General features: G+C 41.8%; 3 protein-coding genes across 5 annotated transcripts in view; all 3 read left to right on the top strand.

Moving 5' to 3' along the window:
* The window catches only part of LGI1 (leucine rich glioma inactivated 1), a gene marked incomplete at both ends in the record, with an annotated part of 12,613 nt that extends 5,588 nt beyond the window's left edge, over positions 1 to 7,025 (top strand). For both annotated transcript variants that reach the window (XM_080347608.1, XM_080347607.1), the window contains 4 exons: positions 3,323 to 3,394; positions 4,647 to 4,816; positions 5,959 to 6,123; positions 6,208 to 7,025. In XM_080347608.1, coding sequence (XP_080203734.1) covers positions 3,323 to 3,394; positions 4,647 to 4,816; positions 5,959 to 6,123; positions 6,208 to 7,025 — 1,225 coding nt within the window. The remainder of the gene's footprint in view (positions 1 to 3,322; positions 3,395 to 4,646; positions 4,817 to 5,958; positions 6,124 to 6,207) is intronic.
* Positions 7,026 to 23,248: 16,223 nt separating this feature from the next.
* SLC35G1 (solute carrier family 35 member G1) lies at positions 23,249 to 32,043 on the top strand. Its single transcript, XM_080347499.1, has 3 exons — positions 23,249 to 23,487; positions 27,593 to 27,773; positions 28,259 to 32,043. Exons 1-3 carry the CDS (start codon positions 23,280 to 23,282, stop codon positions 29,016 to 29,018), a joined length of 1,149 nt encoding a protein of 382 aa, XP_080203625.1. The 5' UTR covers positions 23,249 to 23,279; the 3' UTR covers positions 29,019 to 32,043.
* On the top strand, positions 28,545 to 60,970 carry PKD2L1 (polycystin 2 like 1, transient receptor potential cation channel; the record flags this gene model as incomplete). Of its 2 annotated transcripts, none has more annotated exons than XM_080347497.1 (15): positions 28,545 to 28,631; positions 47,825 to 47,938; positions 49,230 to 49,357; positions 50,525 to 50,781; positions 51,653 to 51,877; positions 52,816 to 53,044; positions 53,316 to 53,486; positions 54,209 to 54,390; positions 56,323 to 56,443; positions 57,082 to 57,180; positions 57,836 to 57,957; positions 58,283 to 58,400; positions 58,659 to 58,795; positions 59,588 to 59,735; positions 60,730 to 60,970. In XM_080347497.1, the coding sequence occupies 13 exons, from the start codon at positions 49,241 to 49,243 to the stop codon at positions 60,940 to 60,942; spliced, it is 2,139 nt and encodes a 712-aa protein (XP_080203623.1). In that variant the 3' UTR covers positions 60,943 to 60,970. The 2 variants fall into 2 exon arrangements, with proteins under 2 accessions (XP_080203623.1, XP_080203624.1); XM_080347498.1 differs by lacking the exon at positions 28,545 to 28,631 and adding an exon at positions 43,837 to 44,131.
* Between the last annotated feature and the right edge of the window lie 10,598 nt (positions 60,971 to 71,568).

The raw sequence follows: 71,568 nt of genomic DNA, 5'->3' as shown, positions 1-71,568 counted from the left end.
GTGCGTTATCTGAGGGGGGACATGAGTCAAAGGCTCACGTGGCTGCTGGGAGCAGCGCTCCTTGTGCGCACACCAGCAGAGGCATTTCTCACCTTGTGCTCACAGGTGAATCGCACACTGGCAACAAACACCTAGAACATTTCACTGCAAACACAAGAGTAGAATCCTCATGCTCTGAGCTAGCAAGACAGTTTTTAGACAGGCTTTTGTCTCTGTATCTTATATCAAGTTTATCTTTTAGCAATAATTGTATTTCAGTAAGCAATAAATGAAAATGGTATTGAAAATACAATATGCACTATAAGAAAACATAAAAAATACAAAAATACTGTAAGAAAAGGAGGCTAAAACATCTGGGGTGTGCCTGACATGGGTTTACACCCAGCTCTGAACATTTGCATTCTGAAGCATATATCTTGGGGTGTGTGTCATGGGCAGGGGAGTGGAATCTGACCTTTTGGCCTTAACACAATAACCTCCAAGAGGGTTTTGACACATGGTCATTTAACTTTTTCTTTCATATATTTTGACACGGGAGAGAAAGCAGAGGTTCCATTTTAAATGGTTAATGCATAAATATAATAGTTGAATTGCAATTCACCACATCCTTCACCACATAGTAAATGTGCCATAAACCACTTCACTCTTCCCTTTTTGGTCAGAGCAGACAAGACTCACAGCTGGCTGAAACCAAGCCTACTGTGACTACTCTTGTAGATAAAGTTATTTATAGAATGGTTCTAGGTCTGAGGAAGAGGAAGGAGAGAGGAGAGGGAAAAAGGTGTATAAACAGGCTGTGCACATCCCATAAAAATCCATATTAAAGGTATAAGTATAATTATAGTACTGTTAAAAAAGGCAGATAATTGGATAAGGCTGGTAACTGGAACCCTGTCTTCAAAATATTTATGCACATGAATAACTTCATATTCACAAATGGGTCCAGTACATTATTTATCATATTCGTTTACTTATTTAGTAGCTGTTGCTGCCAATGAGCAAATTGCTTTTCTAACACACAGGAAGGCACAGTTTCTTCTCCACAGAGCATACGGTCTAAGAGTAATGTCTTGTCTTGCCTGTTACGTTGGTTTCTGGGGATGCTTCAGCAGTTTCATAAGAGGAAACATATGCAAAAGATAGAACTACATCTGAGGATCCATTGCGGTTTGCATGCACATTTTTGGGACTTAGATTTGTGTATCATGCTGCTATTACGCATGGAACACTATTCATGAAGACAATGAGAAATTTGCAGAAAATAACTGCAAAGGCAAGTCTATTAACCACAGAATGTGACTAGTTTAATCTGCTTGCAGAACCGCTCCCCACCCTTTGGGGAAAATTGCACATACTCATTAAGAATAATTATTTGGCACCCTGAGGCATTTCTCATTTAAGAAACAGGAGAGTACTTGTGTACATAAAATATATTAAAAAGAATCATAGTAAATAAGCATGCAGATGATTTCCATGAAGTTAGAAGAGAAGATGAACTTTGTTCTATTTATTCTGTTACTTCCTTTTCACAACATAACTTTTGCAATGCAGTAAGCTATCCAAATATTTGTATTTTCATAATGCAATTAACTTTGATGATGATAGTCTGTCCTTATTGTAAAACAGAGCCATCTAGTATTCAACATTATGCAACACAATTTATTTTTTGCTCAGAGTAGATTTAAGAACAGAAAAAATAAAGAAAAATAGCATTCATTTTACTAATTCACTAATTTAATGTCAAAATCTTACAGTCAGGATTGCACAATTAGTAATTTTGATTGTATTTCTTTTAGAACTGCAACCATGAGTTTAACTGCATGCTTGATTCAACCTTTACTCTCTTATTATAAACCAAATACCTCATACAGCACCATCTAGGCAAGCCAGTGTTTTCTTATATATAAGTATGCTTTTTAACAGTGTAATATAAAGTGCATAATTTTCATCCAAAAATTGGCAGATCTGTAAACCTTGTCTAAATCTTCTTCTCAGTCATATTCCCATGGAAGTTGTGAACCACTGGTACTTCCAAGCACATCATCCCTTTAGGTTTGCTGTAATCCAGGTCATAAAGCATATATATAGGCCATTAAACCTGTGTCAGCTTGCAAGCCTACTTAGCTTTCTTCCTATGAGTTACCTGACTTTTAAAGAATTGTTCTTGAGTATAAAATTAAGCATAAGAGAAGCACATGATACATACACCCAACAGTGTTACAATCAGATGTACTTTGAAAGTGAAGTCAGAACAGACTAATAGCATCATCCCGTATTTACTCCTTCTGATAAGGCAAACACTTAATTTTAAATGAGGCAGTAGACATAATATGTCTGGGCCTGTTCTTCATTTTAAGTATATGCCTAAGTGGCTTTGCTTGGCTAGAGAAATCGTAGTTAATAAATAACTCTCATGTTTACAAGTGGAAACAGAAGAGGTTCTGAGTCTTACTAGCTACAGATTAAAACTGGGATCTAAACTAGAATGATTTATTTCCACTTTTATTTCTTCTCATAAGTCATACATAACCTACAACAAATACCCTACAACATTATTCTTTTCCTGTCATGCCCTCCGTGACATTTCAGAGAACCCAGACCTTTGGTGGACTCACTCAGATGTATCTGACTGAAATGTGATATATTGCCTGTTCAAAGCCTGCCTGCATTTCCTTGTCACTTTTACCAGACAGAATACTCGCTGAATTTAAGGGAGCTTTCCCAACATTAAAAATTGGTAATTAATAGCAGTGTTTTGCTGGTCTCACACATACATACTCATACACACACATGCACATTCCAGGAAAGAAAATGGTACTAATCAGCAATTTCTTGTCTATTACTGCATATTTCCAAAAGCCATAAGATGAGCCTAAATCCAACAGAATGAAACCTTGTGTCAAGATTTTGCTTCCAGAAGATAAAAGCAAGTGTGGAAATTGCAGTAATATGAACACCATGTATTGGTATCTCATAAGGAAAACATCAGTAGATCAAATCATGACTAATTGTTTTAAAATAGTGGTGTTGGCAAAACACCAGAGGTGATTGCACTTTTTACCCTGCTAAGTGAAGTATTGTAAATGCTGCAAGGCTGCTGAAGAGTCAGAAAGCAGAAGGGGGCATAGCATTTTAGTGGGAGAAAGAGTCACAAAGTAAATGAGCTATTCTTAAAGGCAATCTTTCAGAACTAAGTGCTGGAGGATACCAGGGTTCTTTACCTTAAGAAAAAATCAAACCAAACCAAACCCACACAGTATTATTTGTTGAAAAAATGTGTAAATTCATGAACTAGCACTGATACTTGCGTCTTCTTTTGCAGGAGTCTCGCAAATAATAATCTCCAGTCGCTTCCAAAAGACATATTCAAAGGCTTGGATTCTTTAACAAATGTGTAAGAAAGCAATCAATTGATCTATTATTTATACTAAAAATGTAAAGAGATTATTTTAGAGGACATTCTGAGTAACATTCAAACCAATAGCCAGTGATGGTATCTTACTACAGGGTAGACACTACCTGATATGGGTAGGCTTGTTTTTTGTCTAATGTTGTTGATAATTTGCTTTAGTCTTGAATATTCCATCAGTTTTGAGGGTAAGCAATATTGTTGGTAGTTATGTAAGAGAGCTGCATGTTCATTAAAACTTAGTGAATAAGAAGGAAGTATCCTTAGGGATGCAAGAGAGAGCATGGCATGAGGGGAGGGTAGAAGATATTTAATGTAGTAACATCTCTGTGTGCAATTAATTTCTGGGAATTTCTGTTTTGTCACAAAATCATGTATTAATAAATACCATATCCCTTACTAAATCTAATTGCGACCAAACCAAAACATGACATTGTTTAAATATATAACTTCAATACCAATACAAATACAAAATGTTGATAAACAGATAAATCCTATAGTTGCTTCACTGAAATATATCCTGTTTACAACAAACAAATTCTGGTTCACCTGATTTGAGATAAAGAGCACAGAACATCCTTTCCCTGCTCCCTGTGTTACCAAGGTAGGCTGAATTCATGTTGTAGAGCTGCAGCAGTAAGTTGTCGAGATGGTCAGTGTCTCTGGTAGCATTACTTGGCATGACTGACCATGGCCAGGTGGTTACACAGTCTGGTCCTGGCACTTGCCTATTCCTTTACATACGATCTAAAATCTGACCCAAGACAGTTGTAAAAGACTTGAAGAGAACTCCTTTGCGTGTTTCTCCTAAAGCCCTAAATGAATACATCTAAAGGAGGTAGCAAATACGGACTGGCTGACCATCAGGTTACATTAATCCTGGTTTTGTTATCTAGAATGCTCTTATTGAGAAAGGGTAATCTGAAAGAAATAACCTCCTGAAATGTGAGGCCAACAGTCTGATGGGCTTTTGTGCACCTGTAAACTTGGGGAAACCAACCAAAATTTCCTGCTGATTATCCAGTTAAGTTCTCCTTGATTACCTTAATATAATTCAATCTGTGTGGGTTCTGGTATGTAGATTTAACTATGGGTCAGGACAAATTAAACCAGGGAGGCATCAACTGAGAATAAGCAAGAAAGCACATATTTAACAAGAGCCCAGTTTACTATTGTCCTGCAAGGAGGAATACATCAGCTGATTGCTTGTTTTCAATGTATGATTTGTTCATTGTAGAGATCTTAGGGGCAACGCATTTAATTGTGACTGCAAACTGAAGTGGTTAGTGGAATGGCTGGGCAGCACCAATGCAACCGTTGAAGACATTTACTGTGAAGGCCCACCAGAATATAAGAAGCGCAAAATCAATAGCCTCTCTCCAAAAGAATTTGATTGCACTATTACAGGTAATGGGCTTAAAATTATTTAATCTTGTTAAATTTAAGTCAAAGCCATATATTTACATATTAGAGAGTAGTGTAGGGGAAAGGGACCTGGGGGTCCTGGTGGACAACAGGATGACCATGAGCCAGCACTGTGCCCTTGTGGCCAGGAAGGCCAATGGCATCCTGGGGTGTATTAGAAGAGGGGTGGTTAGTAGATCGAGAGAGGTTCTCCTTCCCCTCTACTCTGCCCTGTTGAGACCACACCTGGAATATTGTGTCCAGTTCTGGGCCCCTCAGTTCCAGAAGGACAGGGAACTGCTGGAGAGGGTCCAGTGTAGGGCAACGAAGATGATTAAGGGAGTGGAGCATCTCCTTTATGAGGAAAGGTTGAGAGAGCTGGGTCTCTTTAGCTTGGAGAAGAGGAGACTGAGGGGTGACCTTATTAATGTTTATAAATATATAAAGGGTGAGTGCCACAAGGATGGAGCCAGGCTCTTCTCGGTGGCAAACAATGATAGGACAAGGGGTAATGGGATCAAGCTGGAACACAAGAGGTTCCACTTAAATTTGAGAAAAAACTTCTTCACAGTGAGGGTGACAGACACTGGAACAGGCTGCCCAGGGAGGTTGTGGAGTCTCCTTCTCTGGAGACATTCAAAACCCGCCTGGACATGTTCCTGTGCGACCTCACCTGGGTGTTCCTGCTCCAGCAGGGGGATTGGACTAGATGATCTTTTGAGGTCCCTTCCAATCCCAAACATACTGTGATACATACTGTGATACTGTGATATATATTTTGTTATTGTAGAGTCCATTTTTGAAGGCAGTCTGCATACTGGATGGAGCTTCCTCTAAAATCAATATGAATTCTGTGCAGGTGTAAGTCTGATGTGTGAATTATTTGAGAGTGGGGTCTTAAATTGCAGCTTCTACTCAGACTTTAATATGCTATATAAGGATTTGGAGAACTGGAACCTAAACCAGCACCTCTTTTAATTGAGGAAGATGGATAAACAAGTTGCAGTGCTCCCTTATCAACAGGAACATTTGACTACTGATGAAATACTCTAATTTGTAATAAATTGGTATCTGTTAAGCAGAATTTTTCAATACAGTATGGAAAGTATCTCTGTGACTATCATATGTTGTGTGCTCTTTTACAGAATTTGAAGTTTATCAGTCCCTTCCATACCAATCTCTGTCAGTAGATACTTTCTCATACATGAATGATAAACACGTGGTTATTGCTCAGCCTTTTACTGGAAAATGCATCTTTCTTGAATGGGACCATGTAGAAGTGATGTTCAGGAATTACGACAACATCACAGGTATGAACACTGCTCATCAAATAACTTTACAACAGCTGATCCAAAAAGCATTTCTAACCCTGTCTTTTACTTTTCTCTTTATAGGTACTTCAACTGTTGTGTGTAAACCTATAGTTATTGAGAGTCAGCTGTATGTCATTGTCGCACAGCTGTTTGGAGGCTCCCACATATATAAAAGAGATATTTTTGCTAATAAGTTTATAAAAATTCAAGATATTGAGATCCTTAAAATCCGAAAACCCAATGACATTGAAACTTTCAGGATTGCTGAAGACTGGTATTTTGTTGTTGCAGACAGTTCAAAGGCTGGTTTCACCACTGTTTACAAATGGAATGGGAATGGATTTTATTCCCATCAGTCTCTGCATGCCTGGTACAGAGATACTGATGTGGAGTTTCTTGAAATATCCGGCAAACCACATTTAATTCTGTCAAGTAGTTCCCAAAGACCTGTAATATATCAATGGAACAAAGGAACAAATGAATTTGTTAAGCGTTTTGATATCCAAGATATGGAAGATGCATATGCAGTGAAACATTTCAAAGTGAAAGAGGATGTGTACATTTGCTTAACAAGATTTATTGGGGACTCTAAAGTAATGAAATGGGGTGGTTCAGCATTTCTGGATTTACAAAGGATGCCATCCCGAGGGTCAATGGTATTCCAACCGCTTCAGATAGATAATTATCAATATGCCATTCTTGGAAGTGATTATTCTTTCACTCAAGTTTATTATTGGGATGCTGAAAAGGCAAAATTTGTGAAGTTTCAAGAATTAAACATACAGGCACCAAGATCTTTCATACATGTCTCCATCAATAATCGAGATTTTCTCTTTGCTTCAAGTTTTAAGGGAACTACATTGATTTATAGACATGTCATAGTTGACTTAAGCGCATGACAGTCATAATTCTGAGATTACATCAGACTTTCTACCATAAGTGGACAAAATGAACTAAATGCATGATGACTCTCTTATCTTACTTCCAAATGAATGCCTTTAAAAGTTGAGATTGCTAGAACAAAGTATTACTAGTATCTTCATCTTTAATTGTCAAGTCTAGTGGTGTTGGAAGTTGCATTTTTTAACAAAAAGAATTCAAATTAACTGTTCTTTGCATCCACAATATGTAAATATGTGTGCAGCTGCATCTGTTGCTATAAAGAATATTAAAATGTACTTTTCCATTTATTTATTCACCTGTTTGAAACAACTGCCAAATAAAATGTTTACATTTTGTGTCTTTCACATTCCAAATATTATTTGCAGGTGATACTTTTTATTTGTGTATATATTATACACATGTAAAATAAACCCAAGAAGGCATATTGCACAATGCAGTGTTGTACTGCATGGAAGATGCACGGTATCGAAGAGCAGGTGGGTTTTCCATATAACAAGAAGTTATTGATAAAAACACAGCATTGAACCTCAATCCTGTAAATTATCGCCTGGACATATAGTTGCTGATTTAAACAGGACTCTGCCCAGAAACAAAAAAAAAGGAAAAAAAAAGGTTAAATAGATGCAGTTGTAGGATGGAGAGTTCAGTTATATAGATCCAGTTGTAGGATGGGGCTTTGTACTGTGTATAGCTGAAGTACCTGATTTTCTAAACAATTATATCAACAGAATAAAAGATGATGCAAAGGTCTTTCTTTCTCCACCTCATGCTGAAGCAGCACAAAATGAATCTCTGGTATAACGTTGGGGTTGCTATTGGGCTGAAAGCTAGAAGCACAGCACATTTTTCAGCTAGCAACATTTCCATAGCTGAACCATCACACATCACTTGCATGAATTCTATGTGCCTTTGTCGGGTCTTTCCACTGTAATTGCAATTATTTAATCTCCAATGAATTTATTCATTATTCTGAATGAAGCTAGTGAATTTGAAGTTGGTTTTTTTTCCAGTATCCTGCAAATAAGTTTAGTAACAGACACTTCTGAAATTCAGAGAACTTTGAATGTGGCAGGACAGATTCAGTTGGTATAGCATATGCCACTCCATGGAAGCTACCTATATCTGTTAAATTATGCCAAGTTTGAATTTGGCATGAAAATCTATTACAAACTCAAAATAGTCTTTTGTTGACATACATCTAGTGCATCACTTGTGAGAAACCTGTACTGCTGCTGGAGATCATTTGGTGCAGCTCAGGAAGAGAGCTCAAGTGGAAATCGTCGAGCCTTGTGCTCCAGTGCCATCTTTAAAATATACCCATGAATACTGTACATGTTGATACAAATTCCTAACATTTACAGATGTTGATTGACAAATAAGACGTATAATACCATGCATGGCAGCTAATCACACAATCTGATTTTGCAAGCTGGGTGCTCTGTGTACTCACAGACACCCCAAAAATGTCACATTATTATGGTGCTGCTGAAAGCACCTGCAGCTGAAGAATAATAATTAGGAAAAAAAGACACATAATGTATGTTTTATGAAGCCAGTCCTAAACAGTATGCTTCTGTAATAACGTTTAGAGGTTTTTTTAATATTAAATGTTATTTGAAAAGCAAAAAGTCCATGTGAACAATACTATTCTAATAAGTTAATTTTTCTGATGCCTTTATATCCATAGCTGCCTATGCTCTAGTCAGTATTTGGCTTAACAACTACCTATTCCATAAGTATTTACAGGGTGACTAGAAAGATTTTAAACTATGTTTCACAGTTGAAACCTCCAATTTTTTTCTTAATAAACAAGTTTCCAAAAATAATCACTTGCTTGACAGGCTTCCTTTATAAATGCTTAGCTTTTATATTAGCATGACTTCGAACCCCAGAAGAACCCAAATAATCTCTTTTATTATTTCTCTGTTGGCTGCACATATGTGATTCCCAACAAAGTTTGTCCATCTCATCTTCAATCCACCTTGCATGGCAAAGGAATTAAATGGAAAGTCATGAACTGATGTCAAACCTACCAGCAAAACATGAAGTGTTTTCTACTTCATCTTGTCTTTTGTTTCGCTCTTTTACTTAAGGTCCTGGTGAATTACGTGCACTGATTTTGATCTGATTTCTCCCATTGTACTTGCCTACGTGTGCTCTCTGTCAAATTAAATAGATAATGGCTATATATCCTTCTCATTATGGACATCTGGCTGCGTTTAAGTGGAGTTGCATAACCTTGCTAATTTGCTACCAACATTTATTTACAAACACTACACCCCAATATATTGCCTCACAATTGTACCTTGAGAAGGCTAGGTTTCATGGAATTATATTTCAGAGCCAGCCAGCTACATGACATATGTTATAGTGGTGCTATGATTGTTTTCTTGAGTTAATTTATTTTGAAATAATATGATGGACTTAGGAGAATTTGCTGTTACTCCTGGGTTTAAAGGATGAGTTTAAAAGCCTGCCAGGGTGTGAGTCACTAGAATTTTATGTTCACAATACTTAGAAAACTAGCCACGGTACAGTGGAGGGTGGTAAAGGATTAATCTGCTGGGTTAATCTACCAAAGTATACAACTGTGTTATCAATTTGGTTGTTCCTTCAGGAAATTTTACTTGTAGTCAAGCAGTAATGATTTAGGAAGTTCCAAATGCCCATGTCATTTTTGGAATGTCAACTAATCACAATAAAACGCAGAATCTGAATCTGTTCTCTTTTGAAAATCCATTTCTCTAATCAATTTGTGTAAGGTGGAGATTCACAGGGACTACAGCTGGTTTCTTCTTGTGCATGAATAGCGTCTCATTGCACCACACAAGGAACTGGGGTATTTTTAGAACAGAACTCATAATCCTTAATGTAGAAGAGCGTAAAGGCTCATTAGGTGACTCCCTGTGCTGTTTCTTCTCAATTTCAGAGACTGGGCATTTTAACAGCTCTTCTAAGGCCATACTCCATCCTGGTTCTCTGCTCAATATTCCTTCTGATAGCAGTAGAAGTCCTGGGCAACAACTAAAATAAGACCTTTTATCATATATATGTTTACACTTTTTTTTTTTTTTTAAGATTGCTTTAAAAAATCCATTTCTTTTGCTGAAGTCTGTGTTACTTGTGGCTGACTGATTGTCTTCTGTGGTTGTAATGGATCTTCTAAACTCCCTAATCGTTTGTTTATGGCTGACAAGTATGTAAAGTACTAAAAGTATTATAGAAGACATTATGGAAGGTTATTAATGGATACTGCTGATCCTTGATGCTGCTTAGTCATGCTAATACATAAGACAGAAAAAACCTGTTAATGGTATTGTATGTATTGTATTTCCTACAACTACTTCATTATATTTTTTAATGGAGCACACACATACAAGAATATACACTTCTTTACTCTGGAAGGGATATATAGAAGACATTCAGAATACCCAATATTAAATCATGTGTAGGGTTTTTTTCTTTTTCTGTTATAACATCTAGGACTCTCAGGTTTTTTGTTTCTCCTTATTTTCCTTTGAAAAAATATTCCAAAATGCACTCTTCCTACTGAGAAGAAAATTCAGTAAGAAAAATCTTATTATGTAAGGTAACAAATAGAAATAGGGACAAATTGTATTATTGTTTTGGAGTTGCATTTTAATTATGAATTATTTTAATTCCCTTATTTTTATTTTTGCAGCTGTGTTTGAAGGGGTGATAACAGCCATTCACTTGAAGATGGGGGAAACAATTATAAGCATAGTTAATAATATACGTGATATGCTTTGATATATTCTAGTGGGAAGCTAAATGTCTAACATCTGTATTTACGTATACGGGCATTACAATATATTGTGTTAATATTCAATGGAAAATAAAGAATATTTAAACAATAGATGTAACAAACAGTCCTCAGACTGTTGGTAAACATTACTGATTATAGCACCCAGAGAAAGCAGAGAAGTTGGCAAGCCCAGAATGCTGCAACTAGGGACAGGGTATAAACCCACAGCAAGTCTCAAGAGTCCTGGAGTCTTCCCTTTTAAGGAAATATTTCCCTTACCATGAAAAAAGTAATGTGTTCCTCTTCAGTGGAGACTCCTGAAAATCCAGATGATCACGCAGTTCTTGCAAAATAGAGCAAGAGGCTTACAGACTTACTGCGCTACATCCCTGATCTCAATTTGTGGCCGTTTTTCCTGTTGACATCTCCATGTTACATCAATCCCAGCAGTGGTGATGCGAATGGAGCGGTGAACAGGCCCACTGAAAAGGCCAGGACTCTGCCCGAGCAGAAGTTAAGCAAGGTTCAGAAGGAGGAAAATCCAACCCCAAAACCTCGATTCACTCAGCTGTTAATGCCTCCCCCACTGCCTACCAGGTTTTCTCTCCAGTTTAATACATATTGCAAACACTCACAGCTACCTTTCATAGGCCTGCAAATCTCCTCTCACACTTGCTGATCTGGAGACCCGAGCCTGGTAGTAAAGCTGTGATTTAGTCTCCTATTGATTAGGATGGCTAAACATGTTTTTGTGGTTGGGAACTAAGCGATAAATGTTGAGGTCTTGAGGAGTTTGATTCCTCCAGAGCGAGCTGCGGTACACTGCCTGACTCACTGCTAATGGCAACTTTCTTCATTGCTGATGGCTCTGAATTGTAATGGCTGGCGTTACAGCCATGTCTCTGTTTATAGTTCACTTAAACAGAGTGCTCGGAGGCCAACCGGACCATATTCCTATTCAGGAATTTTTCTGAAATGAACTATTGCTACAAAGACCTCCAGTGTGCTATGCAGCAATGGTGGTGTATTTGTGCTTTGAGACTTTGAATTTCTCCAATTAGTTATGCTACTGTAATACTTCTGTCTTCAAATTTGTTACAATAGAAAGCAATTTGCCCCAAATATTCATATTTATATTCATATAAGTGTTTATTTATTCTCCAAATAAACTGAAGTGGATGATGGCAATAATTATGTTACTGTTCCCAGTCTCCCATTCATCAAATCAATTTTTGAATTCTCAAAAGATGTTTTCAACTCAGCCTTACTTTTTGCTTCCTACTGAATTATTTCAATTGAAAAAGGACTTTCTGACCCATTCTCACTTCCTGTTCGGGGGCCTGGATAGCGCCAGCGGTATTTTAGCAACTTGTCAACCTGCCCAGATGGTGAATATCCAAGAATGCTGAAAGAGCTTCAGAATAAACAAGCTGATCTGCTAAGAATACACAGTCCTTCATTAAAAACCATTTATGAGCAAAAGAACTGGAAGTAACAACCATCATGTCTGTTTTTATAAAAAGTTCATGGGATAATCAGTGAAGTTTTGCACCAGTAATATCCACAATTATATTTGGTCACATATCTGAAATGATAATAAAAGATGGAAGTGTAAAATTTCAGGAGAAAGTAGGTAGCTAAAGGAGTGGGACAGGTTGACTAGTGAAGTTCAGGGTCCAGAAAAGCAAAATATTATACATAGGAAAGAAATGCTTGTAAGGTTTAAAATTAGCACTAAAGAAAGGCAACTTGACATTGTTGTGAACAACTCAACAAGACACTGATCTCAAATTACAGCTACAGGAAAAAGCAAATAGTGTTACAACACGTGCAGGATAGTAGGGAGTATACAACACTACATGTTACGGCAAATCAGTGCTGTTGCCTCATCTGAGATACTGCAAGCAGTACTAGTGTGTCCACCTCAAAAAACACATTGGAGAATGATTAGGGATTCAGAGAAATGTGGTAAAACTCATTGAAGATGTGGAACAAGATGACACTTGACTTCAGCAAACACCAACCCATAAACCAAAATACTATGCCACCCAAATTAAACTGTGGCATTCATTGCAATAGGCAGTTGTTGAGGACAAGAACGTGGCATTCAGAAAGCAGTCAAACATGGTAAAAATACATAGAAATTGTATTTATCTTTTTAGTACTCGAAATAATGTCTAATTGTTAGGGAAAGTGAGGTCTTTGCACTTCTGTCAGAATCATCTGTCTTGAGCCATTTAGGACAAGAGGACAGACAGCCGAGCAGCTGGATAATGACTCTGCTCCAGTGGGGCATTTCCCATGTTCAGTCCTTGAGACACATTGCTGAGAAATTAGCTCAACTTTGTTGCTGAGATTTGCAAAATAAAATATGTAAGATGTACATTTGAATTAGCTGCTCAGAAGCATTGACAACACTGAGAACACAAACACTGAAAAAGTCTGGAAAATACTGGCAACATATATTTTGAGGATGACAACAATTAGAAAACGTTGGCAAACTATTTGCAAGAGCTTGAAAATGTAATTGCACAACTTCGGCTGGCTTCAGCTACGTTAAGTCCTGACACACATAGACTCCCTTGGGAAGAACAGACCTCAGCCTTTTCATAAGCTTATTATGAAGAGCTGAATATTAGACCTGTGGTAATATTAGTTGCAAAGCTTCTTATGATTAACCAGGTAATAGCATTGTCCTGTGAGGGAATAATTTCTAAAACACAAGAACAGATTAACAGTTTTGGAAAAAAACCCAAACAAACAAAGAAGTAAACAACTCCAAATTTCACAATTTCCAAATAACTGTGAAATTTGAAAACCTCGGCCTGCTCCTTTTTGTCCTCCATATACAATAACATAATGATGCTGCCCATTCAGGAAAAACACCAGTAAATACATTGCTCCAGAATGCAAAGCAAAGGAAGAAAAAGGACAAAGCTGGAACAGAAACAATAGTTTGTGGTCAGGAAATCTGTTTGGTTTTGGAAAGTTTAATTGCACCTGTGAATTTCTAAATTTTCTGAGATACAGAACATTACTGAAAAGAGAACATCCTTTTAATGTTTACACTTGAAGGCATTAGATAGCTGGATTGTGGACTTCAAACACCAATAAAAATCCACTGCTTTTAAATAATCAACATGCACTGGCATTATTCCAGTGTTAAACCCTATCTCTAACTTTCCCTCGGCATTATTTGAGATAACAACAACTCCTTCACACTAACCTTGCTTCAAGGCTGAGACCAAGAAAAAATATTTACTACAGTAACCACTAGGAAAGCTCTGCCTTTTCTGTACAGGGTTCTGGAGTACATCAAACTGCAGCAGCAGTACCGCAATCATATTGTATTAGCGTGAACCAAATAGGAAGTGATTGTTTGTTCCAGAATTAAAACTAATTTCAGAATTTCTGAGACCAGTGATACTATCAAGGGATCTAAGAAAAAAGGAAGCTAATTCCAATTGCTTCTCAGAAAATCCTATTATTGTGGTGGCTGTCACTGTTGTCTAAAAGTATGTGTAAACGCAACTAGGTGAAATTGAAAAATAACCAGTAAATTTAACGACATGAACTGTAAAGTGTACCTGGCAAGACTATTACAAGTAAACTGTGCTACAGTGATATCACTGTATACGACCACAGCTGTCTAAGCCAGCCCTGTGTCCCTGTCTGAGAGTGCCTCTGCATCCTTCCCTGTGCCTGCACAAGGAGCAGGCAGCCCAGAAGCTGCCCTTGGAAGAAGGGACACGCTCCGTGGGCGCCTCAGCAGTGACAGTTTTCTTGCGGTCCAGCCACAGACCAGCAGCACTCCTCCCAGAGACAGGACAACTCAGCAGGGTCTTGAGGACACCAGCTCTTGCATTTCGGAACATTCCCAGTTTTGCTGGTATTTCACAGGGAGTAATCAGCTTGTGTGTGTGTGTCATCAAATCCAAGCTCACTGAGTGTCCACTTGCCGGGGAGCCAGGAACAGATTGCATAGATGAGCACGCTCTGCAACGCTTGGTCAGCCCATTCCTGAGGGGCTGCACACTGGCACTGTTAGCAGGATCTGTGCTAGATGAGGTTACAGGGACATAAAAATAACAACTCGGAGTTCATGTGCTCCAACATCCTGCCTGCTTGGCCAGAAGTGGTGTTTATAAAAAAAAGAGCATGGGGAATAGAGCACGATGATTCCCTAGGATAGCCTCTCAGCCTCCAGTAAGGAAGGAAAAGAAACCGCAGTGCCTGCCTTAAGGAAGTATTCTTGTGGAGAGCAAAATGCCTAGAATCAGTGCATTCTGCTTGCACGGCAGCAGCAGGGTTTCTTCCGTAATGAGGAATGTTGCTCTGCATTGCAGCTCCTGGACGTAATGAAGGAACACTGCCTTCGCTTAAAAAAAATGAAAACAAAAAAGACCCCACCTATATCTGTGACACTGAAAAATGGAAAGGGCTTTAAAACCAGTGTTGAATGGTTTTCTTCCCATAACAACAGCAGTTAGGGTTGTATTTCTGATCATTCCCCTTTGAACATACTAGTACAAGCAAATTCAGAGACGCAGACATTGCACTAGCATGTCGGAACAAGATGAGAGGTGCACAGGCTGAACCATGTTAGTGTTTTATATGTATGTACATCATATGTTTATATAAATACAGAACACAAATATGTTTTATATAAATAATAAATCATTCATCTATAAATATATATATATGTGTGATAGATTCCCAATACTGATCCATCACCTGTGACAAGGTTATGTATGTTGTATGTAATTTTTGTTCTGGGGAAAGTAGAAGCCAAGAAAGAATAATCTCCTTCAAGTAAGGCATGTAAATGAATGCTTAATAATTCATAGGAGTTGCAAGTAAGGAAGTTTCCCCCTTTCTGCCCTGCAGAGCAGCCCCGGGCAGATAGCTTACAGAATAGGAAAGTAAGTGCCAAGAAGTGCCAAGAAATGCAGCTGATTGAAATAGTTGCCTCCCCTTCCACAAAGATACACCACGCATTCAGTCATTTCTGTTGCTGCAAAAACACCGTTAAGGTGACAGTGAAAAAATATAATTGGACAAATTATCTTCTTCCAACAGCCACAAATGCTGTTATGGAACAGAACAAAACAAAACAAAGCAAGCAAAAATCAACTGTGAGCAACTTCCACTTTCCTCCACTCCTTGGGAGCTCTAACACTCAATGGCACTCAAGCCATACTTTTACTGTCTGATTTTTGTACTGTACTGCTTCCAGAAATCTCTGGAAAATGCCCACGAACTTTAAAGTTATACATTTTAAAATTTCTTTTTCTTTTTTCTCCACGGTGCTGACTGCTATGAAGGACAAAAATACTGCCCCTTGTCTTCTACTAATCTTCTAATTAAGTCATTTAGAAAGAGCATGTATTTAATTATTACACTATTTCTAATCAGGCATGTTGCACAATGTTAACTGATACCTGTTTTCTCTGTCTATAGTTCAAAGAATATCTGCCCTCCTTCTGCCAAGACCTTTAGCTTTGATAGCTGTGTTGAACAAGCTCATATAGTCATCTCTGCAAGTGGCAATTTGCACTAAATAACAGGACAAGTTCCTACGCAGTTTCTGAGAAGTCCTCCAGGAAAGAGATGGAAAAAAACCCAAGTAAAGTTATCAAAATCGTCAAAGGTGGTTTTTTTTGAAAGACTCAGAAATTAGGATGGTTTTGGGAAAAAATTTTAAAATAAAAATATGTTTGAGGCTCAAAATGTCAACTACCAGGGGGAAATGCTTACCAGAGAAGCACCTACCCAGGGCAATGCATACATCAATACTAGCATGCTCATCTCTTCTATACATCAAATGACGTCAATGTTTGGGTTTTCTTTTTCTGCATTCCTTGTTCATTTTCTCTTATTTTCTTTTTGTTCACCGTGCATTTCTGTATGCACTGGATGTTCTTACTCTTTATGAGTAAAGAATTATCCAAAGGGAACAGAGCTTTAATTAGTTTTATAGCTAATCTCATAATGTTCTGCATTCCTAGCAAAAGTACTGACACATCAGATGAGAAAGTACAGTAAAGGGAAGGGAACCTGCCACAGTTGCAAGCTCTTCACTGCTTAAATGGCCCCACTAAACAACTGAAAAAGGAATTACAAGAGTTGCTTTGTTACAGTGAATCCATGTTCTTCTTGTTTTAAAAATATATATATATACATATATATATATAAAACACCACTTTCCTGGAAATTGTTTGCATATAGCAAGGACTGGGATACCCTCAACCAATGAAATGAAACAATATGGCTGAATAAAATGCCACGTACACTTCTTTGGCTGGAAAGGAGATTTTTACGAATTCAGGCTTTCACATTGGTTGTTTTGCCAAGTTTATATTCAAAATATAGATTCTCCTAAAGAAGTGGAAGTAATAGCCTTGACAATGTATGTTTTATTAAGCCCTTTTGGTTTTATGCATGTAGGAATTCTGTTCATTTGCTTCACTGTCTCACAGTATAAACTAAATACATTCACATGTACGTATGTGCACCCGAGATACACCTGAGACAGAGGTGCATGGGGTGTGTAAATATACATGTACAGTTAAAAACCTGCTGATTTTGACTAGCTCAGTAAGTTTTGCCTCTTTAGCATGGTATACTTGTAACATGATAACATCAATCTGCAGAACTTCACAGCAGTAAGACAGCAAGTGCTGCTGTTTCCTGAGAGAACCAGGGCAAATACCTGGATGCCACCTGCCACTGTGCTTTACAAAGCTTACAGTGGTTTAGCCTGTGGCAAATACATTTATGACCAACAAAACCAGTACCAATGTTCATTTTCTTGTCCATCAGCAAGCTACTGAGGTTCACGCTATTTGTTCACTGAGATGTTTATGTTCTTTGGTGTACACAAAATTATGGAGAAAGAAATAAAAAGAATCAGGTGGCTTTGTTATTAAGAAACTAACTTTTTTTTTTTGTCCAAGATAGATGGGAATAACAACCTTTTCCATGTGCTTAAAGAGAACCAAAGAATGACATGATAATGACATAATATTTTTTGATTTAAGGATCACCATCTAGATTTGCATAAAATCTTCAGAAGTTCATGTGAAGAAAGAAAACACTAAGCTTACAGTGCTCAGTGTACATGGAAAATTATTTTTAATTTATCCTCCCATGAATACGGGCTACAGAGACTTGATTGCTTAGCAGGCAGTGTGGTTTGCCATCTGAGGATAGAAGCAATGCTGCATGACCAAAATAAGCTAAGCAGCACGCCTTTAACACTGGATTGAAAGCACACTAACAAGTATTGAAGCAGAATTTTGATATTGTCCTGCTTATCCATTATTTTTCAGTGATTCAGAAGAAAAAATCATTCTGAAAACACAGAAGGTTTTTGTTACATATACTCCTTACTTCTACCTGAAGGTACTTGTCTCCATACCTTCAGTTTCCTGAACAGCAACAGCTAATAGTGCAATTTGAAAAACACAGTTAAAAAGAGTCCCAGGATGTCTCCATTATATTGACTGTAATTGCAGGATTCCTATTATTACAATGCTCCAGCCCACTTCCTATTATTAATATACTATTCTGTATAAACACCAACTCAGGCGGAAGAAAACTGTGATACACTGAACACACTCTTTGACACAAGAGTAAACATTTGTACAACAGTTGTACAAACACATGTGGAAGCAATTTGTGGTGATTGCAAAAGTGAGTATCACTCACCATCCACTTTAACGGTGAAGCTGTCTCTTCTAGCACATAAGATGGCCAGAAGATCCTCTAAGATGTGTACTGGAATTTTGATGGAGTGGCAGCAGCTCATATGGACTATATCTTCACTGGGCTGGTCCAGTGCGTGCTCAGGGCACAGACATGATCCCTGGAAGAAGACAAAAAATGACACTGTTTTTCAGGACAAAGCACCTTCAATCTTCTAATTCACAAAGACCACAGGCAAAGAAAGGGCCTTGCAAGCAGTGTTCAAAGCACAACGCTCCCATGGTTTTGTGGATCAAGATCAAGACATACAAATAAAGGATGGGAGGGCATTAAGAAGATGGATCCAAGCTCTTCTCAGTGGTATTCAGTGACAGGACAAGAGGCAATGGGCAGAAACTGAAATACAAAAAAAAAAAAACAAACCAAACCAAAACTTTATTTTCTTTTTTTTTCACTGTGAGGTTATTGAACACCGGAGCATGTTGCCCAGGGAGGTGGTGCAGTGTCCGTCCTTGGAGATATTAAAAAACCCAAGGGATAGAGTCCTGAACTCTCGCTGACCCTGCTTTGGGCAGGGGGATTTGGACTAGGCAGCCTTTCAAGGCACGAGATGTGCCCATCAAAGTCAGCTATTCTGTGATTCCCAAACAACTCTGGGTTGACCAGAAGTTTGAATGAATTATCAGGACAATCAAACTCCTTAGTGGTGCAATAATCATCTGTTTTATGCCATTTAGGTGCAGAGGTAAACGTTTATTACAGTGCACTTAAGAGTTGGATCCATTTCAGAAGCTGATAAAGTAATTCTTATATATACTTTTGTTAAACGTTTCAGAAAGAAAGGAACACATGGAAGTTGATTATTTATTGTGTTACTTCCTTTTCACTAGCCTATATTAGTTTTAGTGAATTTATTGCTAGACAACTTAAATCCCAAATGAAGATCTTAAAAGTGGTTTTACAGAATTAGCATTTTTAGATAATAAAACCCATCAATACAGATTTCTGTTTCGATTTAAATATTCTACTATTTTTATAGCTTAAGCAGTATATAGCTGTGCTGGCACAGCTATGTTAAGATCAAACTGGGGTAGATGTCACCGGGGTGTTCCACACACAGTTCCCAGGAATCCAGCCTGCTGGTTTTTTCCACCAGTGCTGTGCAGAGCCAGTGCTGCCCTGAGGTGAGGCGAGGAAGAGACGGTTCAGTTCCAAGGCTCCCTGAATCGGTATTATTTAGTTCTCACTAAATCCCCAAGAGGCAGCAGTATTTCAAAAAGCTTATTAGTATATCTCAGCGGTGGATAAAAGAAATGATGTGATAGTGGATAAAGTTCTTATAATCTCATAGAAAACTCCCACGGTTCTCCACACAACTCAGATAATTGCTTTGTCATTTGTGCCTGTTTCTGTTAGAGACTCTGAAAAGGCACTCTGAGGAGTTGGAGATGGCACTTGCAGGCAGGGAGATGGAAACCGAACACCAAATGATCCCTCCCCGCGCACACAGACCCAGGCCAGTGACTCATTACAGTATTTTACTGAGTACCTGTCAGGTCTGTATCTCAACCTGAGGTGAAGCACTGGCTTGTTCCTGGCATTTTTGATAAAAACTGTCTGCCTAAATTCTCGATGAGGACGAGAATATTTCTTTTTTGAAAAGAGTAACCAAAGAAAACTCGCTGTGCAAAGAGTGGTGACTACGCAGGAGAAAGTGGCCCCCTCTCTGCGCTTATATTATGGAAACCAGACAAATGTCATTCTAGCTGGTGGTGCAGTTTAATTTTCAATGGCCAAACTGCCCAAGTTCACAAAAGCTTTTTCTTATGGATTTTGCACTCATGGAGGATACTATAGGAGGTCCTTACTGTTGGATGCAACCTGGCAATGTGCTGAAGAAAATAATAGCTAGTTGTGAGTATAGTATTACACAAATGAGGTGTAATCCGTACTTGAAACGGCTGCATAAAACATTGACCTGTCACACTTATGCAGCTAGTTCATTTCCAATCTAGGGCAGCGAGACTGCAAATTACATTTGCTTACTGGTTAGTTTGGGCAGCTGCAACTGCTCTGTCATTTTGGAAGTGCTCTCCTGACTCAAAGAAGAGAGTTATACTTTACAAGCAGAACTTCGAAGCTCTCAAGTGAGACAAACCTAGCAATGTGACCAGAAGCAACAGAACACTTTATGTATCTTGGCATAAACAGCCACTGCCCTTAGATGTTCCTGTTCAAAGCCAGATGTTGGGGGGGCATGGTGGGGGTTGTTGCAGAGTGTCTTTCAGACTCTTTACAGGACAGTATTTGGCATTGTGGCACTTAAAAAATTTTACTTTGTTTTTCATATTGGCAGTATTATAAAAGAAACATGGAATCTGCATATTTTAATGAACTGTATAAACAAATAGCCAGAGATCATAAGAACTCACTAAATTTTGTTCTGTGCCTGTACTATGGATTAAATGTTTTGTCTCTGGTTTTCTTAACTGAAGATTTGAGGTTGCCAGCTGTTTCTGCTGTTGCTGGGTAAAGGTAACTCACCTAGTGACCCCAGAGATAGGCATTTTTGTGGGTGCATGTGCTCTGCCAGCCCACTTCACGCTCGCTGCCCAGGGGACATGCCAGGTCATCCTCCCAGAGACCTGCGGGACGGTGACCCCAGGGTGGCTGCTGAGAGGCAGCATCTCTGCTGCGGTGTTCCACCAGAACAGCTCTGGCGAAGGACTGCTCTCACTTTGTGTTGGCGATTCATGGCACAGTGACCTGTAAAAGCTGCCTTGGAGTACAGAGAAGTGTAAGTTTATTAGGAAAGCAGCAGGCTGTCAGGTGTATTTGCAACTCCTCTAAATTAAACCAAACTCTGAGAGATAGGAAGTGCATCAGGCAAAAGTACGTTCTTCATTAAGGGTGTCTGTCTGGGAAATTTTGCTGTCATGGTTCTCCCCATTGTGGGACACGCAGCTGCCTTTGCATCTCTGCAGAGGAAAGACTTGGTAAAGGTTTCAGTATAGACTTTGCAGAGGACTATGCTGATAGGAAATTTAATAGAAATAGTTTGTATCTAGTGCAGTAGGTATTTATTTATTTTCTTGGTTTATAGCAAGAGGAGTTCAGATAATGTAAAGTTTTAGAAAGAATTAATCCTGATTTCTACATAAACTTTTACATTTATTTATTTTATCTTTTTAATAACTGATATAGCACATCTCAATTTTAGTTAAGAATAATTTGTGAAATAATTCTGGTCATATTAATCAAGTGCTAGCTTTGAGATAATGAAATACTTAATGGCCTTTGGTGGGTTGGCATGGACTATAAAATGTGCTAAATCAGAAACAAGAAAAGCTTTAAATAGCTTTCATAAGGTAGCTTGAGGGAAAACTTGAAATAGCTTGTATTTACCATTTAGTACTCATTTTGCTAAAGTTATAGATTACATTTCCCCTTAAGAATAAATAAAAAAAACACTGATTAATTTATGCAGCTAAAAGGTCAGTGTGAGCATGAAACTCTTATTTGAATAGAAATTCCTCCCTATTTTAATTATTTGTAATATCTCATCTAGCTCAAAAGGGAAGAATTTCAACATTTGAAATATATTCTGCTTCTTTTCCTCTACATTCTTTGATGGGTAAGGAAAAAGGGCTACTCTGTTTCTTTGCACCAGCTCCCTTACTGGTTCCCCTGCCCAAAGACATAGGTGGCTTTGTTTTGTTTTGTTTTTTTTTTTTTTGAGGAGAACTACCACAAAACGTGGTTAAAGGATTTGTGTACCCTTCTAGCAGTTCCATGAGGCTTTTCATACGCACACAGAACGACTGAGTCACCCGCCAGGCTCCCAGCTCCCTTTCGACCTCAGTGAAAGCGGCTGGTGCAGGCGGCAGCTCTTCCACAGGGATCCTGCTGCCGCCGCTGTCACTGTCAGGGCAATTAAATGTTAATGGGCCCGCTGAAGGAAAGTCGAGCTATTTAAATCGCCGCGGGGATTGGACCAGCAGGGTTTCAGGCTGTGACACACGGAGTATGAGGAAGCTGTAATAAGAGCTCAATTATCTGGGTGCAGGGTGATGAGCCGATACTGTGAACTATGTCTCGTGTACAGTACAAGCCATATACTTTTATTTCAGGCGCTCAGATGACGCAACAACGCCCCTAAAATAACTTCGCGTCACCGTTTTCCACAGTTTTCTTCCTTTCCGAGGGCACCGCCCCAAGGCCGGTCAGCAGCAGCCGCGGTCAGTGCCGCCCGGGGCCGCCCGGCACCCCCATCCCCAACGGGCACCCGGTGGGGGCCGCGCCGCTCCGCTCGCCGCCTCCGCCCCGCTCCTCTGTGCGGCGGGATGAGAGCTCCCCCTCCCGAGGCAGCGCGGCCTCGCTCCTCCTGCCGGGCCCCGCCGCGGCCCAGGCAAAGCTCTCTGCTGCCCGCGCTGCGTCCCTCTCAGGGGCCACCGCGGGCTGAGGGACCCTGGGGAGGAGCTGGCAGGGCGCTGCCTCTTCTCCCCCGCGGGAACGTTCGGCTGCCTCCGGGCTTTCAGGCAGGTATCCGCCGTGGGCGGGGGACCGGCAAGCCGGCCGTTTCCAGGCGCGGCCCTGGCTCGGGGAGTGAGCCGCCACCTGGCGTACCCCCCCGCCCCGCGGGAGTCGGGCGCTCCGGGGCGGGGGCGGGGGCGGGAGGGAGCCGGGCGGCGCTGGGCGTTAGCACCGCATGCGCAGGAGGCCAGGTGCCCGCCGGCTGCTGAAAAGCCGGTAGCATCGCGGGCAGCCCGGCGTCCTCATGGTGCTGTGTCAAGGCGGCGAGGCCGCCGCTGTGCCGGCTGCGGCCGGGGAGGAGCCGGAGGTGCCGCTGAGCCGCGAGGATGGTGCCGGTCCGGGGCAGCCTTGCCCGTGCCCGGCGCCCGGCATGGAGGCGGCGGGCGCCGAAGAGCGCCGCGTTTGTGGCTGCTGCTCGGGCTTGTCCTGGCCGCGCTGCTGCAAGGCACCCGGTGAGCAGAGGGAAGTCTGGCAAGCGGGGCAGGGCGGGCAGAGCCCTCCTGGCTGGGCTGCCCGCTCTTGGGGTGACATTGCCGGCGGGGCGGAGGAAGAGGAAGCGGCCCCGAGGGCACCGGGGCTCACCGCAGGCGGCGGCGGGGCGCGGAGCGGGCTCGGGCGGCCGCAGAGGGCACCCAGCACCTGCGCCGGCCCCGCCGCCGGCTGCCCGCGGGCAGGCTCAGCCTCGCCGCCTCCGAGCCGGCCCCGCAGCGGCGGCTCACACCTGGTGCCCGGCGGGGGACACCGGCCGCCCAGCGAGCGTGTTCGGCCTCTCCCACCCCACGCTTTGCCGGGCAGTCGGTAGCCGGTGAAGGCGAAGCCGGGTGAAGCGGCAGACACGACCTCCGTGGCGGGAGCCCTTGTGCATGTCCGCCGGGCTCGGCTGGGGCCGGGCCCCCAGTGCTGTCCCCGGGAGCGGGCAGGCGCTCGGGGCCGCTCCGGCCGCACTGCTCGCTCCCGGCCGCAGGGCCGGCTGCTGATCGTAGGGCTGCGAGACCTGCGGCGGCGATTATCCCTCGGGAAAACAGTAGTTCTGTTGTCGAAGTTTTAAAGTAAGACTTCCCATGTTTGGGTAAGCCGAGGTGCCTTCTAGCAGTGTGAACGTCTGGCACTGTAAACACATTAAGAAGGAGCACGAGTGCTTATCAACAAGTCCATATACTGGGAACCATGACTTCTTGGTAGTTTTTATCTTGCTTTGATGTGAGTGTACTCTTTATTTGGTTTTAATTTGTGCTTTGCTTCTTGGTCATTTTGATTTGCTAAAGCCACAAACTTAACTGTGAAATATGCAATGTGTTATTGTAAGTTTCATGTGGCTTACTTTTAAAACACAAATGCCTTCTTTAAATAGGTTTTATCTGAAGTACTTCAGCACGTGTAATTTTTAAACAACTTCACCGAAAACGTGTTTCTGATTAAATAGAGACTATAGTTGACTTTCCAGCAGAAAACTGATAAAATGGCAATATTTGTTGGCTAGGGAGCCATGGAGATGCCAAAAGAGGTAGCAGTACTTCACCAGTGAAATTCACATCGCTATAGCTTCCGAGGGAAAGCTTGGGAAAAACAAACAAACAAACGCCAACGTTTGACATGCTGAGAAACTTGCATTCATTCACCAAAAAACACTTTTAAAAACTTTTTTGCTTAATCTTTCTAGCAAAACGTTAGTTGAGTCAATGGTTGAGCTTTGTGAATCATGCCTACATCTTGTCTGCATGACCATGATTATATTCAGACTCCGGATCCTGTGCTCCTGGTGCTTTCTTGAAGTCTTGTGAGAAAGCTGTTTTGCTTATGGTGTGAAGAACAGATCACCCTCTTCTGTCTGGGTGAATCATCTTCCCACTGACCGCTTTCCCCATAACGGTACTCTTCTGCCTCTGCTGCTATTCTCATGATGCATATATGTGAGAAGTGTAATTTTCTTCACTGTATGCAATTTGCAAGTGTAAAAACTATTTGCATGAAAGCATGGCATTAAAAGGGAAACAAATAGAATTTACACAGAGGATAGCGTGCAGTGAGAGGCATTTGACTATGACTTAAAACAGGAGTGGAAGATTGTTTGAAAGCCTTACATGTGGAGATGGCCGGGGAATAAAATGAGAAGCCCAAATCTCAAGTCTGTAGCTGCTGAGAAAAGAGGACTTGGGTACTACTTGACACTTTTATTATTTTCAGACTGCTACACTTTAAAAAAATATAGGAGTGCTTGAGTATTTTGATGGTATTGGACTAGTGTTTTGAGGCTTAATGTTTTGTGGGCTGGGAATGTTATCTTAACCTAGCTTCTCTTTAGAACATATTGTGAAATAAGTCCTCTTCAGAGTTGCAGTTCTTGCTTTTGGTGGATGAACTTGTACCATTTTACTTTAAAAAGGAAATAAAACACTTTATCATTGCACTGAGTACATGCTTTGGCAATATGAGGTGTTGATGGTTTGAATTCTAGTATTACAAGACACTGTTTCTGATAGGATTTGGAATATTGGGTAGCTTACAAAAATGTGTTCCTCCTGGTTTTTCTTTGTTCCTTCAAGTCCAAGGCTTAGTTCTGGATACAAGATCCATTCAGCTTACTTTGCTTTAATTCGACTGGTTTTCCATTTCAGCACTTCCATTATTTAGATTGGCTTTTCTTTGTAGTAATCGGACAAGCTCTCATGCCTGAAATAAGTTAATAGTTCTGTTTGTGCTGTATTCATCCATAAGCCAGTCTGGGTTTGGATTTCCCATTTCGGTTATAGGCCAGCGTGATTCCTCTTGCTTTAATATTAGAGACATTGTTGATTTTGCAGTTCTGTTGTTTCACTAGGTGGATTAGGACATTACATAAATCATGAACGTTTTTAAAATCCACTCTGTTCATAGCTGGTAGATTTCCTGGTCCAGTGTTGGCTGGTGATAGTTTTCGTAGTCACTTTTATGTAAGTGGCTGTTGCTAAATAGAAATATTTCTATCTAGCAGAAGCGGTAATTTACTTCCAGCTGTAGTGTGGTTGGATTCCTTGAAAAGCAGGCCTTCTGCCTACTTTAAATTCTGGTTGCAGTTATAAAGTTTGGGTCTCTAGAACTGGTAAAGCCAGAACTGATAAAGCCAGAACTGATGCTATCTATACACATGGTATCGGCCCACAGTCCCTGCTCTTGGGTAGTAAGAAGCAGTTTCTCAGCCCTGAGTGCTGACCTCAAGGAGGATCAAAGTGATTTGTGACAAGTTTTGTTAATTTCAAAGAAACTCCACACACCCAAAAGAAAAAAAAACCCTCAAAACCATATTTAGTTGCTAAGCAACTCCCAGCAGTGCCCTGCTGATTATGTCTTAGAGGATCCACAGGGCTCACAGGCTCCCACACTAATGTGAGATGAAGCACCCTTTTATCAAAACACCACCTTGGGCACACGGAGTTCTCACTCTTATCTTTTTGAGGCTGTTGTAGAAGAAAAGGTAACGCTCAATGTTTTAGGCAGGCAGAAAGAAGAGAGATAGTGAGGTAACATCCCAATCAAACATTTCACGGGTTATGTTTTGCGTGGTGTTCACCTCTCAGTTCAGTGGCAAGACTGTTCCTTTTATGCAGCAGTGCAATAACAAAAAAGGCAAGTTTCTTTGGAGACAATGTTGAGCTCAGCAGCGGTTCACCCTGCTTTCCTTTTTGTTTTTTTAAAGAGTTGAGGGTGGAGAAGATGAGTGGAATGAGGAAGATTATGTCACTGAAGAGGGCCTGAGGCAGTGGGGAAGCTTGAATAGAAACCATTAGACTTGGGAAACTACTCCAGGAAGAGAAAGTGATAAATATGCGTCAACTAAGGTGAAACTGAGGTCTTCATGGCACTGTGATGGATATCAGTACTTTAAACAGGCCTATGGTGTTTTAAAATTAGTCACTGAAATTTCTTCTGCTTAAAAAAGTGTATTTGATGTCTATTCGAAGAAAATATTTGGATTCTTACAGCAAGATAAAAATGTTATATAAAACTTCTGTAGATCAAGGTCAAATTGAGGGTGATTTAGCTGCAAAATAAACATGAGGTATAACAGAAGAGAGCTCCTGCACACAGATTTTACTTGTGTGTGTTTGTGAGAAAGAAATCGAATTGTTGCTTAGGAACCTTAATTAACTTACTCAATAATCAGATGATTCCCAGGTAATAAGTTTCAGTATTTCAGAATCTGACCATGGGCCATTTTGCAGTCAGTTGTAGTTAGTGGTGCTTGGGTGCTGGTCAGAATCATACAACCCATCCTACAGTGAACTGCACAAACTAGTCCGATAACTCACGTAGAACTGTGGCAAGTGTAGGAATGGTTTTGTATCTAAAGTGTTAGAGTTCATCTCCTGTTTTAAGAAAAAAAGGACAGCCGTGGTGGTCAGTGAAGCGTATTTTCAAGATAAGTCTGGTGAATACATGTGGTGTTTTCATTTGTTTCTTTTCCTTCCTCTGTCTTCTACCATAAGAACAGCTACAAAGGTGTGGAGCACTGCAGAATGTAGAGCTGCCTGACCCGAGAAATTGAACAGATCATGATTAACTGGAGTTTGTCTGTTGCAGGAACAAAGAAGAAAGCTGCCTGTCCAGGACTTGGTCTGTTCTATACTGTACTGTCTGCCTTCCTTTTCTCAGTGGCCTCTTTATTTCTTAAAAAAATAGAGGACGTACATTCAGTGGAAGTGAGTGCATTTCGATGTATTTTCCAAATGGCATTCGTTCTTCCTGGTTTAATATACTACAAGTAAGTGTAGCAAATGTTTAAATTTAAAAGTTTTTTCTTAAGAATACATCTAGAATTATCACTCATTTAAATCGGATTGTAATACTACTTTAATTCAGACTTGAATTGCATAACTACTTTGTTTTGCATTACTTGATAGTTTCTTAACACAACTGAGAAAACTGAACATCTTTGTCTCCCTGAATTGGAGAGGTTTCTACAGGGATTTCATCAAATGTATTAATGTTTTGTGGTGTTCTTAAAAAAAAAAAAAGGTAATTTGTAGATATTCTTTGGTTATTTTTCAAGCAAAACAAAATAGTACCTAGGAGAACAGGTTCCAGACTTTGAATGTGATTGAACAAACTGGTTTGTGATCAGTTAAAAATATTTTGACATTTGAGATAAGTCCCTCATCTAGAAAGGTGTGTGCAGTTAAATGTGATTGGATATTGGTCGTGAAGTAAGCAAGCCAGTGACATTAATGTGACATTTTTGTTTTTCAGAACAGGGTTTTTGGGACCAAAAGGCAAAAGAATTTTTCTTCTCTTCCGAGGATTCTTTGGCTCCAGCGCAATGATTCTTCTCTACTATGCTTTCCAAGTCATGCCACTAGCGGATGCCACTGTTATCACTTTTAGCAGTCCTGTTTTTACGTCGTTGTTGGCATGGATCTTTCTCAAAGAGAAGTACAGTATCTGGGATCTTCTGTTTACCCTCTTTGCAGTCACTGGAGTGGTGCTTATTGCCAGACCACCATTTCTATTTGGGTCAAATGTGACGGGGATTGAAGGAAGTTACACAGATCACCTTAAAGGAACTATAGCAGCAATCACAAGCACGATATCTGCAGCTTCGACTTTGGTTATACTAAGGAAGGTGGGGAAATCTGTGCATTACTTTTTGTCAATTTGGTATTATGCAGTCATTGGTTTAATTGGATGTGTTATAGCATTGTTTGTTATGAATGAATGGCGTTTACCATATTGTGGCAAAGATAGGGTTCTTCTAATATTAATAGGCTTGTTAGGGTTAGGGGGTCAGATATTTCTCACAAAAGCATTACAGATAGAGAAAGCTGGACCTGTAGCCATAATGAGAACAATGGATGTGGTGTTTGCTTTTATATTACAAATCCTTTTCCTCAATCACCTACCAACTTGGTGGACTGTGGGTGGTGCCCTTTGTGTAGTAGCTAGTAGTTCTGGAACTGCCATTCGTAAGTGGCGACAAAGCTTGAAGAAAGCTAAGCAAAGTGAAATCTAACAGTACAGACACTAATTAATTACAGAAACGAGCAGCCTTTAAATATATATACAATATTTATTTTTATTTCAATATCTCATTTACCAAATTGTAGTACTGAGTTATCTCCAATAAAATAAGTTGATTTTTCTCAAAAACCAAAATTAAAGATGTTTTAACAACTGCTTAGGTATATGCTTTTCTTTATCTTGTTTAGGCATGCAAATATGAGAAGTAGAAAGATATCTAAAAGTCGATTGCTTCCTATCAAAAGTGGACAATAGTTTTTTGCCTTTATTTTCCTGAAATTCCTGATTCTCCACTTCTGAGACCCTTTGTCTACTCTTCTGAGCAGTGGAAATCAGTCTCCCAGGCTTATTTAGTGCTATTCTGTGCTTGATTACCAGAGGGACTGAAGTAAAAAAGTTTGAAGGGAATGAAGAGTTATGATCTTGTAAAAAACCAGCTTTTCTAGAACAGATAAAACTTACACATTTACAAGCTTTTTTTTTTTTTTCCCCACAAACCAGATGCCAAACAGGGATTTATTTTTAATTTGGATTCTAAAAGAACAAAGGCCAGTTCATCTTGCCAAGTAATATCAAGAGAAAATTAACTTGTGAAAATTATGTATCAGATTTGCTTTCTTTAAAAAGGATTTTAAATGTTTGCACTTGCTTTGCAGACATAATGAAACAACTAATCCCTTTTTCTTTTCCCCATATGATTTTCCCAGTAAGCATCTCTTTAGTTACTGCAGTTGCAGTGAGGAGAGAACAGTTAACTGTATACCACTTGTAAATTAGCTCTTTCTTGGGGTATGGCATGTTATGCTGTAGCTGCACTTTTATTTATTCTATGCAAAAGTTTATATTTTTTAGGTATGTAGTATAGGTTATTTTAAATGCTGCTTATGACCCTTTCTTAGATTCTTCTGTACAGAAGTTCTTTATGAGACCAAGTTTAAGTCTTCTTGGCCTTCATAAAGTTAGGAGGATTTCCACTGGAGTATTTGCCTGTTTCCTGAGAATTTACAAGAGTGCGGAGTAATTGCAGTTTCACAGAAAATGCAGGTTAGCCAAGATCATAGCAGGTCTGTAGAACCCCTGTTCTACAGACCAGGTTTGAGGAGAGCTTGGTGGGATTGGGGAATTGTGCACACACATTGCGTGACGTGGGGGCATCCAGGCTCCATCCGGCAGCACCAGTGGGCACCTTCAACCCTATTTCTCCAACTGGCCCTTTTAAATCTGCACTTAGTCACTTTCCTTATACATCTTCTCACTTTTATAAGCTTTATCTTGATAGCAACAAATACTAAGAAAAAAAGCTTGTGTTACTGATCTTAGTGTCCTTCATGTTTGAGGAGGAATATATGTTTAGTATCAGGTAGGGGGATTTTCCCAAATGGAGCCTTAGGTAATTTTGGGTATTGTCTCAGTAGTCCTTAAAGTGAATTATAACTTGGGTCTTTCCTTGGTCCTTTGTATCAAGAGGTGGTTTTCAGTTATTTACTCCTGTGTTTTTCTAAAGGAGAATGCTGTGCTCTGTAGACTCGATACATATTTGTTTGTTTTTCCAAATCACTAAAGGTGGCAGATGTTTTCTTATTTCGATTTACAGATGTCTAGTGACTTTTCTTCTGCCAATAAGCATTGCATCCTGGCAGGGCAGATCTAGGGACTTGAGTCCTGAAGGGCTGGAATGTGTGTAATGCTTTGGGATGCATCTGGATGTGAGGAGTCATCTTTGTGCAAGATTCGGTACATATACCAGCACCCCGAATTCATATACATTTATGGACAGGAGCGGATTCTACTTGAGTGATAGAATTGGTTCCTGCTGATAGCTGTACATTCTCTGCTTTTCCTGAGGGCTGAAGTTCAGATGCTGCTGACAAGGTCAGGTGTAGTATGAAACTGCTTTCACATCACTTTAAAGCCTGATGTAATAACAAAATTCCAGTTTGGCACCCATTTCACTTAATACTTGAAATTGTAAACTGATATTGGTTCTTCTGCTGCTCAGCCATCACTGCCAGTGAGCAACAGCTTTCAGGAGAGGGAAGAAAAACACTGTTCTTGTTAGTGCTTCACTTCACGTTTAGTATGTGTGTGTTTGGATTGGCACTCACAAGGTGTGGTTCCAGGGCGGTTCAGGCTGATGTGAACTTGGGTTGTGAGCTGGTCCTGCTCCCTCCCGTTGGCTCCGAGCTCATGTGTTTCATGGGGAGCTGACCCTGGGAGCTGGTCCAGCTACGTAAACTTTGGGTGAGGTTGTTGGAGAGGGCAAAACCAGAGCAGCCTGACCTTGATGACAGCGTGAAAACGTTGGCAAGGGGAAATAGATAATACTTTAAATTACAGCGTATGAATGCTGTTTTGTTAGTACAGAATAAAAATAATGTGGAAGCTCATATCAAAAAATCTTTAGGTCATATGATTTCAATGAATCTTGTTTACACTTAGAGAAGAACAGACTACTGAAGCAAGGACTGTTTGCTTGCCCCTAACACATACAAAAGTGTAGAAAATAAGCTGATCTGAAATCAACAACCTGATATAGTCACTGATAACTTTTCTCTCAAGTTCTTGCAGGAACCTTTTTGGTACATTTCCCTACCTGCAGTGCCAAAAACTCCACTTTTTATTTTTTTGTCCAAACTTATAGGGTTTCCTTATGGCTCAATCTACTTATTTCCTTTTGCTGTTCCTAAACCTTCAAAAGTATTTAAATTGTTAAAATAATAATCTAAACAAGATCCTATGTTGGAGAACATTGTATTTTTTGGAACATTATTTTGACTTGATTAGGGCTTCTCCAGCTGTAATGCATGGCAAACTGGATTCTGTAACTAGCTTTTCCAGTTGATGTTGGGAATGGAAGACATTTAAGCTTTAAGTTTTTTTTCATCCACCTCAAGTTTTTAATTTTTAATTCCTCTCAAATGTAGGTTGAAACCGCAAATTTTAGTTGGAAGCCTTAAAGATAATTAAATTATACAGAAATATGGATACCCTATTTTTTAAATTGAAAATATTTCTTACCATTCCTTTTAAAATAGTCAAACTTTTTTTCTCTTCCAGAGTTCAGCAGTTTGAGAATCTGAAAATGAACTGACAAAGCCTTGATTCTTTCAGAGTCTGATTTTTAATTTTTTTCCCCTATTGGATAATTTATTTTTGAAAGTTTTTTTAGTTTTTAAAGTTTTAATACAGCAAGATTCTCAGGGTCAAGTGTTATTTTTCTAAGCTTTGAGTCAGAAATATATTGCTAATGTTCATAGTATGTAGTGTCCTCTTGTGATCTTTACACTATTCTGAAGTTCAATAAATGTACTTTTCTAATAGGAAGTCCTTCCTTTGTAATATGATGGAGTATTGTTGCATTGCGATTGCTATGCTATAAAGTTAAGTTTCTCTTGAATGGTAACATATTAATTCAATATACTGGTTTCAGTGGATCCTGAATAGAAAGAGTAATAATTAATTATTGGTTGTTTTGCACATAAACACAGGGTAAAAAGATCTGGTTGTTACTGATGCCTCACAAGCATGTTTCTTATGCTCTTTACTATGCAAAACAGTGTTACCATCTGTTGTCCTCAGTGGGACTTTTTAGCCTTGAAGCCTTATGCACTCAACTCTTCTATGTAAAGCTGATGGCTGAAAACCTATGTACTGTCACTGTGCAGCAGCCAATTTCTTTTAGGTTAAATTGGTTGTCAAAGTTTGCTCTAAAAGCTCTCTGAATACATCTACACCAAGAATCTGGCAAACTTGTGTACATCATTACAATGGATTTCCTGCATTTGTCTAACACCAGGTGTGAAGTAACCTCAACATAACAGCATTGGTGAAATAACCAGTTCAGTGTGTCATTTTTCTTCTGAAACCTGAAACTAGACTCTTTCCCAATTCCAAGCACTCTTCTAAGATGGCTCTTTTTGGAATGGGTAATGACAAGTTGTATAATGCTACCCTTGATCATAATTTAGTATAAACACTACCCTGCTGTCCCTGCGGTATTTCCTCTTCCCTGAGCTCTTGTTCAAGAGCAGTCTGGAAGAAAGTTTGTTTCTAAAGAGGCAGCCTCTGAAAAGTTACTTCCTTGCTAACTAGCAGCAGTTAGCCAGGCGGAGTCTGTTTTCTGATTCTCTAACCATGGTGGGCTGGTTCATGGTGTCTGTCCCACCAGGGCAGTAGAAGCATCATGAGTGAGGCTGCTGGAGTTCAGGGCTGGCAGTGGTGACAGATGTGCAGCACTGACCTCAGCAGGACATTGCAGTTACCAGCAGAGTGTTTTTGTGGTCATAACTGCCTGTCCATCCAAAGAAAAGTTGTGGCTTTATGTTCCTGCAGATGCAGGCAACTTCAGGGTGGAACACACGTGGACTTCTATGGTGACAACACTTCTCTGTAGCAGAATGAGTAATTTTCTATGTTATGTGAGTTATTGTTTCACAAAAAGGGGGTAAAAATACCCTCATCGTTGATTAAAGGATTTTTACTGTGTCCTAAATATTGTTAAATATATGTTGAATAATATGTTTTGTCGAAGTTACTGGCTTTGTTATGTAGTAGTATATTTTTATAGACAATTCTTATATATTGAAATGTTAAGAATATTTTCATAAGAGATTTATATTCATCATTGCTAATAAAATGAACCTGAAGAATTAATCTCTTGTTTTGCATTCATTAGTACAACATATTTGAATGTATTGATTGTAGAACCTTCATTAAATAACCGTTAATCAAATGATCCCTGTTAAATATGAACATATGCTTCAAATTCTGCTACTGTTAGCCTGCTGTGTCACTTTTTGTACCTCACAGCAAGCCAGAGATGAGAAGAAGCTCCATCAGCTTCCACACAGCAATTTCTGACCTGGAAACACTGTGGCATTGACAGGTCAGTAAAGTTCAATTTTCCTCTGTCCAAGTGGCCATTTGTCCATTTGTTCTTGTGCTTTTTTTTTTTGTTAGTTTATTTGTTTTATTTCTATGCATGGTGGTTTGAATTCAAGTCTTGTCCCTTCTGTCACAAGGTGATACTTAATTCATCCCAGTGCTTCCCATTATCTAGTGTTTTGGTAATTAAATTAACTTTTCCACTGAAGAGGAAAAAGCAGAAGAAAAAAACTGATTATCTCATTTGCAAAACTACCACCATTGCTAAACATTGCAAAAAGATTATAGTTTATTATTATTATTATTATTATCTGTATAGCAGTGCTTCTTCCTGTAGTGCTGTCTGGTGTTGTAAGAGCAGAAGATAACAGGACTGGACAAGGCTATTAGCCTACTCTTGAGAGCTTTGTGCACGTAATGAATCTTTATTTCTGGGTGTGACTTGACTTAGCATCATAGAGGGAAAAATAGAGAAGACGTTACATAGTGGGGGAATCACTAGCAGTATCCAGCACCCTCTTCTTCACCTTATATGCTAAAAAATTAACTCATTGTAGGCTGGCTTGACGCCATGTGTTTCTCAGACTCTGAAATGACCTGTTAGAGAGCAGTGTAGGGGAAAGGGACCTGGGGGTCCTGGTGGACAGCAGGATGACCATGAGCCAGCACTGTGCCCTTGTGGCCTGGAAGGCCAATGGCATCCTGGGGTGTATTGGGGTGATTAGCAGGTTGAGAGAGGTTCTCCTCCCCCTCTACTCTGCCCTGGTGAGACCACGTCTGGAATATTGTGTCCAGTTCTGGGCCCCTCAGTTCCAGAAGGACACGGAACTGCTGGAGAGGGTCCAGCACAGGGCAACAAAGATGACTAAGGGAGTAGAGCATCTCCCTTATGAGGAAAGGCTGAGGGAGCTAGGTCTCTTTAGCTTGGAGGAGACTGAGGGGTGACCTCATTAATGTTTACAGACATATAAAGGGTGAGTGTCACGAGGATGGAGCCAGGCTCTTCTCTGTGACAACCAATGATAGGACAAGGGGTAATGGGTTCAAACTGGAACACAAGAGGTTCCACTTAAATTTGAGAAGAAACTTCTTCTCAGTGAGGGTGACAAAACACTGGAACAGGCTGCCCAGGGAGGTTGTGGAGTCTCCTACTCCGGAGACATTCAAGACCTGCCTGGACGCGTTCCTGTGTAACCTCATCTGGGTGTTCCTGCTCTGACAGGGGGATTGGACTGGATGATCTTTCGAGGTCCCTTCCAGTCTGTAACACTCTGTGATTCTGTGATGCTTCCAAGAGAGGTTACTGTGCCCAGCATAGGCAGGAGAAGACTAATTGTGAAATAATTTTGTGGAGAAACTTTGCAATCTTCTCTTGGCAGTTCTGTGGGTTCTTTGGACTGACTATGTAATATAAAGAAATTTAAGCTTTAAGGGAAAGGGGAAAAAGAACTTTTTTAATAGCCAGCATGAAAATCTTCCCTATTTACAAATAGATAGTGATATGGCACGCAAAGAGATGATGGCTATTAATAAGACTCTTGAAACAAAATTATAGAATAATGTCTATCCACTCAAAAAAAAAAAAAAAATCAAAGGGGAAGAAATCAAAGGATTTAAAAGGAAAAAGCATTCCTGTTGTTATTTGGAAAGCAAACTTCACTGAAGTTGCAAAATACTTGGGGGATAACTTGCACTGTTTGTTATTGGCTTGATAAAGCATTCTTACAGTCCTGAATTTGGGAAGCAATCCAGAAGATACAATATGTAGATCAGCCATTCAGACAGGCTTCACTTTATTCTTCTGCTTCTTCAATTAGCTTTGTATTGAACTTTATTTTTTGATACTACTGAATTAAATTCCTATGTTATCCTGTCAAGTAGCACTAAGTTCTTGACAGGATAATGAGAAACTACTTTGTCATCTGACCTTTTGTACAGAGCAAAGGGAAAGGGGGAGATTTGAATTCTTGTTCCGCTGGGATAAAGTGATTCTGGGGTCTATATGAAAGAGGTGAAAAGAAAACTTGTGTTTTTTGGTCAGTGAATGTTAATTTATTCCCTGTACTGTGACTGTTCTGTCGGTAGATGGGGCTATCAGTCTTGATTTATTCCTTAATGCATAAGATTAAACTAAATCCTGTTAAAAATCCAAATTGTGTGATGTACACAATGTAAATCTCTAAATTTAAATAGGAGTCCAAATGCTATTGAAGCACTTAAATGACTAAATAGAATGCTGATCAGCAACCCCCTGAATAATGTTTTAAATTCTTCTCTGATGTTTAAAGTGTGTTCTGCACCCCTTCTCAGAGCAAAATGTTCTAGAGGCTACAGGGGGATTTTATCACAGCTGTCTCTGAAATTCTGAAGTTCTGTGTTGCCCTAAAACACTCAATTGGAAAAGCAAAGGGAGAGTGGGCCTGGGAATTGGGGTGGGGATGTTGTAATGAAGTCAGGCATCTCATCAGTAATGGCCTTGCTGGATATGATATGGCTCACATAACTAGCATATGGCCTAAGCATTCTTTAAAACAAACAAAAGAAACAAAACCAAAACAGAGATAAGTACATTCTTAAATTATTGGAGGCAATTTGTGATGAGGTAGGATGAACTCAGGTTAATAGTTCTAATTTTGCACAGAAATAGAACATATATGCTGTCTGAGCAGTTAACCAGCATGTTAACTGTTGTCCCGTTTTCCTCCTGTTTGACTGGGGACTTGACAAAAATATTTTCTCTTCCACTCTGATTTTTGTTTTGGGCCTGGGGTGAGATGAGCTGGTGAAATGGGAAAATCGCACAAGCTTTTGAGCATAGATGCACCACACTTGAAGCCTGGTAAAGCTGGGAATGGTTGTTCCAGCTTCAACCTAAGTTAAGGCAAGGAAATATTAGAAAGGGAGGAGGTGATACATTTAACTACTAGAGCAAGCTAGAAAAAAATACTTGTCAACCTGTTTTCCATTGGAAGGTTAGCTGGGGTTTTTTGCTGGTGTTACCTGGCACTGCTGTGTTTTCAGGGAAGTAAGGAAAGTGTGAATGTGTTTTAAGCTAAGCAAATGGTAAAATTTAACAGTTAATCATATTTTCTGCAGAACTTGTAGATTTTAGTGCAAATGTCTGTCATAAGTCATCTTGTCCAACCTGACTTTTGAGAACAGCCTCCTGTATATCATGTTCACTGGGGCTGGGGAGAGGTGGAGAAAAGGGAAAGGAAAAGTGGGGGAAACCTTTGCTCTCTCACTGGCAAGTCCTCTGTAGCATGACTGTCCAGGTGAACCCTGTCTGTGTGACTGAGCACAGATTTAAGGAGAAGGAACAGTTTGTTCTCTGCTGATTTTAGAACTCCTGACAGTGTGTTCTGTGCTGATTTTAGAAGAATACCCTTGACAGTGGGTTGCTTGCTTCAGAGTACAACTCCTATCCCAGGGTTAGCATGGAAGAAAACAGGAAAACTACTGTTAAACCCCCATTTGTTTCTTTAGTATGTCTTTATTGAAACCTGAAACCTTGGGTTTGAGGTAATGGATGTTCCTTTATGTTAGCCTGTAGCACTCTAAATATCAGAGTTTTGGTCAACAAACTTATATACTGTTTTCCTCGAGAGGAATGTTCTTGGCAATTTGCTTCAGCTCTTTCAAATTTCCTAGAGGACTCTTTGGTTTTTCCAAGTTATGTGATGTCCACAGATATTTTGTGGCATGTTTTTCTGATTTGCCTTTTGTTTCCTTTTGGTGGATAGTTAGAGCTTCATTTCAGGACTGAAAATATTTAATTGCAGTCTTTACTGATCCATTTTTGCGAGAAGACAGGTTTTTGTCTTTCATCTGCACATTTACAGATATGTTCCAGGTGGAAAATTCACATTTCATTTCTCCCATTGAAATGCTCTTGGAGAACTAGCAACTTCTAGCCAGAAGCATGAAGGGTGAAGCTGCATTTTTAAAAATTGCAGCCTAGTTCTTTTCTTTTTCTCTTGAGGTCAATGGATATGTTTAGCCCCTCTATTTTTTATAGAGATCACGTGCTTACATACAATTTACTGTAAAGAGCAGTGGCTGCCTTCAGTTTGTCAGTTGTGCTCAGTCTGTTGTCGTCAGGTGTGGCTGTGAGGGTGGCTACTGTGCTTGTACCCTCGAGGGGACGGGAGTGTTGGGTGTGCAGTGACAGCACACAAAACAGGGAACACAGCACTAAGGATTGGTCAGGGCAATGCAAAACTCTCCGGATCCTGCACAGAGTGGAGCTGAATGTGACCTGGAGATCATCCATGTCATGCTCTCCATTCCCCCAACTGCTCCCACCGATGGGCTGCTCACTGGAAAGCCAGTGACATTTACGACACACTGGCAACTTAGAAACTCAACATCAGAAGGAGATACCAACACTCTAATATCTTCAGAATTTTATATTTTGGACAAATGATTTATCAAGCTCTTCCCATACCAGCTCCTTTCCCAAACAATTTGGTTCTTTAGCAATAGTTTTACTGTCATAATCTGAGTGGCAACATATCTGCATATGATCTTAGGTTATTGGTTTAGAATCTAGTGGTGCTTGTGTTTAGTTGTATTATTTACTTTTTTTCCTCCTACCCGCCCTATTTTTGCAACTTTTGTGATAATTTCATTTGTACTTATTTTCGTATCACACTTTGGGCAATTTTTGGCTAGGTTGTTTGGGATTTTCAGTATTAGATGCCTCATAGCCACAGGTATTTATTTCTTTAGCCTTAGTACATGTTTCCAAGTTGTAATTAGTGCCTCAGTGCTAAAGTGTACCAACACATCTCTAAAACGGAGCATAGGGATGTTTTGATGAAAGGAAATCGGGAGATACTGGTTTTATAAACCTGAAAGCTGTATAGCAGTTGTGGCAGGAATGACTGCAAATAATCTCTACTAGCATATAAAACAAAACCTGAAATTTATTTTGTTTTTGTTATAGAAGAACACTTTAAGGTTCTGTTGTATTTAAGGTTACACAAAATCGAGTTGTCCAAGACTGGCTGTGAAACTATGTGCACTGATGTGTGACATGTAATGGAATGAGGTGGGGTGTTTTTGTTGTTTGTTTTTTGTTTTTGCTTTATTTTTATTTTAATTAAATTTTTAGTACTAGAACTTTACGTGTTGCTTGTATAATATGTATTTTTAGAATTTACAATCAATTTAATAAAGTTCCCTTTTGGGTGAGAAGGCTATAATAGATATTGCAAAGTTCATATCTCTTTTTTTTTAATTTCAGGAGCGAAGAGCAAAGTAGTGATTACCTTTTTGCAGTACCATTGTCTGGCTATTTCCATGGAAAGTCCTGGTCATATATACTCGTTTCTGAATAACCATTAGGAACAACCACAAGTATTCCCGTACTCGCCTATATTCAACACCTAATCAGCCAACTTGACTTCATAGCAATCAGTAGATTGTTGTTTAGTTACCCTTTCTAGATTTCAGGAAAGCAGGTTAAAACATGGGTGCTACAACTCTGCTAAAGGTTTTCCTCACTTTATTTTCCTTTTCAATTAATTTGTTAGTGTAATGCTACGTTAGAATTGCAGTGAATTACTTTTCAGTGTGAATTACTATTCATGACCTTTCAAAATAATTTGGGCAGATAATGGACTTATTTCACTTTGATAAACCTGTTTAGAGCAGTATATTAATTGTTTTGCATTCTACTCTTAGCACTTCTGAAAAGAAAGATGATGTGGCAAAGCCACATGCAACTTTTATGTCCTGAAGTATCAAAGAAGTTATGTTGAATTTCTGTATCAATCAAATGCTTCTGGTACTATATGTTGCTATGACAGACAACATACACATGAGCACAGTGACAGCAAAAGTCAATATATTAACAGAACTGCAAAGGAAGTTAATCTAAAAAGTGGATTGCTTTTAAATGTGAAGTGACAGAATGTAGTCTACCATAATTGATGGAAAAGATGGATCCTTCAACACATTAATTATAAAATGCTTATTCTGGAGCTTTTTATTTGATAGTATCAAGCATCAAAATAGTGAGCAAAGCAAGACCTTTTGTTACATGCCCAGAATTCATGTGTGCTAGCAAATGCTAATCAAAGCTGGCAAAAAAACAACCAACCAAACAAAACCACAAACAAAAAACAACTAGTTGTTTGTTACACATTGGAATATCTGAATAGTCCAATCGCGTTTTCTTTACAAAATTTATTTGGTTTTTTTTTTTGCCAGATCCAATAAACTAACAGTTTAAATACATGTTTGAATCTACTTAAATAGATTTTTTTTTTAATGAGAAAACCAAACAGCAGCATTACATTCTCATTGAAAAACTAAATTATAAAAAGACACACAAGGGGCCAGGCTCTTCTAAACACCATGTTGTGTAACTGGGAGCTGCCCAGCAAAAACTAAGTAGTCACAATAGTGAGTTCCAGAGCTTTACTAAACTCGCAAGCCTTTGATCAGTGAATAGATCAAAAGCTGTGAAATATTAATAATAGCTAATGAAACCACACAATATTTTGTTGCAAGATTTGCTGTGAGTAAACTGAAAAGAGCAGAGGCCTTACTGATGCTTCAGAGACTAAATGGTGTGTCTGAAGGTGGTAGCACGAGCAGGAACACAAGTTCAGGAAGAGGGGAACAATTGCACAGCAGAGACCTTCTTCCACTTGGCTCCCATTACGTGAACTCTGGTACTCCATCAGGGAGGTGGGTGTAGTGATGCTGTTCTCTATTGTGCTTGCTTCTGTTAACAATGCGGATGGGAAGCCCCATCTCATCTCTCTCTTGTGATGCTTCCTGGTATGTTTTCCTATGTATTAGCCTGCACTGTAGTGTGGCTTTCACCAGTTTAGCTTTTTCTCATCTTCAGCTGTCTCTCCCTACATCTGTAAACTTAAACTGCTCCTGATGCTACCTTGTCATAGAGGCATGCTGAGTGCTATTAGGGAAGGCCTTTTTGGGACTAAACAGACAAGGTATTGAAGTCTTGGACATGGGCCTCTCCCTGTTCGGGTTGAGCTATAGGAAGGCAGGCTGCATCTGGGAGCCTGGAGGTCTTCCTCGCCCAGCTCTGTGCCTCCCATAAAAGATCCAGCCAGGTTCTTCACCTCTGTGTCTGCTTTTACTTTATTTCCACTTCATGTAACTTGTTAGTCCTATAAGGGACTGGGCTATGCAGATGTTAAGGATCTCTTTTTACTGGAAAGGCCCTTATGATGTAATGACTTTCTCTAGTGTTACAAGACACCACATACTGGCTGGTTCTTCATTTTGTGCACAGAGATACTGAGGGAGAGTGATCTGTCTGAACAGCCTGTGGCTAGGTGGAAGGTTCAGAGGAACTGACCTTCCCAGTAGGCATTTAAAAACCAGCCTGTGCCCTCCTAGGAGCAAAGCAAAGAAGAGTGATCAGCATTCCTTCCTCTCATCACACTTATTCAACATGAGCTTGCAACCTGCTGTATTCTCAGGGATATTATGCAGGGACCCAGCTGCATCCGGCAGATAACTGGGTTGGGGAAGAAATCTTTGATCTCTGAGTCCTGCTTTGTCTTTGCAGTGAGGCTGGCAGGTGTTTGCTTCTGATATGCCACAGAACACAGGTTGTGTGTGTCCTTCCCTCTGCTGGCTGTGCTAAATCTGGGACAAAGGAACAGCCTGTAACCAAACACACTGCCACGGGCACTGGCAGCAGCCCAGCCTACGGGAAGCTGCTCTTTGAGCCCCTAGAAGGAAGCTGCTTGACTCTCTAAGCCTGGGTCACCTCTGGGAGTGAACTGCTGGTGGTTTGCTGTGCCAGAGCCCCTTGCATTTCACAGGAGGATGCACCTTTTGCTTTCAAGCCAGGCCCTGAGGAGACTTGTGCTTCTTTAGGTGTGATGCTCACCTGGATGTTCATCCCTGCCCATGATGTTTCAAAAAAGGGCTTTCCCTATGCCAGCACAAGGTTGGCCCAACCAGCTCCTATGAGCACACACTTGCTGCAGAAATGTTGCATCAGGGCTGCTAGGCAGCTTTGGATTGTTCTTTCGCTGCCATCATCTCACATGAGGGCTCACCAAGGCTGGACAGGCCCTACTGGAGCTGGGACTATGTGAGCTGTGTGGCTGCTGGAGATTCACTGGTGCAGAGGTGCTCAAGACCAGTGAGAGCCATGGTGCATGTGGGGGTCCCATCTTGGACCCCATTCACTTCAGCAAGCTGAGACCATCGTGCTCAATGTCCAGGGTAAAACCAGGGGGAAAAATGCCTGCAAGGCCTCAAGTTTAGAGAGGGAATGGAGGTTGTAAGTGCAGGCTTTAATGCTGCTTAGCTGATGTGTACCCACACAGATGTGCACATCCACATGTATTGCAATGGAAGTTTAGGAAATCAATACCCTGCAGAGCAATAGTAAAGGTTATTCATCATCAAACTAAGACTAAGAGATCATGAATATTTACTAATTATATTCTGGAAAGAAGCAAAATGACCATTGTCTTGTAAAGGACTTCATAATACTCTCCTACACCTGTTTCTTTCTGCTCAGCCAGAGTTGCACATGTTGTTCCCTGTGAGTCTGCAGCCAGCCAGTGAAATCCTCACCGAAGGTCTTTACACAGCTACATGAATGCAAGAGAACTTTCCAGTATTAGGAAGTATGTATTTATACCCATGCAAATGTTTATGGAGACTTATTGTTAAGTTGTACACCACAGTAACAAGTTTCTCCTAACAAGGTCCGTTTCATTCTGTGCTTGTCTAAGATGCACTTCTCTCCCTCTCCATCTTCTCTTCGTCCTCAGATAGGTTTATCTTGATGGATTGGAGACAGGAGGTGCTTGCTGATGCAGTTTCTACCTGTTGGTCTGCAGAGAGCAGCTTTTGCCTTTTGTTTTGGTTCCTCAAGGAGTCTCTCATTAGATGGTTTGCTATCTTAGCCTCTGCACATTCCTAGAATGAGAATGATCTCAAGTAATTCAAATGCAGAGTAAATCCAGTTGTTTGATGCTAGAATGGAGATACCCAGAGAAGACTTGGTTTAAATGAAAGGTATTGGAAACAGCGAGCACTTTTTATGCAAGGATTGTGTGTGGAGGAGATTTGGAGAGTTTGTAGGTACGTTTTGGATGGTTGTCAATTGAAGAGTTGGATGTTTGCAGGTTAGGTGTGGGGTAGAGGGTGAAGCTGACTTTGCCTGGGTGGTGCAACTGAATGGTGTGGAAAGCTGATGCAAAACAGGCTTCTGCAAGTGACCCTAAATCTCAAGATCCAGCTGGCAGCTCCAGACATCTCCTGCAGCCTGGCAGGGCTGGGGGTGGGTCGTACAGAGCTGCAATATAACCAGAGCCCACTGGAGTGACTCACTGCATCAAGACTTCCCCAACACCCAGAACAAAGGGTCCCCGTCCAGCCCCTCTCCCCAGTGGTACTTGCAGAGTCCCACCGTGGTCCCCAGCCTTTGCTGCACCCCGCCGGAGCCTCACCTGGAGCTGAGCTGGGCTGCAGGCAGCCTGAGGGGGTCCGAATAAATCCCACCAGCCGCCTCCTTCTCCTCTTGCCCCCTCTCAACCCCTCAGGGTACGTCTCCTAGCAGCCTCCCCACCCCACAGTGGCCTCTGGATCTGTTATCTCCGTTGGGAAGCAGAAAAGGTTTCCTGGATGTGTTTCCTGGTGTTCCCGGGTCTGCTGGGATAATAGGGCTGCTGGTGGTTCCTAACGACAGGTAGAGCCACCCCTCTGGTAGGTGTCGCCAGCTGAGCTGCTAAAAAAGAGAGAGAGAGAGAGAGAGAGAGAGTATATGTGCTGTCTGTGGGAAGCTGGTGCTGTGCCCTCTCCTGGCTTGCTGAGCTGGACAGGCTGTTTGGCGTGGACTGATTTTCTCATACAACTCCAGCTGGGCAGGCAATCTTCACCATTCTAGTTGAAAAGTACTTCTGCTGGCAGTGAGTGCCATGAGCTCGGCTCACCTAAACAGCAGAGCTGCAAGCCACTTCAGAGCCTCAGAGGAGCATGAACTAGAGGCAGTGGGGAAGAAAGCATGGGACAATCCTGTTTATAATGGCTCTCCCTCCACCTCCTTGAAGATTCGAGCCATCTACAACCCCAAGTCCATGCTGGAGAATCCCTATGAAAACTTTGAAGAGGTGAGGGCTCCACAGTACTATCAGGAAGAGCAGAGCAAAGCTATGGATGGGAAGACAAGTCCTTTCCTCAAGTGCTGCTTCTACATCTTCAGAGGCATCCGAGGTAAAGTTATGACACCTTACTAGAAAGGACCAACTAGCCCTTGGGGAGAGTGATGGTATAGTGAGGGGTGGGGTAAGTGTGGGGATGCAGAACCCTATAGTATCCGTGTAGCCCGGGAGCCTGCTTAACATGGACTAGTGTTACTCTGAAGATCATCTTTGGCTGACTTGGAGAGAGCATCCTCATTCCTTGTGCTTTGCTGCAGCTCCAGGTCTGTCCTGTTATCTTTTCTATAAGGCAGGAGGTACAGACAGACTTAGTGGTGTGCTCTGGGTCATGCAGTGAATCTGTTGGCAGAGGTTTGGACTTAGCTTAATTGTCCTGAATCCATAGGAGCCATCACTTTGGTGATGAGACTATTCTGCCTTTGTGTGCATTTTCTAGATTGAGGGGTACTGGGCCGCATGTTACAGTGACTTATGAATATCCACCAAAGAAAATCTAGTAGTGTCGGGACTGAAAAGCAGAGGATAACAGGAATGTATCAAAGTTTTGCTTAAGACAGCTGAAAATAAGAGGTGCTAGTTTCTGATCTAAAAGGCAAAGGGGAATGAAATATTTTACAGGTTTATTCAGAGGCAATCAAAAACCTGGGAGCAAGTTAGGTCTCCTGTAAGGATACAGCCCTGGGCAGGAATGTTTGTTGAACAGTTTCTTATAGAAAGCATAAAGTCCTAATACTGTAAAAACAGGGAAGACAAAGCAAGAAACTTTATTTCTTGTGGAAATTATTATTTTCTTGCCAATGTGTCTTTTCTTTGTGACTTGGAAGGCAAGAACCTTTCTCAGAGCTGTACCCTCTAACAGCATGTATGGGTGAATAACAGTTTAGCCTCATCCCGAAGTGCACAGCACCTCCGTGATCAATTATTTCTTACTTGTCATGACAGTTACAGACTAACACTACTAATTCACAGGGAAGCCAGAACTGAGGCTTTAGAGGTTTCTCTTGGCCACAGAGCAAATACTGGGTGTGCTTGATGGGTAATTACATCTTTCTCAGAAGCAGTGTATCAGTTATCTGCTTTTTTTTTTTTTTTCCCCCTAATATCCTTTCTTCTAGGCATTGTTTGAGACTTAAAAAGGAAAATGAATCCATACTTTAACATTAAAATTTCATTTGTGAGACGCCAGGTTTGGAATTGGAGCATGCAAATGAAAATACCTGTCAGGACGCTACAGCATTTCCTTCAGTGACTGTTGCAGCAGTGTGTCCTGCCACCAAGGGTGGCAAACAGGGTTATAGGACAGACCAGAGCTGGGGAAATGAGATCCAAAGGCCAGTGCAGCCACAAGGAAGACCCCTGTCAACCGCACTGAGGTGTGGACTTTTCCCTTAAAGAATTTGCATTGTTCCTTTGCATCTTTACTAGGTGCTCATTATTTTTTATTGTCTCTGCAAGTATTGCTGGTTCTCTCTCTCCCCTTCCATTTAATCACTCTAGTGTCTCACATGGAAAATGGAGGTAGTAAAGATAAGTTACTTTGCCAAGGACAGTATTGGTGTGTTTTTGTTTTTGTGGGGTTTTTTTTGTTTGTTTTGGTGTTTGTTTGTGGTTGGTTTTTTTGTCTCTCCTTAAAAAAAGATTCCTTGGGATTATGTGTCCGTAGCTCTTCAGCGGTACTGGTCATAGTCGGCTTGTTGAGTTATTTTCATGTCCTCACCAGCTACTGGGCTAGACTACCAGTGAGCAGCTACTACTGCCGCTGCTCAGGACTATTCCTCTCTAGAATGTGTCCAAGAAACTGTGTCCTCTGGTTCCTGCTGCCTCCTGCCACCACAGCTGTTTGATGGCCAGCCTGCAGACACACTTCGCTGGGTATCTGGGTGGCATGGTGGCTGATGAGGGCCATCCAGCTTCCCACTGCCTTTGGAAGAGGATCGTGAGCTACTCACTTACCTGGGTTACAAGTCTGGTTTAAAAGCAGCCTTAGAAGATAATGCTAATGTTGTCATTAATTCTTACCAGTAACTTGTTACTAGCAGGAACACAAGAATTAGAAACATATTGTATTGATTGCCTGTTTTCTAGTTTTACAGTTACTGAATGCAATCTGAAAGGGTACTGGACCAGCCTCATGGTACTTCAGGTATAGTTTTGGACAAGTCTCTGAACAAGTTTTCAAGGGTATTTGAGTGTTCCCGTATTTAGGTGCTCCTGAGTACACTTCTATGCCCAAAGCAAAGAAAGGCTGTGCTTCTGTTCCCAACATATGGGTATTAGGGGTTCTCTGATTCATGGAAAATCAAATAAGGTTGTTAAAAGATTGTGATGTAGTCATATATAGAGATGAATGGGGTCATTTGAAAGTGATCTGAACAAATGGTTGGGTTGTGCCTCCTTGGGTTTTTCCATTATGGAGATTCCTGTAGACCACATGCTACTCTCTCCTGCATATGAGTTAATCCACATCTCCTCCAGGCTCTCATTTCTGTTGCTGGTCTGGCATGTCCAGAACAGGCTATAGGTTTGTCTGTCCAGGAGCGAGGGTGGATGCTGTAACAGTCACTATGACAGCTGATGGTGCAAAAAGCTCTCTAATTCTGTTGAGATGCCAAAGAGCTATTGAAAGGACAGGAGTAAATGCGCATGGACCACTATACCTCTTTCGCTTGCTCCAAAGAAAAAAGCGCTTTGTCCGCTGCCAGAGATGACTTCAAATGCATGGCATTTGATCAGCTTTGATCCTGGCTTGCAAGAAGGTGATTATTAAATACTACTCGGGGTGGGCATCAGGGCTGAGCTCTCTAGAAGCTGCAGAAAGCAGCAAGACTATGGGTATTATTGACATGGCTTCCATCATGAGGCTTTCAAGTAGAAGTTCTTAGGCCTTTCAACTTCAAGAGCATTTCAGAAGTCACAACAGAAAGCCATTAGAAAAAGAACAAATACACTAATGGTATCAGGCGATTCACCAAAATATCAAGGCTCCTTTTAAAGGAAGTGTTTCTCTCTTTTTGATCAACTCTGGTGATGTTTAATGAGTTGCTTTCAGTGTGTGAAGAAATTGAATCACTAGCTGTTGTGATTGGCATAACTGTATTGAAGTCAGCAGAGCTCCATTGATAGACATCCTGAAGACAATTTGGCTCTAAATTTTATGCTGAAAATATTGAGTTGGGTTATTTGATTGAGTCTTATGACGTACAATAAATCCGCAAGAGTTTTTAGGTAAGGAAGGAACAAATATTTTGAGTCTCATGGTTCAATATGCACTAAGAGGACTAATAGTTATGAAGCTAACATCAGGTGCAGTTCTGCTATGGGAGACCTATCAGAAGATCAGCCATTAGCACACAAATTACTAAGATGCAACTTTGTGGTTTGAAGAGTACCTGTGACAAGGACTGAGTTGCTGTCAAGAGTAAGCTGAAAAACAGGCAGGAAAAGATCAGACCGTATTGAACTCAAACAGAAAACTGCAGAGTGATTTAGCAAAATAAGAAAGCCAGCATATTTCAGTTTTTGTCAGACCCAAATCTTTTGTTCGCACTGGAATCGTTCTTTTTAGGGGTTATTTAACACATTTTTACAGCTCCTAGTCAAGTTTTGAAATGAAGAGTGGTTTTCCTTTGAAAAGTGACAAAAATCCAACTCCCAACAGTATTCTTTGGAAATGGGACTTCACCTCCTCACATGACCTTGGAGAATGGCCATCACAACTTTCCCATTTCTTCTGTACACCCAACAGGTCTGTGGGGCACTACGCTGACGGAGAACACCGCTGAAAACAGAGAGCTTTATGTCAAGACCACACTGCGAGAGCTGCTAGTCTATATTGTGTTTTTGGTGGACATCTGTTTATGTAAGTGGCTGTCATATCTGATGGGTGCTTGTCTGTGTCCAGCATGAGAGGAATAATGTGAGGTTTTATTATTTAATTCCTCATTCTGCTGTAGGTGTTGAATTTATTGTATATGCAGTCACTGCAGCAAGCAGGTGTGTCATTAACCTACAGAACAGCTGCTGCACACAGAAGAAAGATAACTGACTGTTGCTCTAGACCTAATAGATATTGGCTAGTTTTAAACAGTATTTTCTGATCCACATTATCAGTTCTAGCCATTAACTTCACAGTCCTTTGAGAACCTGCCCAGGGTCTTTTCTTAATTTCACAGCAAATGTTCAAGACCCAGAGAGCAGCTCTAGAAACTTCCTGGGGCCAAAGACACAGATTTTTCCCTCTGAGACTGGAGGGGTGGCTGAGGTGATAAAGCACATGGCAGCTCACAGTGTTGTTCTCGGGTGGATTTAATGCGTCCCTGTACTGAATGCTAGTGGGTTTTGTGTGGGTACAACAATGGCTGTTTGTGTTTTGGGAAGATTCATTCATTATCACAAACGAGCACCTGTGGCATGGGACAGTGAAGAGGATTATATTTCAAGGACCCTGTGGCAGAAGAGATAGACAGACAATACCAACCTGAGTTACTATCACATTGGCACAGGGAGACAGTGTTTCAGTCACTCTTCCTAAAGAACCAAGACGCACACAGACGTATGTGTGGTCACACACTGACTCATCCAGAAAGGTGGGGTGGGGGAGCAGGTCTTGAATGTCAGCTGCTTTATTTTCATGGCACCCTTTCAAAAGTAGGACATGTTTTTAATCATCACCATGGAGCAGGTGATCATTCACAGGAAGGAGCACTGGAGAGTTAAAACAACATGTTCAGGGAAGTTAAAGCCTACTCCTGTTTGAGTTTTTGTGAGAGATGAGAACTTAACTGGAGCTTTCCACTTGGGAAAATGGGGTGGTCTCTATACCTTTATGGATTCAAACCAGAACTTCAAAATACAGATCATGGACTTTGTTCTGAGAAAGAAAATTCCTTTCACAAATTTATCTGAGGAAATAAATAGTTACTGAAGCTGTTCAGTTGCATCATCCAATGGTCTTCTCTGGCTTTTAAACTTTTCTAAATCCCTAAAAAGCAGAAAGTAGTATGATTAGAGTTCCCAAGGTTTCTTCTCTTCTGCCTTGCTCAGCTTACCTTCAAAATTATAAGCTACACTAAAAGTGAGTATTTACATATATTTATCAGGCTCCAATATTCAGGTATAAGGGAGGACCCTCTTCTTGTCTCTTCTCTTAGTGACATATGGAATGACAAGTTCCAATGCCTATTACTACACCAAAGTGATGTCTGAGCTCTTCCTGCAGACCTCTACAGATGGCCGTGTCTCCTTCCAGTCCATTGGCAGTATGGCTGACTTCTGGGTGGTGAGTACAAGTCTGGCCTGGCATGGGGAGCCCTGGGAATCTCAGCTAAACTTGAATATTTAGTTCCCTCTGGATGTGCTACCTGGTGCTTTCAGCAAGGGATTTTGCTGTCACAAGCTTTGGCCAGCTACTAGCAATAGTTATGATATCATTTGCATGCAAAATATCCACTGATTTAAAATACAGTTTATCCCTCTGAGCGCTGTGGACAGAATACTGGCTATACTGAGTTCTGTGTGCGCCCAGTACAGCCCATTCCACAGAAACTTACCAGAAAGACAGGCAGGACATAAATAAAACAAATTTCTGTGATATGATGCTTGTTGCACAGATAGGGAGTACTGGCCCAGAGAGAGACCAAGTGACTTACTCCAGGTTTCCTTGTGCTAGAAATGGCTTTGAATCCCACAGTCCAACATCTTAATGCTGGTGTCTTATTAATAAGACTATGTCCCTTTTAATATGCAGTTGTGGGAAGAGCATTCTTAACCTGCTTGTAATTCATGCCTGAGCTGGTCTGATCTATAGATTCTCGTGAAGAAGCTGGATTAAAATTTGCACTGACTTTTATCAAAGAGGATAAAGAGAGGAAAAGATGGCTAGGGTCTAACACATATCTGTCAAAGAACTGGTGAAGGAATGATATGAGCCACAGTAAGTGTTGAGATATTGCAGCCACTTATCTCTGACAGTCAGTGAGAAATTGTTTGTCAGTTAGCTTTGTCTTTCCCTGTTATATTTAAAAAGTAAAATGAACTATGGCACTATTATTTTTTTCCCTACTGCTTCTAGGGCACCAGCACATGCCCTTTTCATAATTCACGCCTTGTGCCAAGACAATTCCTTGAGACACGTGCTCACTGAAGTGGAAGGGACAAAGAGGCTTGCAGGGCCCTTGTCTCTTTGCCAACCCAACAAGGTACAGCAACTGTATTGCAGGCCTGTGAGAAGCCAACAATGACCCCACTGTCCAGCATTCCTCCTCCACCCTAGGGCTCCACCAGTCCTGGTCTTCCCCTCCTTAGCGTATATCCAACGTAAACTTCTATGACTTTCCACCCTGGGGAGTAGAGAGGGATGGGTCAGGTCTTACTATCTCAAGTCCAGACCAAGCAAATTCCTCTGGTCTGTAGGCTATGAAGTTGTTTTCATCTCTCTCCCTTGCAGTATGCACAAGGCCCCCTTCTGGATAATCTTTACTGGACAAAGTGGTACAACAATGAGTCCCTAGCAGCTCACGGCACCCAGTCATACATCTATTATGAGAACTTGCTGCTGGGTGTCCCACGCATACGACAACTGAAGGTGAAGAACAATTCCTGTGTGGTCCATGATGACTTCAAGGAGGAAATCTCAGGCTGCTATGATGTATATTCAGAAGACAAGGAGGAAAAGGTCTCCTTTGGACTCATCAATGGAACAGCGTAAGTACATCTTCTTCTGTTCAGGATTAGAAAAATCTCTAATTTGTTGTTGCCCCACATTAGTCTTTTCTAATTACCATGAAATCTGCTGAGCCACAGGATGCCAGGGTTGAGTTTTTCATAAAAGACTGGAATTCCCCTTGTAATCAGTAGCAGCAAGTCCTTTTGTATATCAATAAGACAAAGCATCACTTTAAGGAAAAGTACAACAGAATGAGTGGCAGAGTGGGACCTGTTGGGAAAGCCATAAAAAATCCAGTGGAGAATTAGGTAGAGATTGTTGTCTGGTTTTAAGAGGGTGATAATAAATAGAGACCTTAGGAACCAGATCTATCAAATGAATGATGCTATCTGCTTCTCTCCTGGATTTGAGGAGCCAGAGAGAAGGAAGCGCACCTCTTTCATCTCAAAAACCTGTTTCTCTATAATAATGTGAGGTAGCTGCAGTTTAGTAACTCTTTGCTTGCTGCATGAGTCTTGGTCTGTGAATGAGGAGCTATTGTTCATAAAGAAATACGAGATGCCTAGTGTGTTCTCAGCAGAGGGTTGTGTGCAACATGGTAGAAGGCAATACAGCAAATCTTGGGAGTAACCTCCATGCAAACAAGGCTGTGGCATAGCCAAAGAACGTGCAGAATTTTCCCTCCATAATATCGCAAGTCATGTTGTGTTACTGCTGGGAAGCACTAGATTGGAAATCTCTCAGTAATGAAGAACTGATGCAGGCTCAGATCAGGAACAGGAATTAAGTGCGAACTCTCTCATTTAAAACTGCTCTGTCCATTGAAGATGTAGTCTAATTTCTCCTGGCTACAAGGTCATATCCAAGCATGGGATGGTGATGCCTTTGCTTATGGCTTGTCTGTTGCAGGTGGAGGTACCATTCTGAGAAGGAGCTGGGTGGCTCATCTCACTGGGGAAGACTAACCAGTTACAGTGGGGGAGGATACTACATAGACCTCAAGCTGACCAGAGAAGAGAGTGCTGAAGCCCTGCAAATCTTGAAGGAGAAGTTGTGGCTTGATCGGGGAACACGAGCTGTCTTCATCGATTTCTCTGTGTATAATGCAAATATCAATCTGTTCTGTGTTCTGAGGTAAGCTGAATCCCACCTAATATTCTTCTGCCTCTTGCTTCTTCTTCAATGCCTATGATGGGTTGACCTTATCTGGACACCAGGTGCCCACCAAGCCACTCTATCACTCCTCAGCAGGACAGGGGGGAGGAGAAAATAAGATGGAAAAAAACTTGTGGGTCAAGATAAAGGCAGCTTAATGAAGCAAAAGACCACATGTGAAAGCAAGGGAAGACAAAAGATTTATTCTGTACTTTCCATCAGCAGGTGATGTCCAGTCACTTCCTTGGAAGTAGTGCTTCAGTATGTGTAGAGGTTGCCCCGGAAGACAAATGACATAATAACGAATGCCCCCTGACCTCTTCTTTTCTCTTAGCTTTTATTGTTGAGCAGATGTCATATGTTATGAAAGATACCATATTCGGTCACTTTGGGTCAGCTGTTCTGGCTATGTCCCTTCCCAGGATCTTGTCCACCCCCAGCCTACTGGTGAGGGGGAATGTTGGACAGACAGCCTTCATGCTGTGCCAGCACTGCTCAGCAGTAGCCGAAACGATGTGTTTTCAGTGCCTTCCTAGCTGCCGATACAAAGCATGGCACGATGAGGGCTGCCATGTGGAAAATTATTATCTCAGCCAGACCTAATGCAATGCCACAGTTCCTTAAAATGCAAATATTTTAATATGGTCCACCAGGGGGCTAGGACTGGATGGTGTCAGTAGATGCTGTGTAGATTAGTAAGAAGACTTGATCTTCTTGACATAACCAGTCACACTTCTCTTCACTTTTTACCCTTTCCTATCATGGGCAGTGAAGCAGCAGGGGTAGGGCTGCATAAACACACAACTCTTCCACTCATGGTTTGTGGACAGCTCATGCTTAGGTTCAATACCTCTCAAAATTATCCAAGAGCCTCCCTTCTCCTGTTTGTAATTATCAGTTTTCTTGTACTCTTCAAGGTTAGTGGTCGAATTTCCAGCCACTGGTGGTGCCATTCCCTCCTGGCAAATCCGGACAGTCAAGCTTATACGATATGTCAGTGTGTGGGACTTCTTCATTGTTGCCTGTGAAATTGTCTTCTGTGTCTTCATCTTCTACTATGTGGTGGAAGAGATTTTGGAGCTACGTATCCACAAACTTCAGTACTTCACCAGCATCTGGAACATCCTGGATGTGGTTGTCATTCTGGTGAGAATCCTTGCACACTTTTTTTGGGTGAGCAACAGCAGAGAGGTAGAAGGGCCAAAACAATTGAAGGAATTGGGAAAATTATTTAGAGATCCTTAGACATGTCTGAGAGGTTATGAAGTCAGGGCATCATTCTGTGCATTAAGACCTTATTTCCATCCCCCTGTAGTAGACTGCAGCTGTGAAGTGTGATACTAAGGAATTCTGTGACTTTTTAATTTCTGCAGAAAGCATAGGCACAGCAGTCACTGCAGACTCTTCCTCTTTGTAGCTCTCCATCATTGCTATTGGGTTTCACATCTTCCGCACCATTGAGGTGAACAGGCTGTTGGGAGAGTTGCTGAAACACCCCGATACCTATGCAGACTTCGAGTTCCTGGCATTCTGGCAGACACAGTACAACAATATGAATGCAGTCAACTTATTCTTTGCCTGGATCAAGGTATGGTAGAGGATATGGGAGATGCAAAGCTTCCAGTCTCAGATCCCTTCCTCTAGATAGCTTTGAGGCTGAGTCTTCCATCCCTCTGAGTGAAGGAGTGTAATAGCTATATAACATAGAAGGATTTTCCTCAAAGTCACGTGCTCTGTTTTGCAATAAATCCAGACAACTTTTCACCCTGCATTCTGAGGCCAGTTATTTGGAAATAAAAGACAGGGAGATGAACTCAGACATTGTGGTTTAAAAGTGGTTTTAAAAAGTGATGAGTACAATGTAACTTGGTCCATCCTGTACTGTTTTGGTATTTTGGATTATAATCTGGCAAACCAGGTTTTCCGTTCATGATGGCCACCCAACAACTGGCAATTACCCATCTGTTGGGATGGACTTTGCATTTCAACCAAAGTATCTTGTCATGGTGGAAAGCCACACTGTACCTGGGGCTCCTCGTTAGCCTCAAGACATTTGTCCTTAAAGCAGTCCCTCTTTGTATTTTCCTTTGACACAGGGAACAAAGTTATATCTTTATGGTCCCACAGGAAGATGGTGGCACACTTAGGACAAATATGCTCAATGCTAAGCCACCATTCCCTTAGCCTGGCTGTCTTCTCAGTGCTTTGACCATAGTGAACCCCTTGTCTTAGTAAGCATGTGCATATATGAGAGAGACCGACCTAGTTGATGGTTTGACCTAATTTTGTCCCTGTTCTTTCTTCTAACAGATATTCAAGTATATTAGCTTTAACAAAACCATGACCCAGCTCTCCTCCACACTGGCACGTTGTGCCAAGGACATCCTGGGCTTTGCCATTATGTTCTTCATCGTCTTCTTTGCCTATGCCCAGCTGGGCTACCTTCTTTTTGGGACACAAGTGGAAAACTTCAGTACCTTTGTTAAATGCATGTAAGTGTGTAAGTCAGAACCATGTTTCTATCACTTCATCAAAAGAATTTTAACTACCTTCCAGGTTCACCCTATTGCAAATCTGAACGTCAATCAGACACTTGTGGTATCTCATTGTAATAAAGCCACAATGGTTTATAAGTCTCTGACAGTCATTCAGCTGTGACGTCATCATGGACAAAAGAATGCAGTGAGAAAACTGAGGGTTACAGACAGATTTCTGGTTGTCTGGTGTTTATCAGTAAGGATGTGAGTAAGTGACCCTATCAGACTCTAAGACTCCTTGCAGCCCTACAATTCAGTGGAAATCCCAGCTTTTTCATGTGAGCCTTTAGTGAGAAGTTGCAGTTTGCTAGAGCCCAGACAGCTTTCCCTTGATGTGGAGTCGTTAAGCACACCAAGGGTATTCAACATACAGAGTGTTTTAACATCTTTCTGCAGAACAGCATTGTAGCTCAGGTGATAGAAGCTCCAGAATTTTGAAATTCTCTGGCTTCCAAATGCACTTGGTGATCACATTGTTTCAATGTCTGCACAACAGCTGCATGAACTTTTATCTTTCCATCAGATAGTGCACATCAATTTGAACAAGGATTTGGAAGGAATACTGTTTGTTCCTACAAGGTTTTCACAGTAAAAAGCAGGAGTAATGCACTTGTCTTGTCAAGATGATTGCATTAAACACTGAAATGAAAAGTCAGAAACTTCATATTTATATTATTTATCATTATATCTGATTTGATAACACCTCTACTTCATTTCTGAAAGTTGGTAGTCATATAATACAATAATTTTAATACTAATTCAACACGAAGTTTTCTAAAATATGCTGTATAACTCTAAATGAGATTAAGTAGAAATTTTCAAAGCAAAAGAGGTAAAAATAAATTCTTGCTGGAAGGTGACACTTCCATATCACTGAATTGGGACAATTTAAGCCAAAGAAAAGGAAGCAATGCCATATTCCTCTTCTTTAGACCTGGAAAGCATTCTCAGCTCCCTAAACAGTCTGAATCTGAATCTGAAATGGAGCTTTGCATTTCTCAGGCAGAATTTTCAGGCTCAGGGCTCTCACAGTCCTTTTCTCTCCACGTGGCTTCCCAGTCTGTGTCTGTCTGTCTTTTTCATTATGATTTTTTTAGATTTAATTTTTTTTATAATTGGAGGATATTTTTTTGCAAGAGTCATTTCACTGATCAGTTTCCCATGAAGTCCCACAGATAATGTATTAAGATACTTGAGATGGGGGGTGACCAGTGGGTGGATGAGCCCCCACAGAAGGGTGTGTTGGGAGCTGAGTTAAGATGTCCTGTCTCAGACAGCCCTTCGCTCCATGGGCCTGCTCAGGCAGTGCGTGGTGTTAAAGCAGGTACCTGCTACAGCAGCAGTTTTTAGCCTGTGTTCCACAGAGCTCTGGCGTCCAGGTCCTGCCATTAAGGGCTCTACAAGAGATAGATAACTGAGATAAGCAAACCTCATCAATAGACCTAAACTTACTTCTTTATAAGGGCTATGAGTTGCAAAAGGTTGAAGAGCACTGTCCAGTACTAATATTCTCTTCACAGTCTCATGAACTCTTTTGCCAGAGAAGGCTTCAGTGAGCAAAATGCCTTTATAAGGGAAAATTCAGGGTTTGTTTTGTTTTTGTTTTTAACTCCTGTTCAGACCAAAACACACTTTGGACAACCAGATATTTGTCTGGAAACCATGTTTTACTTTCTAGTCAACTCTTGCTCTCACCAGATCAACTCCATTTGCCTCTGAAATACTACGGGTACAGTTAGCTCACCAGTCAGACTGAATGCTTTAGACCCAGCTCTGGCTTGTGCCTGCAACCATCTGGGTTGCAGTCAGGTTCAGGGTTCACCTCAGGACTGTCTGAGGACAAATATATGTGACTTCGTGTGACCTTGTGCTCTTCCTCTCCTCCAGCTTCACTCAGTTTCGGATCATTCTCGGTGACTTTGACTACAATTCCATTGACAATGCCAACAGGGTCCTTGGGCCTATTTACTTCGTCACCTATGTGTTCTTTGTTTTCTTTGTGCTCCTGGTAAGCAAGAAAGCCCTCCTTGCCCCTGTATTGACAGCAGTATCTGAGACACCCCTCCTGATAATCCCCAAGCTAGGTGCAGTGCAAATGCTTAGAGAGAAAGGAAGGTTCTGTCACAATTGCTTTGCAGTGCAAATAGATCAAGGTAGACAAAGAGCATGTCATTGCAACTGGAGATCTGATGATCAGATTGATTAAAGGCCATACCCACATCCTTTAAGGTGAAGACTAAAACTGGCTGGGAATACCAGTGATGTGGCAGCTGAATCCAAGGGGATCAGTTCAGTTGCTCTGTAGCAGGCAGAGAACAAAGCATGGGGAACAGTCTCTGGGAAGCCAGAGGGATGCTCCTAAAGATCTTGGAGGAGAGACTACCAAAGATGGTATTTGAGCTGGGTACAAATGTACCTTTGGCCACTGCTTTAATGGCAAGGACCTCCTCCCCAGTGAGAAGGCCCACTTCAGCCACACTGGGTTTTCCCTTTGCCCATTTTAATTTGCTCAAGGGATACCCCGTGCAGAAACAGCTCCTTGTTTAACTGAGCTTTGCACAGCTGTGTCTATCTCTTGCTACTTCAACTGCTGGAGCAGGCAAAATGCCTCATGCTTGTTCATTTATTTTCTTCCCCTTTTTCTAGAACATGTTTCTGGCCATCATCAATGACACCTATTCAGAAGTCAAGGAGGAACTTTCAAGCCAGAAGGATGAGCTGCAACTCTCTGACATCTTGAAGCAGGTGATGAATACTGAAAGCTGTGCTACTTTCTAGATAAATCCTGAAGCATTCTCTGGAAGTCTCCAACCTATGTGGAATTTACTAGAGAAAAACAGTGGTTGCCAACTCCAGATTCACCTTCTTGGTGCATGTAGGAGTCACAGTTCCTTTCTGGGATAAATCAAGCTCCTAAATCCTTAGGCAATAGCAAGATGAGAAAGCAGAGGTTGTGGAAATCCTGTTACTTGAGCATGTTGGTAGTGTTTCTGAGAGACTTTTCTTCCCAGGACTGTCTCTAGACAAAGCTCTTCCAGTCCTTGATAGAATGTACTTGGATCAATAAAATGGCAGGTCCTGTTTTGCTAAGCTAAGCATATTACATTGCTCCTGCAGATCTAGTGGATTACATCTGGATTTCCCATGGGCAAATTCCAGAAAAGATCCTGGAAGGTCACAGTTCTGTGCTGTGGGATGCAAAGAATGGTATTTGTCACTTTTAAGGCATGATCCTAGTTTATAAAAGGGGCTCATTCAGCAGTGTTGTATTCTTGCTTTTAGAAAGCTTAAAATCTTGTGTTACTTAGCATCTGCTCACCCAGACTGCATTGTCCACTCTGCCCTGTGTTTCACTGTTCTGCCTGCATGATTCCATGTCTGTTTGCACCTTTGGTAACAGAGCTACAACCGGACACTGATGAGGCTGAAGCTGAAGAAGGAGCAGATTTCTGATGTGCAGAAAGCACTGCAGAATGGAACAAAAGAACTGGACTTTGAAGACTTCAAGAACAGCTTGAAGGAGTGAGTCAGCTTGAGGGATGCCTGCCTATCCCTTTCTCTTGGTCATACAGTTAGCTTAAATACTCTGGTTTTCGAGGCTGGGAGAGCAGTTAGCTCAGATCTGGGCAATGTAAGATTCAAAAAACCCCCAGTTATTATCTTTCCTGACATGTTTTATCTCCTGTTCTAAATGTGTTTGTGTTGCTGTCTCACCCATTTGGGATGTTGAGGTTTGTCACTGGCAGGAGGAAACTATACGCTGATTTCAAAAGGTCTGCTCCCTTCACTGTTAGAGCCTAGCAGAGTAACTCAGTGCCTTGAGCTTTCTCTTTCTGTTCTTTTGCAGACTGGGCCATGCAGATCATGAGATCACAGCAGCCTTTTCCAGGTTCGACAGAGATGGCAACCACATCCTTGATGAAGAGGAGCAACAGGAGATGAAGCATGACCTAGAGGCAAAAAGGGTAAAAACAAAAATGCAGGAGATGAGGGGCAAGGAAGGAAACCCTCTGTTTGGTAGAGATCACTCCAAAGTGGCCTTCTGGAATCTTTGAGTTTGTGGTATAAACTAAGCAGATAACTCAAACAACTCAAATACAGCTCCAACTCTGCCTGGACAGCAGCTGAGTATATCACTGCCTGTGAAGCTCTGTGTCATTCACAGCAAAGCTGACACAGAGTTAGTATTCAGCTTTGCAGGAGTTTCTTTATCTGTCTTCTAGGTTGCTCTGAATACAGAGATTGAAAATTTGGGGAAATCCTATGATGACAACAACCTGGATGAGAATCTGAGCTACGTGGAAGCAAAGAATAACCACATCAATAAGGCCAGCTGGGTCTCCAAAGAAGAGTTCCAAGTGTATGTTTGTGCTGGCAGTAGTTTAATCCCTCTGCAAATGAGGGGTCTGATTCCTTGCTACTTTCTTCCCCGATGTAACTGTTTACACTGATGCTAAGCAGGTTCAGTAAGATCTTGTCCTTTCTTTTATCTTGTACATGTGTAAACGAGCAGGTCAGGAGAGAACTGGGACAGTTCTTGTAATGTAGTTTGCTTGTTCCTGTAAAAGACTGGGTTAAGAAATTTTGCTTTCTGCCTCTTGAATAACCTCCGCAGCTGTCAGCTGGCCACAGGCAATATGCTGTCATGTTTGAGGTCAGAAGGCAGCCCTGATAACTGGGCCAGGGGAAGTTGATACCTTTACAGAAGGTCCTGTGGGAATAAATAAATATCCTTGATTTATGGCCTAGTCAGCCTTCATCATCCAGGTCTGAGAATAACACTTGGCTGGTTTTTCCACAGGAGGAACATGGGATAAATACAGCACAGAGAATCAGGAGATCCTGATTCTGCTACTGAGAAACACTGTGCAATCCATGTAGGGCCATATGAAAGGAAAGGCAGATGAAATATTTAATAATGGGATTATATAGTGATCCAAACTGGTAGGGATCTCTCCTAAGCAGAACCACTCATCACAGATGAAAACACAGTGTAGCAGGGAGTTATGTCTTCGTTTGGTATGAATGAGTTCTGCGATGTGGAGCATTCATTCCTGTTTGAGGTCTGGCCCATTGACTGTAAGATTTCAGCTGCAAATCCTGCTGTTGGTGACAAGAAAAATCTTGCAATTTCTCTCCATATCTTCCTCAGCCTCCTGCAACGTGTGCTGCAGCTGGAACAGTCAATAAACAGCATTGGCTCCAAGATTGATGCAGTGGTAAAAAAGCTAGACATGCTGGAAAGAAACAAGCTGAAGAGGAAGGACCTGTTGGGAAAGCCACTGGATAATGTTAGCAAGGTAGGTAGCCTTCCACCATGCACTTGAACCAGTTTCAGGGTAAGTGACCAGTCCTGCTATGTGAATGGACCTGGTATCATCTTTGCTTTCTCAGTCCCCATTGACATAAAACAGAAAGGGCTGGGCAGGGTCAGCATTTTGTATGATTGAGCCTCTTCTATTCAAGCAGAGTGACAAAAAGCTTCCTGCTTTTGTGTCCCCCCAGTTATCCATGGTAACCTTAAACACACCTTCCAGCTCCTTTGAGGCTGTGCTCATTCCTGTGGCAGTGAATGCAATTCACTTGTCCTTAGTTTTTTTTTTGCACCTACTTATCCTCAAAGGTCAAAAAAGATCATACTGGCCTTCCCAGCAAGAACAGTTCATGATAGTGTTGTGGACTGTGATCTTGATATCTTTCCTGTAGATTAATTATCACACATGAGGTGGACGATCGATAGTGGTGTTCCCATAGAGCCTCCTCACAGAATTACGACTTCTGCCGAAGACTGCCTATTTTCAGCCAACCAGCATATTTGGGGTCTTTAGCTTTAAAGTCAAAGGTAGAAAGCATGTGGGAGCCGTGTCGCTACTTCATATCTTCATGGCTTTCACAATGGTGACCTAGCTGAGTCAGAAAGAAGCCTTTCTTTTCCAGAGTAGTTTTGTGATCTCTTCCCACCTGAAGGGGTAGTTTGGAGGATCCTAATTCTCATGTGAAAATGCCCAAAAGATTATTTGAGCATTTGCTTGCAGATTTGCTCTCCCTTGGTATTTCTGTGTATGTTCTTGTAGAGAACAAAAAGATAACTGTCTAATACTTGAATGTACATTTATCAGTGTGTTGCAGCAAATCATATATTAGGTCTTCAACAGACAGGCAGGTTGTTCTAATTTATGGAAGAATGTTGGAAGATATTTAAGTATGATGCACACCTTGCCTCTCTGCTGGAATGTTGCTAGATTTCTTGGTAGCTTGTTAACAGTGCAGGTTGCTCTTTCTTCTGGTTCACAGGAGGAAGAACCCAATCAGGAAGAGCTGCTGCCCCAGAGCCTGGACCAGCTGGAGAAAGAAGACGCAGAAAGCTGCGGAATAGAACTTGTACGGGGAAACAACCTGAGTGGCAACTCTTCCCAAAATGGGGTCTACCCCATCTTGCCCAGGTCAAGTGTGCCAGCATCTCAGCTGCCCAAGAACGCTGAGCCACAGTCTGATGTGCGCTTCTAGTGAACAGCCGAGTGCTCCCCGTCTGCCTTCTACCGTATTCTGTCACTGTCTGTTGTTTTCCCACTGTTAGAAAAATCTAGAGAGCTGGATGCAGGTACTACTGTTGCCAGGAACCAGTGATGTGAAAAATCAGTGATGCTCTTTTCCAGTGTTATGATGTGTAATGTCACAAAGCTATAATAGAACTTTGGCCCCCATATCTCTGGAGTAGGTAGAAATTTGGCCTCTGAACAGGCTGACACATAATCTTTTATTTATCCTTTCCCAAAAAGCAGAAACCCCAGATCTCTGTGAAAACTTAAGTCCAGAGTGGCACATTGTAACTTGTTCCCAACTCCCACAATTATCTGCAGGACAAAGATGAGGTAATCATGTAAAAAAAAAAAAAAAAAATAGTGAAAGATGGAAAGGAAAAACTTAATTATCTGTGCCTACCTGGTTACCAGCAGTTTTGTTCTGTTGTAGTTTCCGGAATGCTTTGGTAACCCTCTCTGTGCCTTGGATTCAGATGTTGAGAAAAGAGGATGCTAAGACTTTACTCATTTTATGAAAATGAGATAAATGCTAGTTTTTCAATCGCATGCAAAATACTCCTTTTCCAGGCATTTTTCACCTGCCTGAGACTTCTCTTCCTTGTAGTTTGTGCAGACTACTGCAGCCATAAGGGACCATTGTAGATGTATTTCAAATATCTTAATTGCTGGTGTTCTTACAATAGTTAACCTCAAATAGGCTCTCTAGGCTTAAAGCCAGTGGAAATGCAAGTTGTTCCAGGCTGCTACTAACGACTCATATTAATACTACACTGTTCAGTGTGCTATAGAGTGCAGTGATAGGCTTAGTGGGGATGTTGTGCAGTGGAATTTTGTATTGCCACCTTTTTGAGATGGTTGTGTCACTCTGTTCTGGGGGAAAGCCTCCCTGGGAATGTCTGAAGGACCGCAGGATCAGCGCTGTCCACAGAGTCCAGGGCTGCCACAGCTACAAAATACCATTGCTAAACTGAAGCAGAGGGTCATTCAGCTGTCAGAGTCTAGCAGGAGACCTTCTCATCCAGCCCATAGGGAGCTTAGATTTCAGCCAAGAGCTGTGGATGCAGGAGCTGCAGAGTCTCACAGCTCGCTTTCCATCAGCTACTCCTGCTGCTGGGGATAAGACTTATCTTTGGGACTTTGCCACAGTTCTTGACTCCCAGTTCTACTGAATTTAGAACAGGGCAGGAACTTCTTACCTTCAGCTTTTCCAGCTGAACTCAGAACAGTGATGTTGCTTATTTCCTCCTACTCTAAGCATTGAAGTTATTGTCTTATTCAGAAGAAAATGGCCCGTGTCAGGAGAACTTCCTCAAATAGGCCTTTTTTTTCCCCCAGAATTTAATTATACAGAAAATCCATACGTGAAGTTCTAACTGAACAGAGGAGCTACATGCTCTCTAATGGACTTGAACAGTGCACTCAGTGGTTAATGAATCAGATGCTCTGTGTGCTGAAAGTCACAGAGGGAGGTTCTTCCTTAAATTAATTTGTAAGACCGTGTTTTAGATCCTGGCTCAATAGCAGACTCTGATTATTGAGGCCTAATTTAAAAACAAAAAATATAGGCTGCTCTTTTGAAGTCTCTGAAGGAGTGCCTGCCTCTTCCAGAGACTCAGAATACTGGGTGAGGTCCTGAGCCTGCATTACTGGATAGATATCAAATACTTGGGATACTGATCTGTGAAGAACTGAGTCTGGCACTACAGGAGAGATCCAAGCAGCAACTGTCTGCTTCAGGGGGTTGATCTTGTGCTGGTAGAGTCAGTGGAAGATATGTTGCTGGCTGAGGCTCAGCTCCTTAACATAGAAACAGCTACTGTGAGGACAACAGGATCCTGAACTTGGGTCCTGCCAAGAAAATGAAGGTGAAAGTGATGACCTGTAAGGCCTGGCTTTATAAAACCTCAGATTTCTCACAGGGAAAGTGTTGCTTGCTTGCTCTGCTCAACAGAAAAGGTGGCACATGACCTCTCCCTTTGCATTGCCCAGTGTTTCTGTTGCCCTTCTGAGCTCTCCTAAACATCTGCAGGACCAGCCCCACAGATAACTCACCCATGGAGGCAGGGATGCTGCAGCCACGGCAGCACAGCACAGGAACCTGCAGTCACTACACACCAGAAGGCCATCTCCACCCCATTGCTCCTGCCTGCACAGGGACCCTGTGAGTGTCAGAGAAGGCAGGTGAGGCAAGAGGACAACGGTGTGGCAGCTGGACTCAGATCCACAGGACAGTCATCACCAGCCTCAAGCAATGTGGGAAGCAGGAGGAGGGAAACAGTTGTGTTTGTTCTGCATGGTTTGTTCAAGCTCGAATCCCAGGAAGCCATCTTTCAACTGGAAAGGGAGAGCACAGAGCCCCATGGGGCTCTTGCAGCTGGGAGAGAGCTCTGCCCCTCACTCTGCCTGTCTATGGCAACCACAGAAGCTGCAAGCCCAGCTTGCCAGGGCTCCCTGCTTCCTACTGACCAGAACAGTCTGGCAGCCTCCTCTCCTTTGGGCGAGGGGCAGCAGTCAGCCTGCCCTGTGGAGGAGCCCTGAATCAGCTCTGGCTGGGATCAGACAAGAACCACAGGCTGCTGTGGTCTCCTGAGTGTCATTAACAGCCTGGTCAGTGAGCTCCTTTCCCCCTTTCTGGCAGAAAGACTGCTCCCTTTGCCCCATGTTATGATTTTGGTGATGCCAGTGCCGCATAGTGTGAAACAAGTTCTGTCACTGGTATATGCCTGTGCCTGCATTAGTGTCTTCTCCTGTACATCTCCATGCAACTGTGTCTTGTCTGTTCATTGTCGTCATGCCGCCATGTATACGATGTGTCCTAGAGTAGGGCAAGGTAATCACTTGTCCCCAGCAATTGCTTGTGTGTGATTGTCAATCATGTGCTCAAGCTCGTTGAGAAACAACATAAATACACTGAATGGTAAGTTCATGCAGCTTCTGTTTTCAGATGCATATTGTCAGGACTCCTATCAGGAGCTGTTTAGATGACATATGTCTCATGGGGAAAGTAAAGTATTTTTTCCTCTACAACAGGTGCATGGCTATGTTTTTTTCCAATTTGTAGAGGATTGCCCTTCAAACTGTCGTGTCTGGCTGGGGAACCCCTGTCTTGCAGAAGACAGCTGAGCCTTGAGGTGTTTAAAAATCTTCAGGAGGAGGTTTGGAAAAATATAAGGTGCTCTGAAAAGATATTACCACCATGGCTATTTGTGTTGGCAGTTGCAGTGGCCAAGTCCTGAGCCCCACTGTGGTAGGTGCTGTGTGTGCCCTGAAGGAAAGGCTTGCCTTAAGGTGCTCTCGGATCCAGCCAAGGGGGAGAAAGTAGTGCCCTGACCATGGTGTCAAAGCACAAGTGAGGAACAGAGAGATTCATTGGTGTGTGCAGGGAGTGGCACAGCAGAGATGTATGAAAGTGGGCTCAGGCATCTGGCAAGGGGCAACCCCAAATGGCCATGGCCATGAGCGTGAAAAGCTCCTGGCAGTACCTCTTCTCCCTTCTCTCCAAAAGTATAATTAATCTGTCCCAACAATGAGCAAGCCTGACCTTTCATGTTTGAAAGGAACACGTAAATCTGGCCCCAAATAGAGCCCAGTTTCTGGAGTTACCTTATCAACCATGTTTAGTTTGCCAGTAGATATCAGTCGGCACCACTCATAACCCTTCATACCTACAGACCCTTCTCTGTTCCATTTTCAAAGGAGGCTGGTAGATCTCACATTTGTTTTACTGAAACCAAGACACAGATAAATTAATTTCTCAGTGGCAAAAGGTCAGAAGCAGAGCCCAGGGTTTCCAAAACACACTTTATGACACTAGGTCCTCCCACCCAAGTATTCATTGCAAACTTTGCCCATCTCTAGCAGGTTACAGTTTTCTCCCCGACCTTCAAACAGGGTTAGTACAGGTTTTTGTAATTTTTTGTGGTCTTGTGAAAAGTCCTTTATATGTGCTAGTATTAGCCTATAGCTGCTGCTGACCTGTCAGCCTTTAGCACCGGAGGCTTGGCTGGAGACTGCCCTGCCCCTGCCTGTTTTGCCAACACATTAGAGCAGGAGTCACTTATAAAGAAAAGAGCAATATCAGGGAACAACTATCAGCATTCATCGTGTTTATGAGTAACTAGGGAAAAGGGAGGGGAGAAATCAGCATAATCTGATGAGGTAGCTGATTACAAACCCAGATGAAGTGATGTGCTGTCCTTTTGCTGGTCACAGAAACCCTAATTCAGGGCCTTCAAATCTGAAAGCAAGGAGCCCAGCACTGGGAGAGCAGTGGAAGTAGGAGGAATTTCAGCGAAGGCCAGGTCCAGCCCCTCTCCTGAGCTCAGAGGCCAAGGGATAGATGAAAGAGAATATGCCAGGTTTTGGAGACAGGTGGTGGAATTCAATGTTTGAGGAACTAAGAAGCCTTGCTCATGGCCCAGCTTCAGAGATGGCACTGCCAGCCTGCTGTGCTATGCACATGCCAGGAGCCCAAGCAGGTGGCAGAAGGGTGACAACCCCTGGGGTCCCGTGAGTTAAGGCCAAGCCCAGACCCAGGAATGCTGAAGGAGGAATTTCAGTGCTCAGCTGACAAAACAATGTGATGTTTGGTGATGGGTCTTCCAGCCTGAGGTCATGCCAGGCTTTGCTGAGACATGTCACAGCAAGTTACCAAGAGAGGCAGTATGCCCAGCAGTGACAGGATGTGCCAAACCAGCTATGGATGGTGTTGTGTCCTGACAAGTGCTATCCCCAGAAAATACCGGTCATTTCTCTGCTGGCATGCTCGCCTTCAGGTGCCAAAAGGCACAACAGCAGCCTAAGAAACAGCCCATCAGTGCAACATGCAAAGCAGGATCTCAAAGCCAGCAGTGCTTGTGCTGCTTAATAAAGGGCTGAAAAGCCATCCCATCATTTCTGTTCGCTGTGGCTACCTACAGCAGGGGTGTCAAACTCATTTTCACCGGGGGCTACATCAGCGTCCCAATTGCCTTCAATGGGCCAAATGTACTTTTAGGACTGCAACTGCGAGGCTGATGTGGCCCCCGGTGAAAATGAGTTTGACACGCCTGGCATACAGGGTCCCCTTCTGCCAAAAATAACAGCAGAAATATCAGCAAATGGCTAGCTCAGACATAGAAAACCCTCATACACACACACATTACTGTGATGTGTCAAATCACCCAGGTGGTTCAGACATGTTTGGAGTTCACAAAGCAAAGCTTTGAAATCACATACAAAGATTTCTGGGACAAACAAAATGGCAGAGCTTTTCCTCAGTTTCCTATACAACAGGCAACTGTTACAGCAGTGAGAGATGTCAGTCTTTCTGAATTCTTTCAGGAATACAGCCTCTTCTGCCTCAGAGGGTTTTATCCTGTACAGGTCCAGAAGAGGCCATGCCACCAGCCTGCATTATCCAGCATGTATGTATGTATGGAGACGAAGGCAGTGGACCAGCTGAAGTCCCATAGCACCAGGCTCTGGTCCTTAAGCTGCTTACTGGATCACAATGAGATGTGTGACTGGAAGTTTGCCTTCAAAAGAGGCAAACAGTGGTGGAAGGGGACTTGTGACATCCAACCCACAACTAGACTTTCCAAGAGCAAGGTGGAGGGGAGGGACACAGTACAGCACTGAAACAGCCTCCTTGATTGTCTCCTCTGTGCTCTGGCCATGGTTTGTCAAGGGCTTTTCCAGCTCTGATTTTGCCAGCCTTGCTAGGTTTGGCAGGATTTGTGAGAGAGAGCTGAAACACCTTTCAGAAAGGAAAACCTCAGGCACTATGAGGCATACTTACCTGTTTCTTGCACTAGGAAGGAGAAGAAAGGCCTTCTACAGGAATGGCCCAACCTGGTGAAGAAAGCTGTACGGCCCTGATGCTTAGATGAAAGGAAGTGGTCTGTGGGCCATGCTCTGGCTGCAGGACCAGGCTACAGAGGTCTTTAGCTCTGGTGTGAGACAAGAGTGGCTTTGGTACGTGCTGTGTTGCTGAAGAGCTGCTGAAAGTAGAGCAGGAAAGGAGGCTGAAATGGTCAGGGATCAGCATGGAGGTGGGCAATGTGGGTGTCAGGAGCAGGAAACAAATGCATCAAAGTTCAGAGTTCACTTCATTTTGTGAGAAATGCAGTTGTGATTCGTGCTAAGATGTTTAATGTTTACAGATATAACCAAATGAGGCACAGGCTCTGAACCTGGAAAAAGGAAAAGGTGGTTAAGTTCTATGTAAAAAGTTATGAAACTTGCTTATGAAGTTATATTGACTGAGGGAACTAACATTTTAAGGGTTAGCTAAACATATAATGGGTGCCTACTAACGAACTAACTCTTTAAGGCTTAGCCACAGAATAAATGCTTAGTTTAGAGCTTTATGTTAAGAAGAACAGAATCCCATTGAATGCCAAGATAAGAAGTTTTACTGCACCTAGCTGTAAACTTGAGGAGACAAGATAACAAAGATTTACAGCAAAAGGGGGCACCAGTCTGGTTTCAATCGACTTGGCAGCTTGGGTCCCAGTCAATCCAACATAATGAGCCAAAGGTAAAAAGTTCACTGTGACAAAGCTGAAGGAGCCTTCATTCAAAGACACCCAAAGACCCCTCCTCAAATTCACCAAGTTAATGGCTCTTATTGTGAGACACAGGCCAGAGTCACGAGGAGAGAGGAGGCCGTGCACATAGCCACAGTAGTGGGGTGCAGGGGTGCATGTAGCCACGGTAGGGGGGGGCAGAGAAGCTGCGAAGCTTCTAGACTGCCCACAGACAGATCTGACAAGACTATAAAATGGGGTCCCACTGAGGCTACTTTTTTGTGTGGTCCTCTGGGAGTGCGGGCCAAATGCTGCCACAGAGAGCCCTCCTGGGACTGGGACGCCATCTAAGGTAACCTCCCGAAAAATGGGACTGCCTCATCTCCGTGTGTGGGTGAGTGATAACTGTATTTTCCTCGCTGGACCAGCGAGTGTATTCCATGCTTAAATACAAGCACTTGTATTTTCTTTAGTAATTCCTTACCAGACTCAGGCAACCGTATATCCTTAATATAATTCCTCAGTAGACACGTGGGTGTATTTTTCCTGGAGTCAGGGACAGCTCTGGCCTTGTTTTTGGTGAGCCATGTGTGTGCACACTGTGGATCTCCATTATTTGTATTTTGCTGTACGCCAAATAATCTCCTCAAGTTGATATCCGAATCTGTGTTTTATGTTACTGGAGTACTAATTAGTTGTATAAACAAATAATCTCCTCAAATCGATATCTGAATCTGTGTTTTATCTTACTGGAGTACTAATTAATTGTATAAACTCCGTTTCTAATTGGTTTTTTTCCCGGACTTTCCCAAACGGAATAAAAGCCTGTTTTGGACCTGGTTGTCTGCCTAAAACTAACTTCAGGGTCCCTCCATGACACACTGTTTGGAATTTGGGTGCTGAGGTCTGTGTGTAGGTGCTGTGGTCAGGGGTCCTTGTGATGACAAAGAACACCAGTTACAGCGTTCTCATGTCTTCTGCATTCTCAGCCTGGCAACCATGGCCTTCTTTTAATATGTGCCTTTCCATACCTTTTGGGAGATGACAGTGTTTCTTATCCTGTGCTGTCTCTGTGAGTCATTAAGGTTTAGTTATTGTCCTCTCTTTCTCAGCCTGAGTGCCTGGAGGAGCTACTCCTACATGTATTGGTGTCCTGGAGAGCTGCTAAGCACGGCACCATCAACATTTGCCACTCCTGGTGTTCCACACCCAGACTTTTACTCTCCATTCAAACCTGTCTTATCTTTTCTATCACGATTATCTACTCCACCTGCCTCTCCTGAACTTAGGGCAACTGTCTCCTGCCCTAGGACACTGAGCTACCCTTCAATAGTTCCTGGAGGCCTCTGGACAACCTCTGCCCCTTTTGCATTTACTAGTCATTCCCACTTACACAGCGGCAGGCAAACAACAGGCGGTGGCTCTACTGAAAGACATAGCTGAACACTGGGGTGTTCCCAGGACCTAGTGGAACATAAACAGCTAAACTGAAAGGGCTCTGGAAGTACAAAGGGCTCTGGTGTAAGTAACTTGGGAGTGTGGGGCTTTTTCCTACGGCATTACTGGGTGAGATGTGCAACCAAGTGCTTCCTTCTTTTTATTCTCCTGTTCATCTATGTTACTGCCTTTATGCTTAAGTCAAACACCTAGTCTGGCCTACTGCTCAGGGTTCTCTTTGATAAAACTTGCTACCGGCTGATTCCTCATCTCTTTGCCTCAGTTTCCTTATTGGTGAATGTGATTTTCCTGCAGTCTGCAGCAGAATAGAGAACAGCTGAGATATCCAAGCCTTCGTGCTTTGCCTTTTTCTTTAACCTAATGTGATGTTCTACCCTGTCTTGGAAGGACATGGCATGGTAGTTCTCTGTCAAGGTCATATAGCACTGTTAGGCATCTAGGAAGGCACAAAGGAAGGGGGAAGTTATAGATGAGACAGAGCTGGTTTCTTACCTCTTCTCCAGAATACAAGCTGTTTACTGTCATGCTGTTCTTCATTTTGCTGTTGTGCAGTGTCCTTTTGGGGAAGGACACTCTGCGACTCTGCGTGTTCAGCCACTACTGCAAAAAAGTCTGAATCTGTTCAGTGCTGTCACAACAAATACTAATGGCAGCAGCTCAGGACTTGAGAGTGGATAAAAGTTAACCAGATTTTAGGAATGACTGGTGGGGCAGTCTGGACTTTACTCCTGAAGAAGGAGGTGAAATGTCTATGTAGCATTGTGTATGTCAACATTCATGTCTAGGGAGGGAGCTGACCTCTGGAGAGCTGGTTTGGAACAGATAAAACACGCATTAATCCTGTTAACCTCCTGTGGGCACTGAGGCCCTCAAAAGGGAAGCAGAAGGATGAAGTACCTATTCCTGACTTGTAAATAGCAATGCAAACTGTACTTGAGGAAGTTCCGTCCTGGGCTAAGCGTGGGAGAATCTTGCACTGGGGAACTTGTGTTGTTGCCTCAGCTTAGCCTGGTGCCCCTTCTTAGTCTGTAGTCCTAGAGGTGTAAGAACCTGGGGCAGTCATGACTGCTGTCTCTCCAGATCTGCTTTGTTAGAGAGGGTATGGGAGCTTCCTTTCTTCTTAGTAGGCTCCCAAAGCTTTCCTCCCTCGTAGCTGCTATGCAGTGTGGCTAAGATGTACCCCTGGTCTTGGTCTCTATTCTTAGCTTTCTCATCAGACCTTAGCATTTCTGCTCTCTCTGCCTGTGTTGTCCCCCTCTTCATCTATCTGGACTGTGAGGCAAAGGAGTGTCTCTCTGTATTTTTATTGTACATTTTATAGTAGTTGGAGCTGTAAATATCTGAGCACGTTTATGGTGTTAGATTTTTAACTACTGAAGAGCTGCAACAGTGGTTTATATGCACTAGATACTTTAGAGTACAGATATTATATCTTTGTCTGACTACTTGTTTTACCAAGATAATACCTGTACGTGTTTAGTTTAGTTATTTGTGATTTCTGTCAGAGTCAAGCCAATGATATCTCAGTGTAGCTCACTAGATAAATATTGACTTCCTTTACTCCTAGATTTGCTTGAATCCTTTCTTATCTTTAGCTAATTAAGGCTTAAATGTTACTATGAATTCAGATAATAGACTAAAAGTTTAACAAAACTAGACAAAGTCAGATTTCTTCCAAATAATCTGCAAGTCTTGCAAAAGCCATCTTCCCCAAGGAAAGCAGCACTTTAACCAAGTAAGGGAGGCCAGTCAGCACTAACTTTGACATGATGAGCAGTCATGGTGAAAAAGGCACAATGAGGTGTGGTTTTGATTTTGTTTTTGTCTTTTTTCGTATGCCTGAGGTGGTGAATTTGTAGATGCAGCAGATTCAGCACATGAGTAGACCTCTGTACATGTGTGTCCTTTAGAACAGTTTACTGGAGCTTTTGAAAAAGAAAAGTTAGGAGATATCCCTTACTCATGCACCATGTCTAATACTATCTTCTGCATTGATCCCTGCTATTGTACAGAGCATTGGGATCTTCTTACTGTATTCAGTAGAGAAGACAATAGTACTCATCAGCATGCAGTTCCTCCTGCACGTATTTCTCATGCACTCTCTTGCTGACTCAGGCCCTTGAAATATTTTAAGACCTTTATGAAATTCAGCATTAGGCAGGATTAAAAAAACAACAACAACAACAAACAAAACAAACAAAAAACAACCCGGATCCTCAGGGCAATGAAAGCAGCACCATAAAGAAAGCAGTGAAGAAACAAGTCTGAAAATTTTGTGCCTGGTGATTCTGGTAGACAAAGCCATGTCTGACTTGATCAAGTGGTGGCAAGTTTTGTCTCACATGGAAAGCTGGACTAGAGGAAACTCTCAGCACTCCCTTCAAACAGAGGTTCTTGTGATACTAACTTTCTGGTAAGCCCCTTCCCCCATGCCCAGGACAGTATCAGAGTCTCTCCTGCTCTGTGACCCTGTAGTGACAGACAGATCTGAGGCTCAAGGCACCACGAGATAATAAGGAAAAACAAAGAGCCTAAACCTGTGCTAAAACCTGCATGGGATCTGAAACATGACCCAGGTTGCTCCTGCCTTGCCATCACAGTATATCAAGGCAAGGCCTGTAGCA

This window comes from Nesoenas mayeri, assembly GCF_963082525.1.
Source record: "Nesoenas mayeri genome assembly, chromosome: 7".
In the NCBI taxonomy this organism is placed as follows: domain Eukaryota; kingdom Metazoa; phylum Chordata; class Aves; order Columbiformes; family Columbidae; genus Nesoenas; species Nesoenas mayeri.
Note: the sequence above shows the minus strand (reverse complement) of the source record. Positions and strands in the feature narration are given on the sequence as shown.

Coding starts and splice junctions, on each gene's coding strand:
- SLC35G1 (XM_080347499.1), top strand. CDS start 23,280: ATGGTGCTGTGTCAAGGCGGCGAGGCCGCCGCTGTGCCGGCTGCGGCC. Junction 23,488..27,592: donor GCGCTGCTGCAAGGCACCCG/GTGAGCAGAGGG, acceptor TGTCTGTTGCAG/GAACAAAGAAGAAAGCTGCC. Junction 27,774..28,258: donor CCTGGTTTAATATACTACAA/GTAAGTGTAGCA, acceptor TTTGTTTTTCAG/AACAGGGTTTTTGGGACCAA.